Source organism: Adiantum capillus-veneris, chromosome 7 (assembly GCF_014529385.1).
Source record: "Adiantum capillus-veneris isolate H3 chromosome 7, ASM1452938v2, whole genome shotgun sequence".
In the NCBI taxonomy this organism is placed as follows: domain Eukaryota; kingdom Viridiplantae; phylum Streptophyta; class Polypodiopsida; order Polypodiales; family Pteridaceae; genus Adiantum; species Adiantum capillus-veneris.
Genome location: NC_140937.1, coordinates 90,066,401 through 90,138,489, shown reverse-complemented (window position 1 = coordinate 90,138,489; position 72,089 = coordinate 90,066,401). Strand labels below are relative to the sequence as shown.

Genomic DNA, 72,089 nt, shown 5'->3' with positions numbered 1-72,089 from the left:
TTACTAGCATCAATCACAAGTACAGGATCAATGCCACAACCGGCGCGCATAAAAAAAGTATGCAAGGGCAAGCCCCGCTCAAGCCCAGCGTCAAGGACTCCATGGCTTGTACTCCTCGTGAGCTCCCTGTGGCTCCAAACGAACGAGCAACCCAAGATCCCTAAAGACCCGTCGAGGAAGTTCTCTCCTCCCTTCTTTCTTTGTTTCCCCCTTTTAAAAGCAAAGGAAGAAATTCTTTTTTTGGGGCTAAGCGCCACTGCCCTTAGGTTTTCTTTTGTGAGTCTTTTCCCTCTTGCTTTTGAGCAAGCTCCACCAAAGCTAAGGGCCAACCTTATTTTCCCTTTTTTGACTTATAGCCAAGGGGGTGTTTATGCCCGGTTTCCCCACACCGTCGGTGCTCGTATGTGCACAGGTTCGTTGAAGTGCCTTCTTACCAAGCCACACCCCAGCGAGCTCCAAACTTCAAAAATTTTGCCGCTTTTGATCAATTCACACCCTCCAACATCAAGTCGCAAAAGTGGGGAAAAAAACTGATTCGCCTCCGTTTCGATCGTCCGCCAACCTAAATTAGGCGTACCATGATGCGTTCGAGTCCGATCGGCGAGCCATAAATTTCGGCTGACTCTCCATGTCGCATGCAACTTTCCAGAACCTTGGCGAGCCCTAAAAAAATGCCTGTCGGACGAGCCTACCAACGTGACCCGGTGAGCACGTACCCGATCCCCTCTAAATATTCCACAGGCCATAACTTGCCCGTTTGAGCTCCGAATGGTGAACCGAAAAGACCGGCACCTGTCTGTACCTGCTCTGTCCGTCGGGACCTGCAAAGCATTCCATCTTCGAACAATCATAACTTTCACACCGGGACTCTGTTTGGCGAGCCGTTTGGACGAGCTTCTAGAGCATCTTGAACACCACATTTTGGGGCACATTCCACGCATCTCGAACACGTTGACCTGCCGTCCCAATTAGCCCACTTCAGAGTCTCCCTGGCCTAAAAAAACACTTTAAGCATGCATTTTCATGGCCATTGTCCTACCTAGGGCCTTCATACCTACTTTATCCCTTTTCCATGCGCATTCTAGCACCCTTTGCACTGCACAACATACTTTATTGCACGGACCAACTTTGGCTGCACCAACGGCTTGAATACACACAGTCTCTATCAGAAGCATGGCTTCTCCTGAGTGCATGGATAGAGCACGCCCATCAACGGTTCAAGTTTTCTTGAAGGACAAGGACAATTGTGTGTATTCAAGCACGGCTTGAATACACACAGTCTTGAATACACACAGTCTCAATCAGAAGCATGGCTTCTCCTGAGTGCATGGATAGAGCACGCCCATCAACGGTTCAAGTTTTCTTCAAGGACAAGGACCATTTTCTGGCTATGCCTAGAACGAGTTCTAACTACAGAAAGGCAAAAGTGCTCGGCATGGCCGACCATTTGTCACACCCTGCAAACCTGCAAAACAGTCGGGAGTATCTTTGCTTGAGTTTCACAACGAGGCTTCTGTCCAGACTTGCAAAGTCTAGAGCATGGTAGTGCTGGAGAATCTCATGGCGGTCATCACAGCATGTTGCTAATCTTGATACAGGAGGCAACAGGTGCTAGACAGGACCAACCATTAACGGCCGTTTCAGGAAGTTGTCAAGCAACTTCTTAGGGCTTGTTTTCACTATAACAAGGATTCGTCTCCATAATCAAGCCAAGCAGGTGCGAGGTCGACTTTCTTTTACTAGAATATTTTTCTATGAGCAAGAGTATGTGTAGCTCTAAGGCATGGTAGCATCCAAAGTGGGTCTACTGAAAAATATCAGGCAAAGCAAGACTTCCATGTTTGGCCTCTGCTATGAGCATACAAACTTGGGATGGACTTGAAAATATGCTAGCAGGTTATTTCATGAGAAACACACGGGAGTATATGATACAAAAACAGATCACACTCGTGCAGCAGATATGGATATGTGCCATTTTTAAGCAAATTTTCTCCCACGAAATATCAGGCCAACTAGTTACAACAATGACTAGGTTAGTCAAGTTTAAGTTTTTCCTATTTACACTTTACTTCGCAATTACTATCATTGTGCAAAGCAAAGTGCTTTGGCAATTCTATAGGAAGCACGGATTCGAGGAACTGGCAAAATAGGGAATATCAGCTCACAGAATCCCTACCAGTCTAAACGGTGCAAGGTACTTATAGTTTTGGTTCTCATGGTTGAGGCCATCACTCTACGCAAGGGCTTACAATTCTTCATGAAAGGCATGCTAGTGAAGTGGATTCAATTCTACCGCTTCATGCATTACGCTTCCGCTAACACACTCGCAACTCTATCAAGGACAGAGTCTGGATGGATTGTTTAATATTATTGTTGGTTGCTATCAACACTCAACAACACTAAAAAGAACCTCAAATTTCGACTAGATTCACCGACAAGGTGCCCTTTTCAAGTCATCCTCATACAATCACGACCCTACATGGTAGATGGTCAAGATTTGACTTGTGTTTTCTCTTGCCTCTCTCGATGAGAGCGTCATACAGACAGATTGTGGTATGCTTATAGGATAAGCTGCAATTCAGGCATAAGATGTCTAAGAGCACACCATTCTGGGAACACATTCTACAAATTTAAGGAAAGTTCCTTAGCCGAGCATACTCTTCTTCTCTCCCTTTTTCTTATTTCTCTCAAGAATAATGAAAACTTTCTAAGAAGCTTTTCATACATGTTTTGTTTGGAAGTCAGCATGAGCCAAGGTGGTCTCTTTCTCTCAGCTAGAAATGGGCCAAGATGCCATTCACATTAGTTTTCATCGGTTTATCAATTGAACACTATTTGTTGTAAGAGCTAGGAGCCACACACAAGCTGGCTAAGAGCCATTGCCAGATCTATGGCATCACAGTTTTGGGGTACGACCCAGTGGGTGCTTACTAAATCACCACATACGCATTGTGGTGATTTAGTAATCTGATCTTTTATACTTTCAAGGAAAGAATTCAGCAATCTACCACGCGGTAGCAAAAAAAATCAACTTTTTAAGGTGATTCTCATCATTCTGTACACGGTTAACTAGGTTGGTTACCGTTACCTGCTAGTTGTGCAATTCTACAAAAGGGTCTTACCAAGGCGTTTGACTATGTAGCTTCTACCCAACGGGTTTGGATAGAGAAGGAAACACCCAAGGCTTCTAGTGCAATGTTGCTTGTTTTTTCACATGTAGACGACATGTTCCGCTGTATTTGAATACGGGTAAGTGAACATTCAGTTCAATCTCCAGGTACGCATCTATTGACTTGGTGTTATTCTAGTTTTTAGTATGCATTGCTTGGTTTTTTTCCAGTCGTTTAAATACGCTTGAATATTTCAGGGCCATGCCAAGGGCATGTCAAAACAAGTATTTTGGGCCGTAGTGTCCAATGTACATTATGTTGTTATGAATCCACTTGTAGGATTCGATTTGGCACATGCTATCACATGGGATACAACATGGTCTAGGGACTCAAGGAGTTCGGTTTAGCCAGTGTGGAGAAATGAATGAGGGTCCCTCTCACTCTTGTCGCAAAGTGTTTAGAATTACCTCCACACACAAGTACATCTTGTACTTAAAGGATGTTTTTTTACACATCCTCACATGAGACATATTCCACATGTGGAGAATATGAGTCTTTGGACTGACACTGGTGCCACTATTTCCAATATGTGTCACGACAAAGTCCCTAGGTGCTGGTCAAATCTATATTCTAGACCATTTTTAGCACGACATATCAGAAGCAATTTCAGTGGCCAAAAATTTTTGGATACTTAGAATGACTTGTTCAGCTACAAGTACTACTAAACAACATTATAGATGGTTGTTTATACATATAGCAAAGCTCTCAGTTGAAAAAGTTTCATTGTTTGTACCTAGAAGTGATCACTGTTTCACCTTCTATTATGGTTCAAATGTTTCAGCAAGGCTTGCACAAGATTGCAACTGAAAGTAGTTAGTTTCTTTTCAAACCTATTTACATTCCTTTTTAATGTGTGCTAGGCGCATCATATTTGCCATAAGTATTGGCAAGGATCACCATGGATATACAGGTTCGGATCTGTTTTTTGCTAAATGCACGCACACTAGGTGTCATGGGTCCTAGTTTTTAGCAAAGGCTGATTTGGAACGGCATGCATATTCTCAAGTTGTTTCTTATGAAGCATTTTGCACTCTAAAAGCAGTATCTCTATGAGATTACTTTTTAAGTCTACCAATCACCAATAGAGGTCATGGCTCGGTTTGGATGCTTGTAGATGTTTCAAGTTAACCATTAGGGTTATTCATTTCATTGTTGATTCTTCAGTAATGTGGTACGATATTGTTATCCCGTTTACCATCCATCTGGAAAGTTTGGCTGTAAACCGTGGGGAAAACACATCTCAGTACTGTCACTTATCCAAGGGGATATGCAGATTACAAAGTGTAATCTTGTGCTAAAGGATATGCAAGTGCATACGTTAGAACCACGGATCCAATTAGTAAGCATTTATTGCTCTGCTTGAAGTTTACTTACTATCAATTAATGCATGTTTTTTGCGACTCGGTAGTCTCTTCATGTATAAGTCACGTTCTCAACCTTGACACTTGTTAGGGGGGAGGGTTGTTTACTAATGAAATTTGAGAACAAGTCAAGGACTTACACTTGGCTGATGATTTAGGTCAGCCAGTTACTTTCACAGAAAGTGAAAAGCGGTACTCTTTCAGGTATATCTTTGTTGTGATAACTTGTTTAGCATGCTCATGTGCGTTCTAAATGGAGTATACACACTAGATGGTTGCAAATGGACAGCAATGTGGAAAACCAAGATGTTACTCTTGGTTTCATTGAACCTCCTGTGGAACCATGTTCCGATCAACCAAACAGCTGGATCCATGAAGGATGCCACTTGAGAAAACATTAGTGTTCTTAAGAAGAACCTTCCCACTTTTGTTTTCGAGGAAGAAAACTCTTCTTAAGGGGGGAGTAATGTCAGGACATCGGCAAGGCCGGAAAAGACAAGGGCAGGGCCGGGCTAGGTGATGTGGAACGGGGAGTCCAGCTAGGGCAAAGGGCCAGGGGCTTGCCTATATAAAGGGTGGTTGGGTGGTGGACTCTCAGACCCTAGTTTCCTTTGTCTTGAAGGCAAGGAGGCTTCATTTGCTCCTTTGATACACCCTTGGTTGGTACCCACTCCCCCCCTTATACCCTCCAATTTCCACTTGCTCCCCCCCATGTGGGATTAATCCATTGCCACTTGGCACCATCCTCCCACCTCGCCACTTAAGCCAATAAATTTTCTGTTTTGCTCTCCACACCGAGCAATCTTGGCGGATGACTTCGAGCACCGAATGTGGCGTTGTAAAGCTTGACTCGGAGCTTATCACTTCGGCTATTTCCAAAAATCCTGGCCACATCTTTTTCAATTAAATCCATCAAATCAGCCAACTTGCCTTTCCTCCCATGCATCCGCACCCACTTTCTAAGTAAGGAACCGCCCACTTCCAATGCATGTAACTTATGATGTATGAGTCTGATTCACCGGCTATCAAGCATGATTGAAAACACTCATTGAAAACCACCTTTTAAGAGTTTGACTAGCCCAAAACTCTTGCAAAGGACTAAGAAAAACCAAGCCTTTATGCATAAATTTTACAAGAGCACTCTGAAAACTCAAAGCATTATGTACTTCTATGTACTCAAGGCTAGTGAGCAAGCTTTTTAGCATAGATTAGGGAATGTACCTTCATCCAAAAAATACCTTACATAGCTTGCCAGCCCCCCCTAGCTTGCTTGATCATTCATGACAAGCAGAGGTGTCTAGGGTGAACAACTGCTGCATCTCATCCCCATAAACCTCATCCACATTTTCATATGCTTCCACATTATCTCCTTCTATTAATATCATTCCATTTCATCAGTCAATCTATAACCATTTACACGATATTTATGATGTGCACCGCCCAAATCTTCCAATTGATATGTGCCATTATGAAATTTATTCACAACACTAAGAGGACCCTCCCATTTGATTTCAAACTTCTTTTGAAAGGTATTGTCCAACTTACTATTGTATCGCAACACCAAATCACCCTTTTCAATTTTTTTATCCTCCACGCACTCATTGGATTTTAGCGGAGCCTTCCTTGACACTTCTTCATAGTAACTCACAACTAAAACTCTATCCAATTGCAAGCATTGTAAATCCAATAACCTTTTCTGACATGCATTTGTTTGCTCTTCATCTTCCAATGACAACAACTTAAGAGCAATAATTTCCACTTCAATTGGCAATAAAGCTTCCTTGCCATAAACCAAGTATTAAGGGGAAAATCATGTGCTCGTTTTGATAGCAGTTCTATAGGCCCATAACGCACAAGACAACTCTAAATCCCAAGCCTTCCCATGTGTCTGAGTCATCTTTGTCAAGATCTTTACCAACTCTCCATTGAACCTTTTACTAAGACCATTGCATTGTGGATAATAGGGAGAACTGTACCTATGCTGTATATTGAGCTTTTCGCATCAGAAATCAAACAACTTTCCTCTAAATCCTGGTCCTCTATCCGAAAGTAGGTCTAGTGGCACACCAAATTTGCAACATATGTACTCATAAACAAATTTTCCCATCTCCTTACTAGTAATGTGTTTGATAGCTTTGGCTTTTGCCCATCGTGACAAATAATCCGCTGCTGTCAAAATGTAAGAATTTCTCTTGCTAGTCATAGGTAAGGGTCCAATAGCATCAAGACCCCATTTTTCAAACACATCAAAAGCTAAAATTGTCTTCCGCAACTCACGCTTCAAAATTCTCTTTCCCATCCTCTGACAAGGCAAACATGACTTGCACCAATGATTAACATCTCGTTGAATACTTGGCGATATATAACCTTCTTGCACGACCTTATGCAACATGATCTTCATAGCAAAATGGACTCCACAAGATCCCTCATGGTTTTCTTCCAGGATTTTGTAAATTTTCTCTTTCCAAGACACACGACACAAAACCAAATCACCTCCTTTCATGTAAAGAACATCATCAAGCATTTTGTATTTCCTGGATTTTCTTATGAACGCATACTTTTTTGAAGACGATAAACCTTCAGGTAGAGCACCTGTCAATTGAAAATCCACTTTCTTTGATAAGGTTTCCCTCCCATGATATAAAGGGGCATTTGCCTTTACCACAAACACACAAGTGATCATCTCTTGAGCAACATCATGAGCTTCTTCATTTAGAGACCTCTCAATATGCTGCAAACTCCATGCTTCAAGCTTTTTGAGCAATGCTTTCACTTTGAAGCATAAATTTTTTAGTTTAGGGTTCTTATTTTTCCATACTCCCAACACTTGCTTCACAACCAACAAAGCATCTCCTTTGATTTGCAAGCGTCTAGTTCCCAATTGTAAGCAAATATGCAAACCACATTCAAGAGCCATGTATTCTACTTCATTGTTACTTTTGGCATCAAGTTTCAGTCCTTGCTTCTTCATAAGATTTCCTTGTGCATCATAATTTACAATGCCTCCTAAAGCAGCATCATGACTTCTTCGATAAGAACCATCAAAGTATAACAGTGAAGCATTAGAGATGGCGAGAGTCCAGACTGCCTTCTTTTGCACCACCTCTTCTTTAATCAAAACCGGAGTATCCTTATAAGTGAGAAGATTTGCCAGGGTAGCCCGAGTACTTTCCTCCACCAAAAAGGTGAATTGAAACTCCTGAAGCTCAATAACCCATTTCATCACTGTTTTTGATATATTTGAATTATTGAATAGCTGGGGAAGCAATGAATAACTGGTGAGAAAAGTGAATGACTTTTGCAGCAAGTAGTGTTAGAATCATCTACAAGCATAAACCATACTGGTCATCACCAATTCAATTTCAAAAAAATCTCTTTCATGAGGAGTCTTCACTCTGCTAGCATAATGAACAGGATTCTTATACTGAGATTCCTTTCCCCTTTGCAATAACGTAGCCCCAATAGCATCATCTCCCACTGATGGGTTAACATAAAAATCCTTTTTCTAATCAGGAGCCTGCATAATGGGAAGCATACTAAAAAGCTCTTTAACTCTGTCAAAAACCTCATCATAGTCATGAGATAATTCTAAGGGATCGTTCTTAACTGTTTGCTGCAATGGATATAATAGCTGCGATGCCAAGGGTATGAAGCGAGACAGATATTTAACTTTGTGCATGAAAGTGGCCAACTATCTGGTATCTTTTGGAGATGACAGTAACAACAAAGCCTCCACTTTCTCTTGATCTGCTTCAATTCCGTATTTTGAAATAACATGCCCAAGAAGCTTCACCCGTGGCTCTGCCAAATGACATTTTTTAGGGTTTAGCTGACCCCCGCATTCATCATACCTGGTAGAAGTCATTTCAAGCTTTTGAACATGCTCTTTTTTTCAACTGTATACACAAAAATCATCTATGAATCCATTGACCAAGGAACAGGGTAAGGACCCAATCTACTTTTCTTTCAAAGGCTCCTGGCCCATTGTCAACCCAAAAGGAAGGCAACAAAAGCAAAAACAACCCCATGGCATGATTAAAGTAGTCTTTTTCTGGTCTTTAGGAGCAAGGATAAGCTGAAAGCATCCTGAATACCCATCACAAACACTATATCTCTCAAAACCAGCCAACAATTGATCAATAAAAGGCAAAGGGTAAGGATCTTTCTTGGTCACTGCATTTAGTGGCTTGTAATCAACACAAATTCTCCAACTCCCATCTTTCTTTGGGGTGACTACTGCAGGGATCACCCATTCAGCATTATCCATTGACACAATAAACCCTCGTCCAAAAGCTTATCCACTTCTTCCTTTAAAGCATTCATCTGTTCCTTACCCATCCTTCTTAATTTTTGTCGTGTCGGCTTTGCCCCTTCAACAAGCTCGATCTTCACATGATCCCCAACAAAACCCCTTATTTCTTGATATGAGGTAATGCAACGATTTGGAAAATTGTCCAACATTGCTAAGTACTCTTTTATTTCTCCTTGTGTCAAATCAGTACTCGACATATTTTGAGTCAACTCTTTCTTCAGTGGCAATTCCTGTTTAGGTTGCATTAACTCTTTAAGTTTCTCTAAATGGATTGAAGCATTTATATTCCCTGATATTTGCAACACTTCATGAACTTATTTCTGTTCGGCATCCAACAGCAAGAATGACACCTCACCCTCATTACTGGAACTCGAAGCAGTGCTACTTTCTAAGTCTTCAGAACTATCATCACCGATAGTTTCGGACCCCTCATTCTCACTCACATCTTCAAGTGCCATAGGTTGTTTGGTAGTCATATCGAACACTCTCTTTTCACCCTTCTTGTCATGCACCCCGATTGTGCCCTTGCCCCAATCTTGCACGACACCAACTGCTCTCAACCAAGGTCATCGCAAAATGAGAGGAAAGGCTTCCAGACCAACTGGCATAACATGAAATTTTACCATAACCTTCATGTTAAAGACTTCGACTTCCAATTTATTGATCATTCCCAAACATTTCACTTTGGCATGGTTTGCTAGTTGGATTTGAAACCGAGAGCTTCTGCATGACCCATTCTCTTGACACATGCCTATGTGATCACACAAACTTGAGCACCTCCATCAATGTAGGCTTCTCCCATGCCCACACCTTTGTGCCAAGCACCACAGGACAGATGTCGGGTAACTCTCCCACAGACAACACATTGACTTGTGTCCATGCTTCGACTCTTTTTCTCGATTCACTAATGCCTTCCACTGCCTTTTAAGTTTGGGAACCATATTCATCAACTGTCCAAAAGTACAATCTACTTTCCTCCCAATCAGGTCTTCCTTTAAACTGTAAGCTGTTTGGCCTTCTCCCAATGGTAAATCCGCCATTTCAAATCATCTACGAGGCTTTCTCTTTCTCGTGGCTTTCGCATCTTCACCCTCTTTGTCCTTCCCTTTCTTTCTACTAGGCCCTGGTGCTGCATAGCCTTCCCTCTATCTTTTGCCTATTGGAAGCACATTTGCTTCTTTCTTTTTGCCTCGCACAACACCCACATGACCACCAGAAGTTGTGGCTTCATTTTCTCGTCTAGTACCTTGATCTCCTCATATATCCAATGCATAATCATTAGCTCTGTAAGGAACCTTTTGAGGAAGTGGAAACATATCCCCTCCCATCCTTACTGGCTTTGAACAATAAGCGATAATATGACCGAGTTCACCGCAATTATAACAAGTAGTGATGAACCTTCTTTGTGGCTCAAAACCGCCTTGTACATGACGAGTATTCGCATTAGGTTGAGCTTCACATGCCTGAGCCATTCCTCTACCACGTCCATGACCATGACCACCTCCACCACCAAGAGCACTAAGTCGTAATTCCTGCATCATGGTCATCATGTCTTGCATATCTCGTTGTAACTGTTCAATACTAGCACCCCATTGAGCAGTTTGGCCTCTAGCCTCTGCCTGATTCTCCTCCTTTTGGCTACCATTATTTTGCTCAGGGACCGCCTTCCCGTATTCATTAAGCCTTTGAGGCTTTCAACTCTTTCTCTCTAGCAATGGCAATTGTCTCCTCAAAGGTGACGGGTCTTTTTAGCTCAACTTTGAACTTTAGAATTTCTTTTAGGTTTGCCACAAAATGGTCCTTCTTTAACATGGATGGGGGAATCTGGTTTCCCAGAGCCCGGGCCCATTTATCCCATAAACAGGTGAACTCCATGACAAAATCATCAACACTTTGATTAGCTCTCTGAGTGCATGCCAGAATCTCATGCCAAACTTCATCAAGTACTTTGATGGATTGGTATTGTGCCAAGAAAGCTTGCTTCACACAATTATAGTCCAAAACCACCCCTAGATTTTTTGCGTGCATCAACTCTTCAAAATTGTGTAACCAAACTTTTGCCTCATCTTGTAAACTATATTGTAGAAGCCGCAACTATATAGCTTGGTCTAGTATATTGCACAGTAAGAAATTGACTTCCAAATTTTTAATAAACATCTGTGCATTTTCATTAGGCAATCCATGAAACTGTGGGAACTCGTCTGCCATGTTTGATTGCCACAAAAACACTTACATGTGACGTCGAAAGCTGAAGGGATGTCAATGGATTTCTCCAATACCTAATCCACCTCACACTGGGTAACCCCCAGTGCTTGGCTTCACAAAACCTCATGACCCTCCAAAGGTTGCGATCCAATTATACAATCACCTCAAGTGTTGTCCACAAGTTGCACATACATAGGTGGTTGGCCATAAGGACCCACATCCTTTTACATTCACTGGCTGTAGAATAGACATATTTCACAAGAATGGGAGCATAGTAGCACTTGCTTCTCCTTGGGGGCATCAAAATGATGTTAGTTTGAAACCAAGAAGGGAAACTAGAACCTCTATAGCCTTGCACACACCACACCGTCGGAAGGAAACACCATAAAGTTGCGGAAAAGACCTATGTCAAACACCTATAAAGTCCGGTGGGAAACAACCCTAACCCAAATCATGATTAAAATTGATGAACACCAAGACCATAAGGATGGATCTCGTGTCATGTAGACCTCCTTAGAGTATCCATATGCTTGATCCCGACAACAGACGAGCAAGTTACAAGTTTTTGAAGTTGGGGTATCTATCAAAAGCTCCAAAAAAGCTAGTCCCCGTAAGGAAAAAGGGTATGCAGGGAATTGCAGCTATTAAAAGGAGATTTTTTTTCTCTTATCCCAAAGTATTTTCTCTCTTCTCTTAGCCGACATCATTTCCCCCTTTGGGCACCTTTTAATTGGTCCATTTTAGGTCTTTTTGGGTGAAAAATGAGCTGTCGGTCACTTTTTGACCAAGGCAAGTGGGGAAGGGAGATGTCCAGTGGACCAAAAAGGTGGCCAGGGGCCTAGGGATCAGTGAGAACTGAAAAAGGGCACCCCTTTTCTCCCCCATCACCCACAAGCCCTCATTAGCAAGGCAAGGAGTCTTCATTTTCTCCTTTGATACACCCTTAGTTGGTACCCACTCCCCCCCTTATACCCTCCAATTTCCACTTGCTCCCCCCTATGTGGGATTACTCCATTGCCACTTGGAACCATTCTCCCACCTCCCCACTTAATGCAATAAGTTTTCTGTTTTGCTCCCCATACTGAGCAATCTTGGCGGAGTCGTGGCGGGTGACTTCGAGCACCGAATGCGACGCTGTAAAGCCCGGGTCGGAGCTTATCACTTCGGCTATTTCCAGAAATCCTCGGCCACATCTTTTCTAATTAAATCCATCAAATCAGCCCACTTTCCTTTCCTTGCATGCATTCGCACCCACTTTCTAAGTAAGGAACCACCCACTTCCAATGCATGTAACTTATGATGGATGAGTCCGATTCACCGGCTATCAAGCATGATTGAATGTACTCATTGAAAACCACCTTTTAAGAGTTCACCAACCTAAAACTCTTGCAAATGACTAAGAAAAACCAAGAATTAATACATAAATTTTACAAGAGCACTCTGAAAACTCAAAGCATTATGTATATCTATGTACTCAAGGCTAGTGAGGAAGCTTTTTAGCATGGACTAGGAACTTTATCTTCATCCAAAAAATTCCTTACAACATCTTTGTTAATGTCTTTCCACTGTTTTCCATTCACTGGCGCCCATTTACTGGTCTTTGCAGCAACCCGCAATTGGTCATTCGAGCCAGTTGCATCAACAAGTGCACACAAGAGACCGTATGCTTTTTTAGATTTTTCACGCTCGTCCATACCTATCATAAACACATTTACAATATCTTAATGTGCGATAGAACTTAAGTTTGCATCACAGATATGTTTGCAAATCCACTGGCACACCTTGGTTTAAGTTATCACAGCACACCACACTTTCTATTAATCATTGTGCACCATGACTTTATTTGCAAATACAGTGTCCATATTTCAACTAAAAATATAGTCTTTAACAACACTCCACATTTTGCATTGATCGCTTTGCTCCATTATTAAAAAAGACTTTACTTTTGAATACAGATTCACAAATTCAACAAAAAATATAACGAAAAATCACATTGTGTATTAATCGCTTTGTCCCATGACTAGATCATTATAAAATGGTACAATTTTAACTCAATGGTCCATGACTATACAAAAAGCTCCATTTACATATATTAAATAATCCGAAAGAGACTACTGTTTACAAAGGTGAACAGAGTAAACTAAATTCTAGGCATCATCTCACTAAGCGGACACAAACACAACTCCGAGTTGAGCTCTAACATATCTAAATGGTCACTCATATTCACCAATGTCTTTCTCTACCTAGGTGGTTGTTGTAAGTAGTTTTTCCACATTATAGAGGCAATCATGCCGTAAGAAATTTTCTTTCACTTTTGCCATGGCACAATATTGTAATGCTGAAAAATCTTTGCACCAACCACATAGTTTCTTAATGCAAAAAGCAATTGCAAAGGTGTCAGTGGCTTTCAAATACGGAAAAGCATCTTTTGAGTTGCAAAGCTCAGGGCCCCTCCGAGGACGTAGGCATGCTCTGTGGGGTCTTTGATGTTGGTTTCTTGCTTCTCAATGCCAACTCGTAGTGTCAACCCCCAATCAATGACACCCACACGTGCACACCTTCCTTAGTGAAGTCAGTCCTCATGATTTTCCATGGGTGCATATACCATGGTCTTCATCAGAGCATCCATAAAAGAAGGCACCCAATTGAGCATATGCTTGCACATCTCTAACTCTTAGGATCTTCTTTTTGAGCCGCCAGGAAGTTAGAGAATTTTCCTTTGGGTGGTGAACCACACTCTAACTTGTCACCCACAACTATTTCATTGAAGCGAGGAAAAACAAGTGACCATGGCTCTTGGTGTGTTTGTGCAATGCATCTAATGATGCCCCTGTGGAACAATTGCATGCTTGACTCTATAGCAAAATATTGGAGGCTCTCTGCTCCATCTTCTTTGAAGCCTTTGACCACATACTGCACTATCTATGGCAACCAAGTGACTCCATCAATTGTGCACTCTGACGCAACTCCATAGCATCCTTTCCCAAGCTTTTGACTATGTTTGATAGCTTCAGGTGTGAGGTAAACACCAATGAAACACTGGGACATAAAACGGGTGTGTAATAAATGATCCGTCCCAGCTTTTGAATTTCATCTTACACCTACTGTATCTTGAGAGGAGGGTGTTCCTGTCAGGACAAGGACCAGGCCAAAGGCCAGGACACACATGCAGTCAAGGGGTGCTATATTCAGGGACTAGGAGTCTATATATATGCACAGCTGGGTGAAGAGTTGCACGGTCCAATCCCCCACAGTTTACATTGGTATCAGAGCTCAAGGAGGAGCGCGCTATGGAGGAGGGGGGAAATGCTTTGCATGGCTTGGCATGTTCTCTCTCTCTCTCTCTCTCTCTCTCTCTCCATTCATGGACGCTCAGCCTAGGGTTCTCTTGATCTTGCTCTTGAAGCGTTGAAGGTCCATGCAAAGTCTTGATGCACAAAGGTTGTGGGGTCGACGTTGTCGTGCTGTGACACGTACATAGTGGGAACGCATGCTACAAGATCTATCTTGTAATTTTTTAGATACATAATTATCTTTCCTATAATGTACATATGCATATTTAAGTCTAATAATAATCCTTCTATCTCATCCTATTATTTTTCTCAAGGGTAACCTATCCTTACTTTACCATCAGGAAATACTATGGGAAAAGCATCAATAGCTCCGCCTCTTTAACTTGGGGCAAAAATCATTGATTCTTTATTTCTACTATTTCATTATCATCTTACACCCTAGCTAGATCCTATATCTAGGGTAAACTCCAATATATATATATTCTATGTATTTTTTATACTTTTCTTATATTTCTTTTTAAATAGCTACTAGGAGGGAATCAAATCCTAGGGGGACACTAGGTGGCATGATTTCAAAGATACACTTATTTTAATGCATTATTGCAAGCATGATTACAAAAATTTGTCAAGGAGCAATGTCATGCTTTCATATGGCATGAGGTGTCCTTTGGAATTAAATGAAAGTCTAGGCTAAGGGGACCACGGGAAGACTTTTGCTGCCAGAAATGGACCCTATTTTGATGAATTTTTTACACAAAGTTCCAATCCGAATTGGAAAATGATTTTAAAATGAAAATCGTATCTAATGAGCTGAAGTTTCTGCCCATATTTTTACTTTTTTATTTGGAGCCACGGTTGAGAAGATATGATCAAAATACTAGAACCCAGTCTGCCCACATCATGCAAGGACAGCTCATTTTCAACTTTTCCAATTCCTATTCACACTGGCTCCTCTCTTCTTGTGTAAACCCTTGGGGGTTCCCTTCACCTATAAAAGGGGACTTCTTCTTCCTTGAAAAAAAAACTCAAGCATTCAAGCCATTGATGAGAGGAATTCTTGAGGGAGTGAGTAGTAATGCCTAATTGTACTTAGCCCCATTAACATAAGCCCAAGCCTACACTTTCTCCTAGAGGAAGACTAGCCATTCTTGTACTCTATCCTTGGAAGATCAACTATAATCAAAGAAGGTGTTGTACTTGGAATATCAATCAACGTTGAATTCTCCCCTCTTCTTCTCTCTCCCATCAATAATGGTGCCGAAGGGTTTGTCAAGTAAGATGTGTTCTACATTGATGTTTTCTTGATTTCTTGTTGTTTTCATTTTCATCTCTAATCCAAAATATATATATATGTATATAATCTCATCTCCTTAACCAAACCTATCTCTCTCACTCTTAGTAATTCATCCTCTCTATAAATTTTAGGTTCTCCTTGCTACAGGTACATCTCTCCCCGCACTATCCTTATTGCCTACCGGCAAGAATAGGGCTTGGGAGGGAAACTTCTCATCTCTTCACTTCTCTCAGATCTACATTTTTCTCATATCTACATTTCTCACATACTATCCTAGATGAATAACCCACATGATGATCATTTCTATCGCTTTCACTCTGTACGATCTATTAGAATTAACGTATGGATTAGCCGTAAAATACACTTTCAACAACGTATAGTGTTTCTCTTCGGCCCTGAAAGGCTCAATGAAATACTTCTATCACCAGATCCCATCATACTACCTCTCATAGACTATAATTTTTTTTTTGATGTAAGCGTAGTTATCTTGCTATGAACCAAGAGGATTTGTACACACAATTAATCCCAATCACTAGACAAAATATATATATTATGGTAAGCACAAAACTACAATTCCAAAGAACAATTTGTAGCCTATTTGGTCAGCCAAGATTGAATGCCATTAACTCATCTATTAACCCTTTCATATTACCCATGATACGATATGACCATAGCCTTGATGTTTTCATCTTCGTATTGTTTTGACATTCTCTTTTGTGTTCTTTCTTTGTGTGTGTGAGTGCAAGAGAGAAGAGTGAGTCTTCTTTGATTGCACTTATTTCCAAACCCTAGTCTTCATGGTGTTGAGCTTCTATGTTGAGAGAGAAGGAGAGAGCACAGAAGTAGAACCCCAAACTGTGTATAATACACACATGAGATGATGTATATATAGAGGGGACCTGGGTGCCATATATAGAGAAGCCATATATTGAGTAGCTTCACATATAAGCTCAACACCCCCGCTCAAATAAGGGTCCCTAACTGTGGATGAAAAAACCCTTGGGGAATCAAGGGAAAAACCCACAACTCTATATACACCCACCGTTATATTATAAAAATCATTGAATATACAAATGTTTACGAGGAGCTACATCACTCCTTTTACAATGAATGTTTTATGAGGAGTTACATTACTCCTAGCCTATCAAATACAATAATGAATACAAAGGTTCAATAAAGAGGTGTAAAAGCTATCGGTTAGCTTGTAATCAAAAGTGTCTCCGTGAATCTGATGTGTAGCTTGTCATCAATATCGCATCACCAAACATGTCTTCATGTTGTCATCAATATGGCATCACCAAACATATCTTCATAAATCTTTTATTGTCACCAAGTTTGTCTTCATAAAATCAATTCTTTGATCAATCCTACATAGATCATAGACTCCAAAAAAAAAAAAAAAAAAACATGTCATGAAAATTATTAGCATCGTTAATGAAATAATTACGTTCACAATGCCATAAGAGATGGTTCGCGACGCCACTCTTTTGACGACATATATACGCACAACAACAGATGGTACATAAAGTAAAAACGTAAAAGTACAAAATGTGTGATTACGTGATACAAATGATATGTGTATATACTACATAAAACAACATTTATCAATGTAGTGATCAATGAATACCATCAAAGTATTAACAAAATATCATCATTATATCAATAAAAATGAGTAAATGATCATGGTATCAACGAAAAGCATCATGATATCACCGAGAATAATCATTGTATCAACGAAACAACATCATGGCATCACCGAGAATAACCATGGTATCAACGAAACATCATCATGGCATCACCGAGAATAACCATGGTATCAACGAAACAACATCATGGTATCACCGAGAATAACCATGGTATCAACAAAACATCATCATAGTATCAACAAAAATCACCATGGAATCAACGAAATATCGTCATGGAATCACCGAGAATAACCATGGTATCAACGAAATATCATCATGGCACCACCGAGAATAACCATGGTATCAATGACATATCATCATGGTATCAACGAAAATCACCATGACCAAAGTATTAACAAAACATCATCATGGTACCATCAAAATCACTATGGTATCAATGAGAAATTATCAATAAAACGACGTAAACTATATCTCTAAAAGAATAATTATACAAGAATCAATGAACGAGTATATCATATAACAAAAGATCATGTACCAACAGTAGCTCGATAGAATTTGGACGATCATCAACGGCTCGACTGAATCGGAACGATGTGTAACTGGCTTCTGCAGCAAAGTTACGTCAGTAACAAATATATGATTGATGAAGAAAAATATAATTGAGAAGTTTTCAATTATGAGAAAAATCAAAAGCAAAAAGTAAAATTTTGATTTTCAAACATATTCGCAGTCCGAGACGATAACCCAAAATCGGTGCAGAATTTAGAGAAACTTTCTTCTGCAAAGTTATAGACCACATCGATTCCAATCCCCATTGCGGGTAGTTTCTTTTGCAAAGTTGTAGAACACATCGATTCCGGTCTCTCACGCGGGTAGTTTCTGCAAAATCGTTTTCAATAAGCAGAAAAATAAAAAACAAAAAACCGAACTTGCTTTTTAGGTATGTACGCAGACCGCGAACGATAACTCAAAATTGGTGCAGAATTTGAAAACACTTTCTTCTGCAAAGTTCTAGACCACATCGATTCCGATCTCCCACGCGGGTAGTTTCTGCAAAATCGTTTTCAATAAGCAGAAAAATCAAAAACAAAAAACAAAAATTGCTTTTCAGGTATGTACGCAGTCCGCGAACGATCACTCAAAAATGGTGCAGAATTTGAAAACACTTCTTTCTGCAAAGTTGTAGACCACATCAATTCCGGTCTTTTGCGCGGGTAGTTTCTGCAAAATCGTTTCTAATTAGCACAAAAATCAAAATCAAAAAGCGGAAGTTGCTTTTCAGGTATGTACGCAGCCCGCGAACGATAACTCAAAATCCGTGCAGAATTTGAAAACACTTCCTTCTGCAAAGTTGTAGACCACATCAATTCCGGTCTCTCTAGTGGGTAGTTTCTGCAAAATCGTTTCTAATTAGCACCAAAATCAAAAACAAAAAGTGGAAGTTGCTTTTCAGGTATGTACACAATCCGCGAACGATAACTCAAAATCGGTGCAGAATTTGAAAAAACTTCTTTCTGTAAAGTTGTAGACCACATCGATTCCAGTCTCCCATGCGGGTAGTTTCTGCAAAATCGTTTCCAATTAGCACAAAAATAAAAAACAAAACGCGAAAGCTGTTTTTCAGGTATGTACGCAGTCCGTGAACGATAACTCAAAATCGGTGCAGAATTTGAAAAAACTTCCTTCTGCAAAGTTGTAGACCACATCGATTCCGATCCCTGAGCGGGTAGTTTCTGCAAAAACGATTTTTATCAGGAGAAAAATCGAAAACAAAAACGTACCGCTCTGATACCATGTTGAGAGAGAAGGAGAGAGCACAGAAGTAGAACCCCAAAGTGTGTATAATACACACATGAGATGATGTATATATAGAGGGGACCTGGGTGCCATATATAGAGAAGCCATATATTGAGTAGCTTCACATATAAGCTCAACACATGGCATCTATGGTTTAACTCCTTCATATAGTTTTTGTTGAGTTCTCTCACAAACTCTCACAGCCATAAGCCCGGTGCTTTCCTGGCAAGACCGCAAATTTCTCGACAACTTCTACACAGAGTTTGAGGCTGAAGCCGAGGAGCAGGGCCGTGTGTAGCTACTCCTAGGCGGGGAGAGAAGGCACAACAACTTGCATCAAATTGGGCCTGCAAGAGCTCAATAGGTGCGCATTGGCAAGCAAAGAAAGACCCGCTGAAGGGTTTGCGAGATTGAAGCCATAAATCGGCCGCTCCATCTTCTCGAGGCCTGCTCGCTATCGGCTCAGCTCGCCATAGCTCCACTTTCCTTGTTTTTTTCACATTCAGGACGCCCAAAGGCTAAAGTTGGCCACCCTAATATTCTTAAGGGTGCATGCCCACCCCGGTCACACACCTCGCAATCGTCACATTAGCAGGTTGGGCATGGTGCATAGCTATGGATGCAGAAAGTCACATGCAAAAAAATTACAAGTGAAATTTCTTGAGAAAGGTCACAAGTGTGACTTCTCAAGAGGCATTGAATCTACAACCGTGGATTTGAAGGCCACTGCTCTTTGTGCAAGGTTCGAAGTACGTATTTCCTCAGTGGGGTGGTATGCTGCTGCAAGAGGAAGATACTGCAAAATTAAGGCTTGAACGGAAAATCCAAGACATGCATGGATGCAGACAAGGTTGTTTTGCTCAAATTTGGGTCATAGCCGATTCAGCTGTGCGAGAGAGAGTTGTCGCGTGTACCATCGACATCCACTGTACTCACATTGACAAATCGTCCCCAATTCGTATACTCATAGCCTATTCCCAATGTGGGAATTTTCATGCCAAATGCCCAAATTGAAGCCTTGCTTCACATAAATACTTTTGTTCCTATAGGCAATAGATGTTGCTACCGCCATAAATATATCATGGAAAAAGAGAATCGATCGTGTCGAATGTATGCAACTAAACGACCATGTCGAATATTACATGAAACATCATTAAAGTAGCTGCAATAGATATATAGCTTAATTGCAGTTGCAAAGCATACCTGGAATTGCTAATATTGCTGCGTAGTAAGTATTCTTCACCGTCTTGCTAGAAGGAGCCAGCCCTGCGGAGCAACTTGGCTCCCTTCATTTTGGCTAGCAACAGGTTGTGCCAATCTCCGTGAGATTCTAGACCTTGGCATTGCACCCAAAATGTAATCTCGGATGAACGTGCTCAATCTAGATACTTGAGAGAAGCCATGCTTCTAATTGAAATTATTTTGTATTCAAGCCATGCTTGACTGGGGTCTTCCAACCGATCAGTGATTCTTAACAAAATCAATGCTTAAGGTTACTGTTACAAGCTGTGCTTGTACTTTGAGTGTTTACAGCACACACACCTCGTGTGCATGGCATAATCAGCAATCACATCCTCATAAAAAATATAAAACAATTGCATACCTCATGAATTGTGTGTTGACTTGTACTACCACGTTGTCAATTTAGAGCCTTGCTTCCATGGCATCATAGCTAGAACGTTTCTACGCCTTTTCAGGACCACTGGTTACAACAACAACCAAGTTAGCCAATTTTAAGTTCTTATTTTTCCATGTTTACACCTTTGCTTGAAATTATTGTTTTTTTGCAAACAAAGTGCTTTGACAATTTAAGGCTTCTCACTTGTGCTAAGATATTGTCCATTGACTTGGAATCAAGGTGCATTTGCACACAAGTTTGGAGAAACTGGTAAAATAGGGAATATCACCTCACAAAATCCCTACCAGTATAGAATGTGCAAGGCACTTTTGGTTTTGGCTCTCACATTTGAGGCTGTTATTCTTGCCAAGGGCTTACCACTCTACATGCAAGGCATTCTTACCAAGTGGAATGACCTCGATCACTTTTTGGTTTATGCTTCCACTCTAACACCAGACACTTTGTCAAGGATACGATAAGTTATGGATTGTTTAACATGATTTTTGGGTTGTGGTCAAAACACAGAACCACTAAAAAGAACCTAAAATGCGGACTTAATTCAAAGGCAAAGTGCTATCATTACGTCACACTAGTGTCGTCACAACCACATACACGGTAGGTGGGTCAGTCTGTGACTTGTTTGTGTTTTTTTGTTAACTTTCTCGATGAGAGATTCATAGCAGAAAACTGTTGCATGCTTATAGGATAAGCTGCACGTTAGGCATAAGATGCACAAGAGCATGGCAATCAATTATACACGTCATAGTCATTTAAGGAAAGTTCCTTAGTCTAGCATGCTCTTCATTTCTCTCTTTCTTATTTCTCTCAAAGAATAATGAAAACTTTTTAAGAATATTTTGATACATGTTTTTGTCGTGAGTCAACCTGAGCCAAGGTGCTCTAACTCTTAGCTAGTAAGTGGCCAGATGCCACTCCAATTAGTCTTCATTGGTTCCTTGATTGAGCACTAATTTTTTATTGGCATAAAGGCTATGAGTCACACAGGGTAAGAGCCATTGTCAGACCTAGGGTAAGACCCAAATGATGGCATTTCTTGGGTGATTTTTGTCAAGATCAACGTGGAGTACCCATCGACATTAGAGGATAAGCAAGAGTCTTGACCTTACGGATGTTTTGGGTGTCATTTTTGCACTACATGTTTTTAATGCAATGATTGAGTTAAGCTTCTGATAATCTGAAACTCACATCAGCTGATCTCTACCACAGACTCTAGATATAGCAAACCGTTGCGATAGCATGGCTATCCATAAGAGCTAGGCATCTCACTTGTGTGGATCTCTTGCTCTCTCTATAGCACTACGAGTGTTTATGGAAGCACAATTTTGGGGTAAGACCCAATGGGTGATTACTAAACCATGCCATAGGCATTGAGTACCATAGTTTGATCTATTGCAGTTATACTTTCAAGGAAAGAAGTTTGCAATCTACCATGGGGTAGTAGAAAAATTCAACTTTTCAACTTGATTTCAATCATTTTTGTACACGGTCAACTATGTTGGTTACCATTACCTACTAGTTGACCAGTTTCTATAAACGGTCTTACCAAAGGGTTTGACTACATAGATTCTAACCACAGGTTTTGGATTGCGAAGGCAACACCTAGGGTTTCTAGTGCAATATTGCTTGTTTCTTCACTAATTTCCCCATTAGTGACACTATAGGAATTGGTATCACGAAGGTGCCAAGGCGTTCCCTAGAGTTGCACGAAAATTCCCTAGATTTGTAACTTCAGAGTTTTCTTAGGTAAGTGAACGTTACATTCAACCCCCAGATATGCATCTATTGATTTGGTGTTATTCCGTTTTTTAGTATGCTTTGCTTAGTTTTTTCAAGTGGTATAAATACGATTGAAGGTTTCAAGGCCATGCCAAGGGCATGTCGAAACAAAGTATTTTGGGCCGTAGTGCCCAATATACATTTCTGTATTATGTTGTTATGAACCCACTTGTAGGGTTCGATTTGGCACATATTGTCACATGGGATACAACATGGTCTAGTAACTCAAGGAGTTCGGTTTAGCCAGTGTGGAGCAATGATAATGAGGGTCCCTCTAACTTAGGTCCTAGAGTGTTTGCAGTTACCTCCACACACAAGTACAACTCATACTTGATGGATGTCACTTTTTTTGACATCCTTACTGGATACATACTCCACATGTGACGAATATGAATCTTTGGGTCTGACACTGACGTCTACTTCCTAATGATGTGTCGTGATGAAGTCCCTAGGTGCTGGTCACATCCGTTACTTAGACCATTTGAAGCACACGTACAGTATCAGGCACAATTTTAGTGGCCATAAATTGTTGGGTACTAAGTACAAACTTGTTGCAATTACAAGTGTTGTAGAAACCACCTTAACGGAGGGTCGTTTCTATATATAGCTAAGTATGCTACGTTCATGAGTATGTCTCATGGTTGGTACCTAGGTGTGATTGGGTTGGCACATTCTGTTATGATCCAAATTTTGTCTCAGAGTTTCACATACCTATCGTGGAAATTTTTGTCATGGAATTGCGGTTCGGATATGTTTGTGTTAAATGCATGCACACTAGGTGTTATGGGTCCTAGTGTTTAACATAGATTTATTCAGAGCGGCATGCAAATTCATGGATTTTCTTCTTTCTACACCCTTTTGCACTGCCTGTGCAATCTCTCTTGCAGATTTAGTATGAGTTTACATGCCCTGCCATACAAGGTAATGGCTCACTATGGGTGTTTGTGCTTGGCTACTCTAAACTCCAATCCTCTTTCAACCTAGTTGGTTGTCTCCATTCCATATCAAGTATATGGCTGGATACTCAATGGTTGAGTCATAGTTTGTCGTCAGTAGTGGAAGATTGTCTGTAAGTGGTTGGGGGAAAGCACCTCACTCTTACTGCTGCTATTCATCCCGTGTTGGATAGGTAGCTTACAAGCATTCTATTTAGTATTAAAGGATATGCTAAGTGCATATGTTAGCAAGAAGCGACACAGCTCGATCGGTTACCTTTCTGGTTTGAAGTTTGCTTCACATGATAAAAGGCATGCACTACAACACGTCGCGCAGAAATCAGTGCAGATATCGACAAAATAAAACTAGTTTTAAAACTAAAACGCATTGAAATATGCCTCGAAAGAGACGCCAATTTTGTAGCGTTGAAATGCCCATCCATATACGTAACATCGGAATGCACTATGAAATAGGCATCGGTATTTCTATAGCATATTTCGATGCTGATTTAAAAGATTGTACAGACGCTTATATCGTATATTATACCAACGACCAAACCTGCAAAATGTTTTTGGGCAGAGAGTTCTGGAAACTGATGCTGCATGTACTGCAACAAAAGAAAATAGCCCTCTCTGCCCAAAGGAAGAGTGCACAAGCAACCACAGTCCACCTACAAGCTGACGCTAAAGAGCGAGTGTATGGTAATTAGCAAAATTGTAAGAATAACATAACTACAAAATCAAAAGCTTGATCATGGCATTATGACATAAGAATTTTATAACCATAATTAAAACATGAGTTAAAAATTGTAAAACCATAAACATAACCTGTTTGCCATACCATAACCATTACCATAACTTTCTTGTCATAGCATAACCATAACAACCATACCATCATTGCACAACCATAACCATAACCATCACATGATTTCTATACCATCATAGAAAAACCATAACCATCACATGATTGCCATACCATCACTGCACAACCATAACCATAACCATAACCATAACCATTACATGATGGCCATACCATCATAGCAAAACCATGACCTTAAGTTGACTGTCAAATCTTAATCATAACATTTGTGCCATACCATAAACATAAGCATAAACCATAAAAATAAGCACTACAAAACTATACATATGAAAACAATCACTGAGTGAGAAGACCCTCATGGTAATACCTCCCAATCGACATCGTCTCCTTCCTCCTACAGCTGAGTCAAAAGGGCCACAAGTCCATGCTTATCCCATACTTCTTCTCTCGGCGTTTCCGAAGGCGCTTTACGAAAACTTCCTGCAAAATTATGGTTTAATCATCAGATAAATCTTCAAATAACATATATATTATCAATAATTTAAAGCATACGTATAATACTTACAAACTCATGTCAAAGCGTATCGTAGCCAAGATGATGTGATGCTCTAGCAGACTCCAAATGTGCTCTAGCTACATCTCTCTGCTGCTGAAATCTCTCACGATTGTCTTTTGTCTCTCGTGAAATCCCCATCCACTCCTCTGCATCCAACCATGCCGTCTTGGGACTACCACCACTGTACCTGTCTCTCACCTCTAACCAACGGTGTGACTTTGTGGACTTCACCACGCTCAAAATCCAAGAGTTCGAGACTCGATCATACCCCTCTTCTGGCCTGTACTCTCTCTGAATGGCCTCGACAATGTAATTCTTTCTTTCAAAATCAAGGTTTTTCCAAACCTCCATTACAGAGTGACCAAACTGACCCTATCTGCCACAACAGTCCCATCCCTACTCTTGTACACCTTGCTAGAATCATGCATGTGTGATCCCCAAGGTGTACGTGGTGTGCCGATTGGTGAACTATCTACTGAAGAGAGTGGTGGACGCTCTCTCGGTGGTGTGGACACATCGATAGAACCGCTAGCACAACAACCACCACGTCTTGAATGATGCCTACCTCGTCTCAAGGATGAACCACCAATCGGTGTAGGGGGCACACAAGTCCTGGGCGTAGGGAGCATACTAGAATGAGGTGTGGGGCCGCTCGATGTAGGGACCACACTAGTCTCGGCCGTAGGGTCAGCTGTAGTAGATCTAGAGGAACCAGCTGCCTAAAGGTGTTGTGCCATCGCAATTTGTTGTGGTGTGAACTGAGAAGAAAATGAGCCCATCTGCTTACGTGACATGCCAGCCGGAATAATAGGAAAACTAAAACCAGGAGAGTATGGCTCATCATCATCGACCATGGCTAATCATACACAAACAACACCCACAAAATATGTTAGTTTACAAAAGAATTTCTTAATCAATACAAATAACAAATCAACAAAAATGCTACACAAATGAAAACATCTAAAGTGTATTGTAGGGATAATAAAAAGAGTTTAGTTCCTAGCAAAAGTCATTAGTTAATCTCTTATTCTCTATGAGATCTCATGCACCAAAGATGTCTATCTCAATCTGTACTTCTGCATCTTCGTCATCGAACTCTACTTCTTCATTGCTCTCTGCATCAGTTTCAGTGTTTGACACCTCATCTCTGGGTTCAGACAATTGCTCACTGCTGCTGACATCCACATCAAAATCTAAACTTAGAATTAGAGTCGGTCCTAGGCTATGTTCATGAATCACCTCTTCGACCTCAACATCCGATCCTTCACACACTTGCTTGCTACGTGGAGCAACTTGAACGACATAGAGCCAGCAGGGTTTAGACAGATCATTCTCATCATTTTCTGTCCATAGTGGATCGTGTATGAAGACAACTTGTTCACAATGCCGTGGAAGTACGAATGTATCCCGCGCATTTGTCCACACCCGCCTAGAGTTCACTTGAATCAATCCACTCTTGTCTTTATGCATAGTTGCATTAGGGCCGCTGGTAATAACACCTCATCTCTGGGTTCAGACAATTGCTCACTGCTGCTGACATCCACATCAAAATCTAAACTTAGAATTGGAGTCGGTCCTGGGCTATGTTCATGAATCACCTCTTCGACCTCAACATCCAATCCTTCACACACTTGCTTGCTACGTGGAGCAACTTGAACGACATAGAGCCAGCAGGGTTTAGACAGATCATTCTCATCATTTTCTGTCCATAGTGGATCTTGTATGAAGACAACTTGTTCACAATGCCGTGGAAGTATGAATGTATCCCGCGCATCTGTCCACACCCGCCTAGAGTTCACTTGAATCAATCCACTCTTGTCTTTATGCATAGTTGCATTAGGGCCGCTGGTAAGAACTTTGAACCACTTGACATCAAAGATAAACATATCAAACTTTCTAAAGCTAATCTTCAAGATGTCTTGGATGTAGCCAAAGTATTCAAGCCTGCTAGTCTCTATGTTCTCATCCTTGGCACTACTACTTTCTTGGACGAAGCTTGCCCTAACACCACTGCTGAAAGTGACCCTTTGTTCGTCGATCCATTGCTATGAGCCACACAGGCTAAGAGCCATTGTCAAACCTAGGGTAAGACCCAAATGATGGCATTTCTTGGGTGATTGTTCTCAAGATCAAACAGATCTACCCAGTGGAGTAGCCATCGACATTAGTGGATAAGCAAGAGTCTTGACCATAGGGACGTTTTGGGTGTCATTTTTGCACTACATGTTTTTAGTGCAATGCTTGAGTTAAGATTTTGATAATCTTAAACTCAAATCAACTAATCTCTACCACTGTCAATTGATTTCAAGTTGATTCCAATAATTTTTGTACACGGTCAACTATGTTGGTTACCGTTACCTGCTAGTTGAGCAGTTTCTATAAAGGGTCTTACCAAAGGTTTTGGCTACATAAATTTTAACCACAGGGTTTGGATTGCGAAGGCAACAACCAGGGTTTCTAGTGCAATAATGCTTGTTTCTTTACTAATTTTTCCATTAGTGACACTACAGGAATTGGTATCACAAAGGTACCAAGGCGTTCCCTAGAGAAATACGGCAGTTCCCTAGATCTGCAATTTCAGAGTTTTCTTGGGTAAGTGAACTTTGCGTTCAACCCCCAGATATGCATCTATTGAGTTGGTGTTATTCCATTTTTTAGTATGCTTTGCTTGGTTTCTTCAAGTCGTATAAGTACGATTGAAGATTTCAAGGGCATGTCAAAACAAAGTATTTTGGGCCGTAGGGCCCAATATACATTTCTGTATTATGCTGTTATGAACCCACTTGTAGGGTTTGATTTGGCACATATTGTCACATGGGATACAACATGGTCTAGGAACTCAAGGAGTTCGGTTTAGCCAGTGTGGAGCAATGATGATGAGGGTCCCTCTAACTTAGGTCCTAGAGTGTTTGCAGTTACCTCCACACACAAGTACAACTCATACTTGATGGATGTCACTTTTTTTGACATCCTTATTTGATACATATTCCACATGTGGCGAATATGAGTCTCTGGGACTGACATTCATGCCTAATTCCTAATGATGTGTCGTGACAAAGTCCCTAGGTGCTAGTCGCATCTGTTCATTAGAGCATTTGAAGCACACAGTATCAGGCACAATATCAGCCAAAAATTATTGGGTACTAAGTACAGACTTGTTGCAATTACCAGTGTTGTGGAAACCACCTTAACGGAGGGTCGTTTCTATATATAGCTAAGTATGTTACGTCATGAGTATGTCTTATGGTTGGTACCTAGGTGTGACTGGGTTGTCACATTCTGTTATGGTCCAACTTCTATTGCCAGACTTTCATGTACGTATCCTGGAAATTTTTGTCATGGAATTGCGGTTCAGAACTGTTTGTGTTAAATGCATGCACACTAGGTGTTATGGATCCTAATGTTTAACGCAAATTTATTTGGAGCGGCATACAAATTCATGGATTTTCTTCTTTCTACATGCTTTTGCACTGCCTGTGCAATCTCTCCTGCAGATTTAGTATGAGTTTACATGCCCTTCCATACAAGGTAATGGCTCAGTATTCCGATGCTGATTTAAAAGATTGTATCGACGCTTATATCGTATACTGTATCCGTGACCAAACGTGCAAAATGTTTATGGGTAGAGAGGGCTGGAAACTGATGATGCATGTACTGTAGCAAAAGAAAACAGCCATCTCTACCCAAAGGAAGTGTGAACAAGCAACTGCACTCCACCTACAAGCTGAGGCTAAAGAGTGAGTGTATGGCAATTAGCAAAATTGTAAGAATAACATAATCACAAAATCAATAGCTTGATCATGGCATAATGGCATAAAAAATTTATAACCATAATTAAAACATGAGTGAAAAACTGTAAAACCATAAACATAACCTGTTTGTTATACCATAACTTGCTTGTCATACCATAACCATAACAAGCATACCATCATTGCACAACCATAACCATAACCATAACCATAACCATCACATGATTGCTATACCATCATAGCAAAACCATAACCATCACATGATTGCCATACCATCATTTCACAAGCATAACCATAACATAAACCGTAACCATAACCATAACCATAAACATAACTATCACATAAATGCCATACCATCATAGCAAAACCATAACCTTAAGTTCACTGTCAAACCTTAACCATAACATTTGTGCCATACCATAAACATAAGCATAAACCATAAACATAAGCACTACAAAACTATACATATGCAAACAACCACTAATTGAGAAGACCCTCATCGTAATGCCTCCCAGTCGACGTCCTCTCCTTCCTCCTTTATCTGGGTCAAAAGGGCCACAAGTCCATGCTTGTACCCATACTTCTCCTCTCAGCGTGTCGAAAGGTGCTTCATGGCAACTTCCTGCAAATTTATGGTTTAATCATTAGATAAATCTTCAAATAACATATATATTATCAAAAATTTAAAGAATACGTATAATACTTACAAACTCATGTCGAAGCGTATCGTAGGCTCCACAATCAAGATGATGTGACGCTCCAGAAGACTCCAAACGAGCTCTGGCTGCATCTCTCTGTTGCTGAAATCTCTCAGGATTGTCTTGTGTCTCTCGTGCAATCCTCGCTCACTCTCTACGTCCAACCATGCCGGCTTGGGACTGCTCTTACTGTACCTGTCTCTAGCCTTTGACCGATGGTGTGACATTGTGGACTTCACCACGCTCAAAATCTAGGAGTTCAAGATTGGATCGTACCTCTTTGCCGGCCTGTACTCTCTCTGAATGGCCTCGACAATGTCATTCTTTCTTTCAAGATCGAGGTTATCCCAAACCTCCATTACAGAGTGACCAAACTGAATCGTACAGAGCTGTTGAAACCTCTATCGCATGGCCTTTCCAAGCCTATCTGCCACAACAACCCCATCCCTGATCTGGTACACCTTGCTAGGATCATCCCTATGTGATCCCCAAGGTGTACGTGGTGTGACGATCAGTGACCTATCTACTAAAGAGAGTGGTGGATGCTCTCTCGATGGTGTGGACGCATCGGTAGAGCCACCACCACAGTAATCACCACGTCTTGAACGACGCCTACCTCATCTCGAGGATGAACCACCCGTCGGTGTAGGGGGCGCATGAGTCGTAGGCGTAGGGGGCATACTAGACTGAGGCGTGGGGCCGCTCGGTGTAGGGACCACACTAGTCTCGGGCGTAGGGTCAGTCGTAGTAGGTCTAGAGGGACCTGCTTCCTAAAGGTGTTGTGCCATCGCGATCTATTGTGGTGTGAACCGAGACAAAAACGAGCCCATTTGCTCGGGTGACATGCCGGCCGAAAATATAGGAAAACTAAAACTAGGAGAGTATGGCTAATCATCATCGGCCATGGCTAATCATACACAAACAACACCCAAAAAATACGTTAGTTTATAGAAGAAATGATTAATCAATACAAATAACAAATCAACGAAACTGCTACACAATGACAACATCTAAAGTGTATTTTAGGGCTAATAAAAAGAGTTTTACAAAAGAGTTCCTAGCACAAGTCATTAGTTAATCTCTTATCCTCTATGAGATCTCATGCACCAAAGATGTCTATCTCAATCTGTACTTCTGCATCTTCATCATCGAACTCTACTTCTTTGTCGCTCTTCGCATCAGCTTCACTGTTTGACACCTCATCTCTGGGCACACCTACTCACTCATACACACTCCTCCCTCTTCTTCCCACACCCAAACCTGCACATTCCATGACTCTTGTCACCTTCTTCACCATCCTCTTTCCCTCTCTTTACCATAGTGTAGACACCATAATATTTTCACATTTTGTATCAAAACTGGGGGAACTTGGGGAGTTGCACGGGCATGTTAGGTGCATTAGCATGTTAATGATTGCCATAATGAATGCATTAGTGAGTGCTAAGTTTTGTCAACTTTTATAATTGCAGACTGATATGTTTTTACCTAAAGTAGTTAATCATTTGATGACTGGAGTTAGTTTTAGGGAGTTTGCTGATAGTTAGGTTAGCGACTTTAAATTCGAACCATGGTCATTAGGCATCCCAGTCTGAGTTTAATAGGAAATTATCAGTTTTCAATGAGTTCCTAACCTAAGTTTAGCTGACTAAATGATCAGATACTAGCTAGATTTTAAGCTTGGTCCGAAAGAAACTCCAAAATTTCATAGATATTAATGACCGCAATGGGGTTGTGACCTCGAGATTAGTAGGACTAGATTCTTTAAAATTCCTTATAGTTGCTTTATGATGTAAACAAATTCTTCTTTTTATGACCGATTTGGCAAGATAGATGAGTCACCCGATGCCTAGTCCAAGTGAAAGTGCAGTAGTGAGGTCTTGAATCCAGTCTTAGCCAAAGTAGATCTTTGAAGTCTTGTGAGTTTGCCCTCACTTGTGTTAATGCATGTTAGTCAGTTGAAACAGTAAAATCCCAGTTAGATTTTGAGCTTGCCTTTGAAGAAACATGAAAGTTATACAAGTTTTAGTGTAACTATCGGGAAAAGCTTCAAATTTTGACTTAAATCCGGGAGGGAGCGTGAAGTTCAAGAGAGTAAGGAGAGAGAAGATGTGAGCTCGATGCTCATTGTCAAGATAGAGATCTTTGAGGTTTCGGGAATTTTAACCCTTTTTCAAGGTGGGAGAGAGGTCTTAAAAGACCAATGCTTGACAATGTTTTAAAGAATATAGCAAAAAAAAAACAAAATTACGTTTTTATCGGCCAACTCTGAATCGCCATGCAGAAGGGAACCGCCAGGAGGCGAGGAAGCCAGAAGACGAGAGGGGGGCGAGTTGCAGAGATTCGAAGGGGTGCCGCTTTGATGTCTCGAGAGGGCACTTCCAAAGCAAGCAGAGCGGGAGTGTAGGAGAGGGTTGCAAGGCAGCGCCCTTGTGTGCAGTAGAAAGGAGCATTAGACCATGACAAGAAGGAGCCCGAGAGGAAGCCCGGTGGGGGTGCTATAGAGGGCACTGCAGGCCGGGTCGTCAGAGAGAAGAGGCCGAGTGCAGGAGCCACGAGCCAACAGGAGTCGCGAGAGAGTTTGGGGACCGCCAGGAGGGGCTGAGTCGAGAGGGGCCGAGTGCAATAGTTTATGAAATAGCCAGGGGTTGCGAGCAACATGGGAAGCGAGTATAGTTAGAGGGAGATCCAGAAGGGTGAGACCTGAGAGAGTTCCAGAGGGAGTTAATGTGTAGAGGTTGCAAGCAATAGCAAGTAGGAGAGTCGCGAGTCTGTAAAGTTATATGTGTGTGTGTATACTTGCATGTAGGGGAAGCGTAGAGAGAGAGCCATGATAAATCACAGAGAGAGAATGAGAGAGAGAAGATATGTCGCAGGGTAGATTGGTAGAGAAAGCAAGAAGCATGAGAGGTCGTCACTTGGGGAGAGAACTCGAGATTTGCGGTCCTAAAGGGGGGTTAATTTGGTTCTACTGAGAGAACGACATAGGGTTGGCCTTGGTTACACCTTGATTGAAGGGGAGGAAGAGAGTAGTCGATGGGGTGAGGAAGGAGGCCACTAAGCAGACACCTATGTTTAGTGAGGGAGAGAGAATGAATTTGATGTAGCGCTAAGTTAGACAGAGAGAGAGAATAAACTGCCAATATGTTGAAGCTGAGAAAGATAGAGAGGGAGAGAGAGAGAGAGAGAGAGAGAGAGAGAGAGAGAGAGAGAGAGAGAGAGAGAGAGAGAGAGAGAGAATACTATGCATATCATTACCTGAGAGGTATTTGAGAGAGAAAAAGAGAAATACTGATTTTTGAATGAGCAAAGAAGAAGAGACGAAGCTGAATGGGATTCTAGGCACAAAAGTGTTCAGAAGAAATTGAATAGAACAGTGGTTAGTCGAGTTCATTAATGAAATAAATATTAAAAATTAGTTCTTTTTACTTCGTTAGCATAGTGGAGATTTTCAGGTCTCTCCCCTCCCATTCACCCACGTGGCAGCTATTTCCAGCGCTAGTAAAAAAGCTGCGCCATCAAAAGCCGGCAGCTATTTTCAGCGCTAAAAAAAAAGCTGCCTCGTCAAAAGCTAATAACGAAGTAATAAAAAAATAGCTACGTCGAGTACGCTCAAGATTGACGACGCGCAAGTCCCTTCAGAGTTCGCAGCCAGGCTCAGGTTCTCTCTCAGCTTCAGGTTCTCTCTCTCTCTCTCTCTCTCTCTCTCCTCTCTCTTATGCACAGTTTTACAGAGTAGCATGGGTCTCTGGTTCTTTTTTGCTACCTACTTTGTCTGATGGCGTTTGTTTACTCACCACTTTATTCCTTGTGTTCAATCAGTTGAAAAGGCCTCAGGTTCTCTCTCTCTCTCTCTCTCTCTCTCTCTCTCTCTCTCTCTCTCTCTCTCTCTCTCTCTCTCTCTCTCTCTCTCTCTCTCTCTATCTCTCTCTATACTTGCCTCCCAACTTTGTCTTGGCTGCGCGAAGCATCTTTCATGCCGAGCCTGCTAGAACCTAGACATCTACTTGAACCGTGGGAGCTCGCAGGAGAAGGGTTGGGGGAAGCGGTGCCGACAGCACGTCCCTTGGCAATGGAAGCGCCAGCAGTAGCAACATGCTGCATTTCTACACAGATGACGCCCCTGGCTTCAAGATGAACCCCACCTTCGTCCTCGTCATGAGCGTCTTCTTCATTTCAGCTGTCGCACTCGTCCACGCTGTAGGCAAGATCTATGCATATCGATCTTCTGCTTAGCTATTAAGGCCTATTTTCTTGGTTTTAGTCATAATTTTGTAAGGTTGTAAGGATCTCTAAGGTTGCCAAAATAAGTGCCTACAAGTCTGTTGTAAAATCTCTTGAGCAATTTTGCATTGCATACATCTGATTCATCACGAGACGTCGTCGTTTTTGACAAGTTTGGGTATGGCTGGATGCTTGTGAGTCTTTGTGCATACAATAACGTATATGTATGCAAGTTCCAAAGTATGTATGTGTGTTGATTTTCTGAGATTTAATGTTGGTCTCTGTTGCTCAAATGTGGAAAGTTAAGTCACACCACTTCACTTATGCTCGTGAATGACTCTGATCGGCCTTAACATGAACTCCCAGTGTGCTGCTATGTATTTGCGAGATTGATTTTCTCAGCAGCTATGGGTAATTTGTTTGTCTGAGGCAATCATCATATATCAAATCCAAGATGTTTGCTGATCTGGTTGCCACGTACATGGAAAATACCTCTATTGATACGATGCAATCAGAGGTGAATCGCCTCTTTTTTGAGTGCACGTGGCTCTGCAGATATGGTGCTTGAATGTCAGAACCTGAGGATTTTCCCTTAGTGAGAACTCGGCATGTCCACTGTACTCGTCGCTCATGATGTGATTATGATACAAATATGGAGTGATGGCAGAAGAGTTGAAAATCTTGCAGGAAGCAGATCTTCCAAGTCTTGTGCTCTACAGACATTGTCGATGGCGATGCATACAGATGCTCCTGATGTTTGTAGAATTTCCAACCTTTCTTTCAATTTTCCTTTCCTCGCCAGCACACTTTGGAAGTATGTGGCTTGACCTCCTAATTTCCACAACAGGGATGATTGCGTCTCTCTGATCCCCATACTATCAGGGCTTTCATTCACAAATTCCACATGTGCCACATGATTTAATGCACATTGCGATTGTTGCATCTCTTCTAAAATGTGAGCCAAGAGCGTCTCTTTGTCGAGCCCACCTTCGCCCACTATACCCACTAGACAGAGCCGTGGTGCCCTAAAACTCAATGCTCCAGGGTTTGTGGCGATGATGCAGGGTGTGATAGTAGCATTGGGGCAATACGGTATACTGCATGTTGTCCGTAAGAGTAGTTGGAGGACCTTGAGGGCCATGGAGTACACAGATGGCGTTTTCAGGAGTTTTTTGGAGCAAGGGATTGCGCATATGTACATACACATGCATGGTGCATCAAATAAAGAATTGCCCATTTTCCAGAGCCAGGTGGTTACGTGGGGCCCACATGTGTACAGGTAGGACAGCATGTACATAGTGCATCGATTTTCACTATCACCAGTACCAGTATGTTTTTTCTACAATAATGAGGAGTTTATAGCGCGTAAAACTTCTTGAGGAATCTATCCGCGGGCCGACGACATGAGGTAAGTAGGTGCGTCAGATGGCATCTAGTGGCGTCAGGAGGGCGAACGGGGTCAATATTTACACACGGATGAGGACGGACACAACGTGGGTGTTTTCTTGTGAGAGTTATGCAGAAAGTTCATCATTAGGACCACTTTTTGGGGCCACTTCACGTGGTTGCGAGACGCATTATTGAAAAGAAATGAGTGCCCGGTGTGCGGATGATCCAAAAAGGTGACAACTATGCACTGCGAGGTCAATTTTTGGCCTGTTCGAGGTCCGTTTGAGGTCATCTAAAAGACCAAGGGTGCACAACTAATAAAGCTAAGTGTCGGAACTGAAAAAACTGAAAAAAGACCGGAAAAAAACGTGGAGAAGAGAGGAGGAACATCCGCAGGTGTGTTTTTGCTCATTTTGGAGCTTGTTTTGGCCGTAAACTGCTCATCCGAGGTCGGGTTTGAGCACTTTGACGTTGTAGACTGGGGTTTTGGGCCGTTCCGGACGCTATGGTGCTGTCCATTTTGCCGAATTCCTCACTCTTTTCCTGCTATTTTTCTGTGTAAGTTTCTCCTATGAGCGAAGTTTCTGCTCTAGTTTGTGATTGTATCTGGCTTATTTTACCCATATTGTGTGAGCTATTTGCCCCATTGGTGTTGGCCCAAGCTCAATTGTATCTAAACATCAGAAATTCTCCTCTTTTGAGCTGAGTTTTTTGGGTGTGTGTGTGTGTGTGTGTGGAGTGGGCAAGTGGATAGTCTCTCTCCTCTCACTCTAGAGGTGTGTTCCCTGTCTCGGCCAGGTGTGTTGTGTAAGCCGAGTGGTGCCCCATAGTGTGTGTGTATCATTCCAAGAGTATGTGTTGGGTCGTTATAGAGGCGCTGTGTGTGTTTTCATCTCGCTCACATTCTTTTGGCGCCCCCACGGAGGATCTTCTTCGAGTACCTTCTGCTTCGAGCTTCAAGCTTCGAGATTCGGGATTACAGGTTGCAGATTACAGGTTACAGGTTACAGGACATGTATAAGTAGAGGTGATCCACACCGGTACAGGTAGCTGGAGTACAGTGATATACTATTAGTGATGTCACTTGCAGTTGTTGAGGGTATGCATCACTTGGCGCCTATTTGAGCGCATTGTCTGCTGGATTGTACGTTACTTGTGGAAAATGCCATTGTACGCATTTGTGGAGCCATATTTGGTTGTATTTGGCAGTCCCAGCCATTTCTAAGACTTAGTCTGGAAGATAGTCCTTTCTGAGACTTGATTATGCGCGATTTGCATTAGCCTTCGTGTGAGGGTCGATGAGTGAGGTTTTTATTGAGCTGGGGGATTCTCAAATGTGGAGATCCTTTCGGTGATATAGGTAGCTAGAGCACCCTTTTTGTGACCTCGCCATAGGCTATGTACTAGTGAGTCCTACTTGATGCTCGGGTTCTATTGTTGACAGTTTATGCATACATAGAGAGTCTATATTTTGGGTTCCTACTGCTCTATTTCTGGGGAAACTCTGTCAAAATTTTCCCAAGTTATGATGGCTGGTTTTTGAAGCTCCCAAGAAGTTAAGAGGTGACTTAACCATTTATGCTGTTATGCTGCTGAAATTTTGGAAAAATCAGAGGTTAAGTCAGGTGTGCCTTCTTGGGAGCTTCATGGTTGGCTTTAATGGATGATCAAAATGGCCTTTAATTCACTCCATTTCATTTAACTCAAAGAATCCAGATAAATGTTCATGTGTCTAGGAAGATTTTTTTCCAACAACGCATAGTCTTTATGTTCGGGCCAAGAAGATTACGAGAGATCTTCGAATGTCCTTTGCCTGTTGTAATTCCGATGATCAACTATGAAAACTCATTTGATGTGTATGTGTTTGTCCTTATCTAAAGTTGAGCTCCATTGAAGTTTCTGGGGATTGGGTAGTCAAAAGTTTTGGGTTCTTGCACGTGTGTTCAAAGGGGTTCTCAAAGCATTGTAACTTGGGTAGCCATGGCTTTCTCTTATCCGGAGTTTCATGGAAGAAGTGATGAAGATGTGGAAGAGTTTTTGGAAAAGATGGAGGTTGCCTGCAGTAGCAACCAGATTCATGACCCTGCGCAGATATTACATCTTCTCCAAATTTGTTTGAAGAGTGATGCACGAGTTTGGTCTAAAGCATTTGAAGAGGAGTTACATGTGGCTGATCCACCTGTAAGATTGAGTTGGGACAATCTACGGCATGGGTTGGAAGTGGAGTTTGTGAAGATAGAAGATCCTGACAAAGTGTGGCAAGAAGTACAGGCTTTGGTGCAAAAGGAAGGTGAGCCAGTAGATGCGTACATACGTAAGTTCTCATTGGCATGGGAGCAAATGTGCAAGGCCTTAGCACCACAGGTACCCCCGCCTGACATGATGAAGAAGGAGAGGTTCTTGGCTGGCATTTGGGAGAATATACGTTGGAGAGTGGAGCTAAAGAAGCCTAGGACATATGTGTTGAGATGCAGAGACAAAGAGAGAGAGACGAGACAAGAGACACACCATATACGCTCCCAAAGACTGATTCATATTGAGGACAAGATACAAATATATAGGTGAGACCAAGTTGTGTAGAGTGAGCCATATATAGCTCCAACACCCCCACTCAAACAAAGGTCTCTAGCTTTGGATGAAAAAACCCTTGGGGAGTTCAAGGGAAAAACCCAAGCCCCTATACAATGTGAAAATATGAACCAACGATGATGATGTGAAAGTGAATTGTGCATCTATGTACAAATATTCAAGTGACTTAGAGATCACAATGTGCAAATGTGGAGTGTGCATAGTGCATGGTACCTAAAAGATTACAATGTCATATGTACAAAGCTATTACAATAGCAAAGAAACTAATCTAGAAAGAGTGAGGTCGAAGCAACTCCAAGCTCTGAGCGCAAGAGGATGAAACGTGACTCGTTGAGGCCTTTGGTCAAAATGTCTGCAATCATCTGGTCACTTGGACAGTGTTCAACCATAATGGTTCCTTTGCGTACTTCATACCTGACATAATGATAATGGACAGCAATGTGCTTTGACTTATTATGTTGAACATAGTCTTTTGCAAGACTAATAGCACTTTGGTTGTCACACCGCAAGGGTGTGCTAGAAAGAGGAGAGTGACCAATATCAACCAGCATTTGTCAAAGCCAAATCAACTCATGAGCTGCAAGTGATGCCGCAACATATTCTGACTCAGTCGTAGAAACTGCAACACAACGTTGTTTCTTGCTAGTCCAAGAAACAAGACAACCATTTATAAAGAAGCAATTTCCACTAGTAGATCGCATAGATAAATGTGAGCTTGCCCAGTCTGCATCTGTGTAACCCAAAAGAGAAAGAGATTGCATAGAATCCGATGTGAGTTGTCGTCGATAGACTAAACCAAAATCTGTAGTGCCTTTCAAGTATTTCAACACACGCTTTGCAGCAGACCAATGCTTAAGAGAAGGATATGCAAGATGTTGTCCAAGATAATTAGCAGCAAACAGAATATCAGGACGAGTGTTCATGCCAACAAACTGAAGACATCCAATCAAGTTAGCATAAGGTTGATTTGTGACAAGTTGACCGCCATTGTCAGAAGTGTTCTTCGTAGAGCTTGCAAGACAAGGTGTGTTGGCTGAATGTGCAGATTCCATCCCAAATTTTTGAATAGTATCTGCAATAAACTTTGACTGTCGAAGGAATAAAATACCTTTTGTACGGTTCCGTTGGATTTGAATCCCAAGACACGAGTGAATCTCTCCAAGATCCACCATATCAAATGCAGAAGACAATAACTTTTTCACTTGCTGAAGAAATCCCAAATCATTGGAAACAAGGATGGTATCATCCACATAAAGAGCAAGAATCACAAAACTGCTACCTTGGCGTTTTATGTATAAGTTGGGGTCTGACGAGCAAGAGATGAATCCTTTAGAGGTGAGAAAAAGATCAAATTTTGTATACCAGGCTCGCGAAGCTTGTTTGAGACCATATAGTGCCTTATGGAGTTGAGCAACAAGGTCTTCTTTACCTGGAATAACAAACCCTTCTGGTTGTTCCATATAAATTTCCTCTTCCAAGTCACCATTAAGAAAAGCAGTTCGCACATCCATTTGATGAGCTTCTAAATCAAATTGAACAGCAAATGCCAATAAAACTCGAACACTTGTAATGCGAACAACTGGTGAAAAGGTCTCTTGATAATCAACACCAACTACTTGGGAATAACCTTTTGCAACTAAACGCGCCTTGAACTTGTCAAAAGATCCATCTGCTTTTACTTTTGTCTTATACACCCACTTACATTTAATAGCTGTACGACCAGGAGGTAATTCAGTTAGTATCCATGTACCTTTAGAGATAAGAGAGTCGTACTCTGCTTCCATAGCCTCTTGCCATTGATCCTTTTGTGGTGAAGAGATAGCTTCATCATAAGTAATGGGATCTTCGGAAGTACAAAAACCATTATCAGCAATATCGTCATCATAAACATGACATGAGCCATGTTCAAAATCAATAGGCAGATCAACAAAAATATCAATATCATCATTGGCGACATTCGGAATGGATGGTTGTGAAGAGGAAAGTTTCTCTATAGGAAGAGTTTCATCTTCTGAAAGAAATGGAAAAGCTTGAAGCAATGATTTAGTATCATCAGAATCATCCATGGACCATGAGCCTCCCATAAGCTGTTCGTTAAAAGTAGCATCACGATTCACAATTACTTTCTTGGAGGAAGGGTCATAGAATTTGTAGCCTTTGGAAGTGTCAGAATATCCAATAAAAATAACTTTAAGACCAGGAGCATCAAGCTTTGTTCGTGTTTCTTTGGGAACATGAATATAAGCAATACATCCAAAGGTTCGAAAATGAGATACAGAAGGAATGTCACCTGTCCATGCTGTGATGGGTATCTTACCAGAGGGTGCAGTAGTAGGAAGATGATTCTGAATAAATACTGCTGTCAAAGTAGCTTCAGCCCAAAAAACACGAGATAAGCCAGAATGAATCAGCATACATCTTACAGCATTGAGAATAGTGCGATTCTTTCGTTCAGCAACTCCGTTCTGTTGAGGCGAATATGGAATAGTGTGTTCATGATGAATTCCACTGTCAGCACAGTAACTCACAAACTCTCGAGAAACATATTCGCCTCCATTGTCACTACGAAGCTTCTTAAGGCGACGACCAGTTTGAAGTTCCGCAGCCTTGTGGAATTGTTTGAAAACAGATAAGGCTTCAGATTTTTGTCTAAGTAGAAATACAGTCGTATACCTTGAGAAATCATCAATGAAAGTAATGAAGTAGCGATATTGTGATCTCGAAGAAGGTAGAGGTCCACATATATCAGTATGAACAAGATCCAATATGTCATGAGAATGAGTTGTATTTGAAAGAGGAAAGGGTTTGCGATTGTGTTTCCCAAGAGCACAAAATTCACAAATTCCCATATGAGGATGGGCTTTAAGATCCATGCCATGAACAAGATCACGACGTTGAAGATCAAGGAGTTTTGAGAAATCAGCATGAACAAAACGGTGATGCCATACTTTGCAATCATGATCACCTGGAGCAGTGACAACATTTGCTACAGCATCGTTGAGAGAGAGTTCAAACAAATTACCATTTCGAGGAGCAGTGGCTATAGTCTGTCCATCTTTCTCAATTCGGCATTTGGTATGATCAAATCCAACAAACAGACCAAGATCAACAAGTCTAGCAACTGAAAGAAGATTACGTTGAAGATCTGGTACATGTAATACTCCTCGCAAAATTCGAGTGGAAGAAGATAAGGTACCAAGATATAAGTCTCCAATACCCTTTACTTGACAAGTAGTATCATCAGCAAGATAAACAACACGTTGAACTGGCAGTGGATGATAGTTATGGAGCCACTTAGACTGATATGTCATATTTCCTGTAGCACCAGAATCGACAATAAAAAGTGATCCATCGCGTACATGAAGTATTCTGTCTGGAGCAACTGAACATAGGACGCAGCTTGTTTCTGGTACAATGTTGTTTCGATGTTCAGTAGCATATGCTCTATTACGATCTGTGTCGAATCGACGCTTATAGCACATATGAGTGGGATGATCAGATCGTCCACAATATTCACAAGAAGAAGAAGAAGAGTCTCTAGATAAACGTGGTTGTTTTGTGGTAATATTGTGTTCGCGACGGCCACCTCTGCGGTTTCCTCGTTGAAATGGACGCCTTCGAGCATAAAAAGCCCGTTCCATCTGTTGTGACTCACTCTCCTCGTGTGAAATCATAGCTGTATCATGACTAGCATTACGACGTTCTTGACGTTGAGAGTATTCAATTAAAGACATGCAGGCTTGGTCGAAATCAAGACCATCTTTATTAGAGAGAATAGTAACAATGTTATCATAAGAAGAGTCCTTCACCGTATCAAGGAGAAGTGTAATCAGTTGCTTTTGTGGAACAGGATCACCGGCAGCAGCAAGTTGATTAATAATAGATTTGAAAGATTCAATATGTCCCGTCATGGCAGTACCAACTTCATATTGTAACTTGTTAAGCAACCCTCTCAAATAAAGTATTTCTGTGACAGATTTCTTCTGAAAGTTTGCAATAAGGTACTTCCATACGTCGTGGGAAGTAGGCAGTTCGTACATATCAAGCAAAAGGGAATCAGTAAGAGCAGAAAGAATATACCGACGAGCTGCTTTATCACGTCGTTGCCAATCCGTATAGGCAACATTCCAATCTTCAAATATAGGTCCTTCAGTGATAAGCACGTTATCATTATCAGTATCAACAGGCTGAGGCGGACAAACACAATTTCCAAGAACAACATCGGAGAGTTCATCGCCTTCAAGAATTAACAACATCTTTGCTTTCCAGCCTGGAAAACCTTGACCTTGGAAAGGAGGAACAGAACGCTGGCCAGAAGGAAAGCCGTTGACGAGAATATTCATAGCCATATCTTGTTGCGAGAAGACGTATAAGATAAGATCGCAGAATTTGCACACCATATATGGTGAAGGCCGCAATTGAGAATGAGAGAGATATGAGGACTGCGTTCTTTCAACGATAAACGTAAGAAGGACGCTCAAGGAACTTCCAAAGATGTGAGAGACGTCACTCAAAAAGGGCAGGGTAAAGGAGACGTTAATAATAAAAGAGTCTTCAAAATAGAGTGGCGTGAGACGCAAGATTGACGGCCAGAATATGAATAGCAAAAAGCTAAATCTTCTCGAAAAAATTAACGCCAAAATAAGAAAAACGATCGCGGACGCTTCACGAAGAAGTAGGACGAAGAAAGCTGCGTCAAGCTCGATTGCAGTAAAAACAGCATAACTTTCTGCTGCGAACTCCGATTGACGCAAACCTAGAACTCAAATCGAAGAGCTCGAGGAGACGAACAAGTTTTGGATGAAAAGTGCCATTGCGCGCGCTTTTCCCGTTTCTCCAAATTTTGAGCAGAACAGCAAGAAAAATTGAGATGAAGTTCAGGGTGTCATCAACAAGAAAACGTAATCAACAATTAGATTGATTAGCAATAAACGTCACACAAAACACTAATCATATTCTTCTTAACACAAAACAACCACAATTAACAAGAATCAATGCTCAAAAATAAAATTTGTAGCAATTTTTGAATCTTACATGCAAATCGCATACACATACTGTTTTGTCACCATGAATTGAATCGGCGCATGATCGTTACTGCTCTGATACCATGTTGAGATGCAGAGAGAAAGAGAGAGAGACGAGACAAGAGACACACCATATACGCTCCCAAAGACTGATTCATATTGAGGACAAGATACAAATATATAGGTGAGACCAAGTTGTGTAGAGTGAGCCATATATAGCTCCAACAATATGAAGATGCACTAGAGGTAGCAAGGAACATAGAGTGGAAGCTGAGGAAAATGAGCCAGTTAGGGGTGGAGTCTTTGCCCATGAGGTCTGAATTTCAGCCTATGGACTCTTTACAAGGTCGCATGCCAGTGGTTCATCATGAACTAGTGGTTCCTGTTACTACTCAGGTTATGCCAGCAGTGGTCACTACATCGGTGCAAGATGATGGGCTAAGGCAAGACATGAGGCAAGTGGTAGATTTGATGAAGAATCTCACCCTAAACATGCTAGGTCAAGTGGGAAATAATCGAGGTCGAGGGAGGTTTGCAAATCAGCCAGGAGGTGAAGAAAGGCCTAGGATGTTAGGAAATAAGACGTAGCTAAATAGATAATTGAGTAGATTACTTAATGGAGAGAGACAGATTTATATACACGAGATTATAGAGTAGACAGAGAGAGAGAGAGAGAGAGAGAGAGAGAGAGAGAGTACACACGATATACGTGGTTCACCCAATGTGGGCTACGTCCACGGGAAAGCAGCCACTCAATGGCTTTAGTACTTCAAAACAAGAAGTAGTTTACAAAGGGATTATACCCTTAATGGAGCTCCCGCCTTGCTTCACTCTCACCACCTCACACTCACCTTGTTGCATCAACTTCACACTATGAAATGTGTGTAGAAATGGCCTCCTTTTATAGGCCAAAAGGGCTTCCCTCTCTTATGAGAGACAGCCATGTGTAGCCGCCCTTGTGCGAATAAGTCCAAATCGGACCCTCCAATCCGCCCATGTGTGGCCGCCCTTGAGAAGACAAGTCCGCTTTTGAATTCGGCCACCGGCCATTGACTTCTGACCACCGGCCACCGACCATTGACTTCCGACCACCGGCCATCGGCCATTGACTACCGGCCACCGGCCAACCGACCGGTTGTTTTCCGACCACTTTCCGGCCGCCGTCCGGCCATAATATTTCGGCGAAAAAGAATATTCCGCCTTTAAAGTTGCCCCTGATTCTTGTCCGTGAAAATTTTGGTTTCCGGTGAGTGATTTTCCTTCACGCACGATGGCTTCTCCTCATAATGGGGGCCTTACAAATGTGTGCTTTTACCACAGAAAATTACAAGGGTAAATCAGGCTCCATACTTAACAATCTCCCACTTGGAGACTGATCTCCAAACCAAACCTGTGACTACTTTCCATTCTGGCTTCTTATCCTTGAATGCCGATTGAAGATGAGCAAAAGCTCAACTTCTCCTTGTTGACCACCTTTGTAAACATGTCTGCAGGATTTTCACTTGTATGCACCTTTCCTAGCTTTAGTTGTCCCTCTTCCAAAAGAGTGCGTATGAAGTGATATCTCACCTCAATGTGCTTTGTCCTTGAATGAAAGGCTGAGTTCTTCGCAAGATGGATAGCGCTTTGGCTATCACTGTACAAGACACAATTGTCTTGTTTGAATCCAAGCTCTTCTAAGAATCTGTGAAGCCACAGAATTTCTTTGCTTGCCTCCCTCATTGCTACATACTCTGCTTCCATGGTAGAAAGTGAAACCACTTTCTGCAGCTTTGAAGCCCAACTTACTGCTCTGCCTCCAACCGTGAACACATAGCCAGTAGTGCTCCTTCGAGTATCTTTGTCACCTGCCATATCTGCATCAGCATACCCTTCTAGAAAAATATCAGTTCCTCCAAAATACAAAGCATTTGTTGTTGTCCCTTTTAGATACCTAAGTATCCACTTCACAGCTTGCCAATGCTCTTTACCTGGGTTGTCGATGAACCTACTCACAACTCCCACTGCATGTGCAATGTCTGGCCTTGTCTAGACCATAGCATACATTAGAGAACCTACCGCTGCAGCATATGGAACTTTAGACATATAGGCTATCTCCTCTTGTGTCTTTGGACACATATCCTTCGTTAGTTTAAAATGACCTGCCAAAGGTGTAGAAACTGGTTTTGCATTTTGCATTGCAAACCTTTCTAGTACCTTCTTGATGTAATCTTCTTGAGATAGCTTTATTGTCTTCTTCGTCCTGTCCCTTGATATTTTCATACCAAGTATCCTCTTTGCAGCACCTAAATCTTTCATTGAAAAAGATTTGGACATCTCCTCTTTTAGGTCTTTGATGTCCTGCATGTTAGCACTTGCAATCAACATGTCATCAACATACAACATCAGGATGATGAATTTCCCATCTCCCAAATTCTTCGTGTAGACGCAGTGATCCGAGTTGCATCTTGTGAATCCATGATCCAACATCCATCGATCAAACTTCAAGTACCATTGTCTTGATGCTTGCTTTAAACCATACAAGCTCTTCTTTAATCTGCAAACCATTTTCTCCTTACCTTTTACTTCATACCCCTTTGGTTGAAGCATGTAGATTTCCTCCTCTAAGTCACCGTGAGGGAATGCCGTATTTACATCCATTTGCTCGAGATTTAGATCATGAGCAGCCACAAGGCTTAAGACAAGCCTAATTGAGTTCATTTTTACAACAGGAGAAAATATCTCATTGAAGTCAATACCTTTCTTTTGAGAAAAACCTTTTACCACAAGCCTAGACTTGTACCTTTTCTTCCCACCTTCTTCTTCCTTTAGCTTGTACACCCATTTGTTTTGAAGTGCCCGCTTACCTTTAGGCAACTCAACCAACTCCCATGTTTGGTTGCTATGTAGTGAGTCCATCTCCACTTGCATGCTCTTCGTCCATTCTTCTTTGGATTCATGTTGCATAGCTTCTTCATATGATTCGGGCTCTCCAGAATCTGAGATCAAGAGATGGTTGAAGGAAGGAACAAACCTTTCTGGAGGTCTACTTGCTCTTGTAGATCTTCGGGGAATAGGTTGAGGCTCCTCATTTGGTTGACGTTGCTGCACATTGTCACCATTTGCAGTCCTTGAGTCTTCACCGTCCTCAAGCTCCATGTACTCATCACCTGTTTCTTTTGTTTGTTTTCTTTCCAAGTAATCTTTGTACATATTTTGTTCGTTAAAAATTACATCCCTACTCCTTAAGATTTTACCATCTTCAGGATTCCATAGGCGATACCCAATTTCTCCTTCTCCATAGCCAATGAAGAAACACTTTTTGGACTTTGCATCTAACTTTGATCTTAGGCTTCTATCTATGTGCATGAAAGCCTCACACCCAAACACTTTAAGAAATGCATAATTCACCGGTTTACCTGTCCATGCCTCTTCTGGAACTCCCCCATCCAATGCCGTTGAGGGTGACCGATTGATTAAGTACAGAGACGTACTTACAGCTTCTGCCCAAAGCTCAAGCGGTAGGCCTGCATGTAGCCGCATGCTTTGTGCTCGTTCCATGATTGTACTTTTTATCCTTTCCGAAATCCCATTTTGTTGAGGTGTCCTTGGGGTTGTCCTTTGCCTCCGAATGCCATTGCTAGCACAAAAGCTTTCAAAAGCTTGGCTGCAATATTCGCCTCCATTGTCGGATCTGAAGCATTTAACCTTGGTACCTGTTTCATTCTCCACAAAGACTTTCCACCTTTGAAATATGGAAAATACATCGGATTTATTCTTCATGACATAAACCCATGTTTTTCTAGTCGCATCGTCTATGAATGTTACATAGTACAATGAGCCACCAAGTGATGGTGTACTTGCAGGACCCCAAACATCAGAATGAACCAACTCAAGTTTTTTGTTTTTTCTTTCATTTCCTGATTTTTGAAATTTTACCCTCTTTTGTTTACCATAAACACAATCTTCACAGAACTCTAAGTCCACTTCTTTCAAACCTGGTAGAAGCTTCTTTGTTTGAAGGATTTGCATTCCTTTGGCACTCATATGCCCAAGTCGGTAGTGCCACACCGCACTGTCAACTTCTGTAGTTGCTGCACAAGCTGAAGGCTGCGTGCTAACAGTACACAAGTAAAGTGTACCGACTTTTTCACCCTTGGCAACCACCAAAGATCCCTTTGAGATCTTCCACCGTTTGTTTCTGAATGCAATGTTGTGACCTTCATCGTCCAATTGTCCTGTAGAGATCAATTTTTTGCGAAGAGAAGGAACATGCCTAACATCTTTAAGCTTCCATTCATTTCTGTTAGCAGTTTTGACAGAAACTGTACCTTTGCCGACAATCTCACAATCTTCATCATCTCCCAAGTATACATACCCAAAATTACCTTTGGTGTAGTCTTGGAAATGTTGCTTATGTGGTGCCGCATGGAATGAAGCCCCGGAATCTACTATACAAGAATTAGACACATTGTCTAATGAGAGAATTAGAGCATCTTGCTCTAGTTTACCTGCCACATTGGCCTCCCATGTTGGCTTGTTGTCTTGAGACTCTGTCTCCTTCTTCTTCTTGGACCAGCAATTCTTCTTGACGTGGCCTTTCTTGCCGTAGTTCCAACATTCAAGAGCTGACTTTGTGCGTGACTTGCTCCGCCTTGAGCGATCACGACCCTTTTGGTTTTTGAACCTCTCCTTAGGCCTTCCTCTTGTTTCCACTGATAGTGCAGCACGTGATGATTCTCCTGTGCTTCTCCTTCGCATTTCCTTGCTTAGGAGAACACCCACAACATCATCAAACTTAAGAGTATTTGTGCCAGAGATAGAATTACTTACAGCCATCACAAGGCTGTCCCAACTATCCGGTAGAGATGATAGTATAAGGAGAGCTCGCACTTCGTCATCGAAATTGATTTTCACTCATCGAAGTTGACTTATGTTTGTGTTAAAGTCATTTAGGTGTTCTGCAACTGAACCATTCTCTGCCATCTTTAGATTGAACTCTCGTAGAAGTCGTCAAGTGACTTCATCAAGTCCTCCGTGGTCTTCATCTCCGAAACATTGAAGGCCACCGTTGACGCCAAGCTTAACCAGATTGTTCCCAGTGCCTTTTGATCAAGGACAATCCATGCTTCATCTGCCATTGTTGCGGGCTTCTTCGCAAGACCGCCTAGTGGCAAATAGAGGTCCTTCTGGTAGAGATAGTCTTCAATCTGCATCTTGCAATGTTGGTAGTTTTTGCCATTGAACTTCTCAATCTTGAGCTTCCCTTCCTCCGCCATAACTCCCACTCAATTCAAGGAATCCTTTCCTTAAGATAATTTAGCTACGAGCAAACCTTGCTCTGATACCAGTTGTTAGGAAATAAGACGTAGCTAAATAGATAATTGAGTAGATTACTTAATGGAGAGAGACAAATTTATATACACGAGATTATAGAGTAGAGAGAGAGAGAGAGAGTACACACGATATACGTGGTTCACCCAATGTGGGCTACGTCCACGGGAAAGCAGCCACTCAATGGCTTTAGTACTTCAAAACAAGAAGTAGTTTACAAAGGGATTATACCCTTAATGGAGCTCCCGCCTTGCTTCACTCTCACCACCTCACACTCACCTTGTTGCATCAACTTCACACTATGAAATGTGTGTAGAAATGGCCTCCTTTTATAGTCCAAAAGGGCTGCCCTCTCTTATGAGAGACAGCCATGTGTAGCCGCCCTTGTGCGAATAAGTCCAAATCGGGCCCTCCAATCCGCCCATGTGTGGCCGCCCTTGAGAAGACAAGTCCGCTTTTGAATTCGGCCACCGGCCACCGGCCATTGACTTTCAACCACTGGCCACCTGCCATTGACTTCAGACCACCGGCCATCGGCCATTGACAACCGGCCACCGGCCAACCGACCGGTTGTTTTCCGACCACTTTCCGGCCGCCGTCTAGCGAAAAAGAATATTCCGCCTTTAAAGTTGCCTCTGATTCTTGTCCGTGAAAATTTTGGTTTCCGGTGAGTGATTTTCCTTCACGCACGATGGCTTCTCCTCATAATGGGGGCCTTACAAATGTGCGCTTTTACCACAGAAAATTACAAGGGTAAATCAGGCTCCATACTTAACATAGGAATGGTGTTGGACAAAGCAATGGTAGGTTTTGGAGGCTGACGCTCACATGTTATAATTGTGGAGAGTTGGGTCACATCAGTTCGCAATGTGATAAGCCACCAAGGATGGGGGGAGACATGTATCCAGTGCCAAGACAGGTGCTAACTAGGTCAAATGATTATGGCATCGAAATTAAGGGAGACGGAGGAACCGGTGGACTGACCCAGGAGGAAAAGGGAAAGACAAAAGGGCTAAGTGTAGTCACCTTGGAGAAGGCATCAAAGCTAGAGGATACATTAGTGATGCCTATTGGGAAGAGGAACACAGAGGATAAGGAAGAAGTGCCCCAGGTCCTAGTAAGAAGAAAGGAAAGAGCCATGAAGGCGAGGATGTCAAGGCCAAGAGGAAAAGGAGAGCTCGTCGAAAGTTTCATGTTTCAGATTTTCCACTAGGGGATGGGCAATTAAGCTATGACTTGAAGGAGGATTTGACGAGCAGGAAGGCAGATGTTACTTTTGGGTAGCTTATAGAGATGGTGCCTAAGCTAAAGCGACAGTGGAAGGGGATGGTTAACCCAATGGAGAAAGATCCAGAGAGAGGTTCAGTAAAGGTGTTGGCAATGGATGAGCTACCAGACATTTGTCCAATAGTAGATGTGTGGCATAAAAGGAAAAATTTGGGACAAGGTTATGTGGATGGCGGAGCCCAAATATGCGTCATAACACCCTCATGCGTTGAGAAGATGGGTCTCACAGTGGCTGGGGTGTCAGGTTTTCGGATTAGATTGGCAAACCATCAAATAGTGAAATGCTTGGGTGTTGTAAAGAGCTTAGAAGTAAGGGCATATGATGCAAAGGCAGTGGTTGATTTTCATGTGATGCCAGTAGGGTTGGGAGCATATCCTATTATACTGGGCACAGCATGGTTACGTGCAGTGGGAGCTGTTCAAGATTGGCGACATGGTACGATTAGCCTCTATGGAAAGACGGGTACCAGGAAGCTTTATAATATGGACACAAGGAAACGATTAGAGGAGCTTTATGAAGATGAGGATGAGTCTAGTGATGAAGACTCTTCCACAGTGACAGATGAGGACAGTGATAGCACTACCAACAGTGATGAGGATGATGATGTTGCATTTCTTTTGATGGACAAAGAAATACAGGAGTTTGGTTTAGTTGCATTTGCGAATGAGGTTGAAGATGAAAGTGAAGGGCCTTATGAAGTGATTGAAGAGCTGATGCAAACCAAGGTTGAGTTGTCAAAGAAGCAGGAATTGATGACACAAATGATCAGTGGAGACCTCTCAGCTATGGAGAAGGATATATATTTGCACATGCTGTCTAGTTTTCTTGATTTGTTCATTACTTCATATGAAGAGATCAGAGGGTTCAAGGGTGAAGAGATGCATATAGAGCTGAAAGAAGGTGCTAAGCCAGTGCGGCAAAGTCTAAGAAGGATGGGTCAAGAGCAAATGGAAGCCTTGCGAGAAGAGGTGGACAAGTTGTTGAAGGCAAGGTTCATAGTCCCTGTGGAGACCACAAAATGGGTGAGTCCAATTGTAGTCAGTCCAAAGAAGGATGGGAAGTGGAGAATTTGTGTAGATTTTAAACCCTTAAACGTAGCCACTAAGAAGAACCCATATCCTCTTCCATTCATCGATCAGATCTTGGATTCAGCGGCAGGTTATGAGAGGTACAGTGTGTGTGATACTTTTTTAGGCTATTTTCAATTGAAGATTGCTCTTAAAGACCGCACAAAGACCACTTTTATTACGTCATGGGGCTGCTATTGCACACAGTACTTCCATTTGGGTTGTCAAATGGACCTTCCTTCTATCAAGAGAGAGAAAATTGGGTATTGGAACCATTCGTTGGTAGTTGTGTTAAAGCTTTCATGGATGACTTTTGTGTCTACAACAGTAGGGTTGAACACCATGAGAAGCTACAAATGGTATTGGCTCGATATGATGAATGTGGAGGACAACTAAATCCAAAGAAATGTCATCTATCACAACCAAGAGTGAAGTTATTGGGCCATATGGTGTCAGAAAATGGCATTGAGGATGATCCAGAAAAGGTTAAGTCTATTATTCTTCTTCCATCACCTACGAGTACGAAGCAATTGGCAACTTTTATACACAAAGTGAAGTACATGGCACGGTTTATTCCATTGTCTTCGCAGCTTCTTTATCCATTACAACAAGTGGCAAAGCATGATCCATTGCAATGGGATGACAAGTGTGAAGAAGTGTTTCAAGAGGTGTTAGGGGGGTTGTCAGCCATGCAGGCTCCTGATTGGGAGAAAGTGTTTTATGTAAATCCATCAGTAGGGGATGATGCCATTGGAGCCATGCTATTGCAAAAGGGGAAGGGCAGCCATTATATGAGGCCAGTGTATTGTGCAAGTCGAGTGAATTTGGTAGCGGAGAGAAAGTTCTCAGAAGTAGAGCTAGTGATGGCCAGTGTAATATTTGCTTGTCGACGATTTCGTCATTACTTGCTACCACGGCCTTTTGTTTTCTTGACGAGTTATGCCTTTTCGCCACAGTTAATTAATGGTACTAACATGTCAAATGTGGTGAAGAAATGGGTAATTGATCTGCAGGAGTTTGAGTTCTCTTTTCTAGTGGAAGATAGTACAAGGGCTTTCCTAGATGATTTGTTGACCTACAAGGAGAATCCCCTTATTGTTAAGGAAGAGGTGGTGAGAAAGGTAGTTGAAGAAGTGCCATAGATCAGCAATGCACATGTGTTGTTCTTTGATGGCTCATACAGAAAGAGCCATGATGCAGCTTCAGGGGGTATAGCACTTTATGACCTAGAAGGGAAGCTAGTATGCAAGAGAGGGTTCAAATTGGATGCTCATAGTAACAATGACGCTGAATATGCTACTCTGTAAGCCGGATTACACATTTGTTTGAAGCATGGGGTTCGAAGGTTGAGCATAAAAGGTGATGCCTTGTTAGTGGTGAAGCAAGTGTTGGGTGTGTGGAAGAGCAAGAACACCTCATTGAAGGAAATGTGCTTCAGAATTAAAGGCCTGTTAAAAAAGTTCGAAGCATGGATCATCAGACACATTGAACGTGCTCTAAATGGAGAGGCACATGAAGCAGCTCAAGGCATGATTGGGGAGCTATTTGTGTTGAGGACCACTTTACCTCTTTATCATGGCAAGGAAAGTTTGGTTCAAGAAGAGGAGTTTTTGCTAACAGGAATCAATCCAAAGGAGATTCAGAAGTCTAAGAAGTATGGCTTTGTGCGTAGAGCATACAGGTACAAATTGATTGGTGATGTCTTATACATGAAAGGGGCTGATCTCGTGTTGAGACGTGTACCTTGGCAGGAGGAGCTTTACAGAGTGTTGCAAGCGAATCATGAAGGCGCATGTGGTGGCCATTTTTGTCTAAAGATCACCTTACATAAGATATTGCAAGAGGGGTATGTATGGCCTATTTTGCACAAGGATGTTCACCATTGGTGTAGGTCTTGCAATAGGTGTCAAGCATTTGGGAAGAGAGTGTTGAAGCCAGAGCTATGAAAAACCATTATGGTGTTTGATGTGTTTGAAAAGTGGGGGATTTATACAATAGGCCCGTTACCTATCACAAGCAGGGGTAAAAGCTATATCTTGACGGCAGTGGACTATCTCTCTAGATGGGCAGAGGCTATAGCAGTAAAACAGATCACTGCAAAGGATGTGGCAAAATTTGTGTATGATGAAATATGTTGCAAGTTTGGGGTGCCATTAGAGCTACTTTGAGATAAGGGGCCAGGATTTAGAGCTAAACTGCTAGACTTCTTATGCACAAAGATGAAGATTAGGCACCAGCATACCACTCCTTATTACCCGCAGTGTAATGGCTTAAATGAAAGATTCAATGGTGAGTTGGTACAAATTCTTTCTAAAGTGACAGAGCACCAAGGAAAGAATTGGGATTTGGAATTGCCTAGTGCATTATGGGCTTACCGTACTTCGGTGAAGACAGGTACTGGGTTTACTCCATTTCATTTGGTGTATGGAAAGGAAGCACTATTTCCTGTGGAGGTAGAGCTGCCTGCGGTCAAGATGTTAGAGAAGTTGCTTGGGCCGCCTAGTGATGCATTCAAAGAGAGGCTCTTGCAGTTACAAGAGGTCCAGTTGGATAGGATGAGCGCATTGGAGCATTATGGGCAGATGCAGGATAAGGCTTTCGCAAAGATAAATGAAAAGGTCAAAAGTAAGGGTATCAAGAAACATGACTTGGTTTTGCGCTACAACAGTAAGCTGGATAACACCTTCCAAAAGAAGTTTCAAATTAAGTGGGAAGGCCCTTTCAAGGTAGTGGAGTGTTTCCCGAATGGTACATATCAGCTGGATAACCTGGATGGGTTTCTACATAAGTCAAGGGTAAATGGATTGCGTCTTAAATTGTATCATGCCAGGTTGATGATGGTCGAGCAAGATGAGCTGTATGTGGATCAAGGAGTGTTGGTGAGGGATGAGGAGACCTGTGATGCGGCGAGTCTCATATCTCTCTTTGCTGCTGCTGATCATGAATGATCTAGCAGGCTAGGGGAGGGGCAAATTATGTCAGGAGTTTTTTGGAGCAAGGGATTGCGCATATGTACATACAGATGCATGGTGCATCAAATAAAGAATTGCCCATTTTCCAGAGCAAGGTGGTTACGTGGGGCCCACATGTGTACAGGTAGGACAACATGTACATAGTGCATCGATTTTCACTATCACCAGTACCAGTATGTTTTTTCTACAATAATGAGGAGTTTATAGCGCGTAAAACTTCTCGAGGAAGCTATCCCTGGGCCGACGACATGAGGTAAGCAGGTGCGTCAGATGGCATCTAGTGGTGTCAGGAGGGCGAACGGGGTCAATATTTTCACGCCGATGAGGACGAACACAACGTGGGTGTTTTCTTGTGAGAGTTATGCAGAAAGTTCATCATTAGGACCATTTTCTGGGGCCACTTCACGTGGTTGTGAGACGCATTATTGAAAAGAAATGAGTGCCAGGTGTGCGGATGATGCAAAAAGGTGACAACTATGCACTGCGAGGTCATGTTTTGGCCTGTTCGGGGTCTGTTTGAGGTCATCTAAAAGGCCAAGGGTGCCCAACTAATAAAGCTAAGTGTGGGAACTGAAAAAACTGAGAAAATACCAAAGAAAAACGTGGAGAAGAGAGGAGGAACATCGCAGGTGTGTTTTTGCTCATTTTGGAGCTTGTTTTGGCCGTAAACTGCTCATCCGAGGTCAGATTTGAGCACTTTGACATTGTAGACTGGGGTTTTGGGCCGTTCCGGACGCAATGGCACTGTCCATTTTTCCAAATTCCTCACTCTTTTCCTGTTGTTTTTCTGTGTAAGTTTCTCCTATGAGCGAAGTTTCTGCTCTAGTTTGTGATTGTATCTGGCTTATTTTACCCATATTGTGTGAGCTATTTGCCCCATTGGTGTTGGCCCAAGCTCAATTGTATCTAAACATCAGAAATTCTCCTCTTTTGAGCTGAGTTTTTTGGGTGTGTGTGTGTGTGTGTGTGTGTGTGGAGTGGGCAAGTGGAAAGTCTCTCTCCTCTCACTCTAGAGGTGTGTTCCCTGTCTCGGCCAGGTGTGTTGTGTAAGCCGAGTGGTGCCCCATAGTGTGTGTGTGTATCATTCCAAGAGTGTGTGTCGGGTCGTTATAGAGGCGTTGTGTGTGTTTTCATCCCGCTCACAGCGTTAGCAGACCAAGGCTAGTCACAGCGCACAACACTACTACCAAATCCCTCTTATCAACTCTAATTGTTTGGTTGGTGATTCCTCGTTTCACAATGCTGCCAATTTTCCTGTAGATCTTCATTACTTTCTAGTGCATCTTGCATGGATAACTAATTTGATGTTTTGAGACCACATCCACCTTGTGCAACGTCTAGGAGGGGAGAGTTATTATGCACAGGTAGGGGGTGTTCATGCTGAGGATAAAGGGGTCTCACTAGCAATTATATAAGCTATGTGTGTATGTCCACCTTCAACTACCTTACCCAGCTCGTTTCTGCAGGTGCAACTACTTATGGCCTAACTCTACCGTGTTTCATTGCATACAGATCAAGAGAAACTTGGACACAACTCCTCTACATTTGCAACGGCGATATATTCCAACGTGCGGTGAGTACAAAGTGCCACATTTTAATCTTGAACGCTGAGGAAACAATAAAAAGGAACACACCAAAAATTGCATGCTGCCATGGAAATGGCACGTTCCCTCGTATTATAAAAACTGGGGAGGACTGTGCAAACTCCCCTGTGCAGGGACACCAGCACATTTTCTTTTTTTTCTATAACATAAGAGATAAAGAACACATACAAATAATGAGATTACTCTCAGAACCTTAAACATTGTGCTATTACTTTTCTGACACTTCGTACTTATTCTTTGCAAGGGACATTCAAGAAATCAGCTACCACTTGCCTCTTCTCAGTCCAAAACCCCACAACAGCGCAATCCAGCACCAGGTACATAGTTGTTTCAAACGCTTGAACTATCCGTTGCTTAACCGTGACTAGTAATTAAATATCACAAGGTTTTGATCGCATTGAACCATTAAGATTGAGTCTGACTAAAGCCTTCAATGGACCATCACCGAAAGCGTAAGATACACCTCAGCAGATCTAAAGCGAGACATCGCACTTCAATGAAGAAGAAGGCTAGATTTCTACCATGCTCACAATCATGAATTGATATCGTCAATTTAGTACACCGATGGAGTTCAGAAATAGCAACGACATTCAGACCTTTAAGCATATGCTTTGTTTGTGGTGTAATTTTCATCCAAAGAAGTGCCTCTTTTCATTGTACTCAAGCTCCAGATGAGACATCGGTTGCAATGTTTGCTAGCAGTCTACTGGTATCCAGCTTAGAGGCTACACAAATAAAAACACAATGGGTGCAGTTCTCCGCTTGTGAGAACTCAAGTGCACGTCGCAGATATTGTGTGCCGTTACTTCCAGAATACACAAGAAGAATACTGAACGGAAATCATCTTCACATACAGCTACTGAGCGTCATTGACATATCTATCAACGCCATCTCAACAGTGACAACAATAGCACGTGGTACACTAGACAGACGTTCATTATTAGATAACCCTCTGCTATCATGGAGTAAAGAGCATAGAACAACCTTCACAGAGCAAGACCTAGCTACATCACAAGTGGCAGACATACTTGCATTCAATCTTGAGAACAACTTCGTACTATAGAAGTACATGTCGACGGCTGAACGACCGAATAAGAAGCTTGGCCTCTGCATACTAAGTCAAGATAGTGTGAGCAAGATCATTCAGCACCAACAAGACAACGCACCGTTTGCACTGATGGCGCAGCTTGACACGAGTTTGATATTTGGTATCATCGAAAACATCGTCGAACCAGCCAGGAGAAGAGTATTTACCGCTAGTGATACTTACGAATTTGCTTCTCTGTAGCTCCGTGGACGTCAAAAATTGCTTGAGAGAACAGTTACTTTCAAGCCCAACAGCATGCCTGCCGCATCAAGCTCCGTGAACGACATCACAATAGAGATGGCAGTGATTCCATTCCTGTTTCCTTTCAAGAAAGGCCAATATGATGGTAAAATAAACTTCAGTATATATGTAAAGGTACGTGAATCGACTTTGTTCTCCGTTTACACCCTGTACAAGCCATACCTTCTCATAATGTACCAAGTAAAGCAGGCTCTTATGTTGGCTAACAATACACACACGAGCTTGTTGCAAAGGGACATTGACAACTACAAGAAGGCCAATTGTACAGCAAGTGACGAGGACACTATGAGACATGTGCTTCGGTACAGCACCCCTTCCAGCATGCCAGGCCCCTGCTCGTGGCACCGCAAGAACCTAAAGGACTTGATAGCAATGGTGGACGAATGGGGAATGCCTGATTTCTTCTTGACTTTCACTGCCGATGAGGTCACAGACACAAGATGGCCTGAGATTGACACGATCGAGCTAATTGCATGTCATTTGAACGCCTCCTTCACTTGGACAAACTGCCTGATTGAATGCGTCCTCACCTTCCACACTAAATTTCAAATGCTTATGTCCAAATATATACTTGCGAAAGGTGTGTTTGGGCCGTGTGCAACACCACTTGGTTAGATATGAGGTCCAAAATAGAGGATCACTGCATGCTCATGTCATACTGTGGATGCATGAAGAAGACAAAGAGCAACTATCTTCTGAGATAGCTGCATACATCCCGCCAGAAACCAGCACTATGGTTTTGCTAGAAGTGAGCCGCCTCCGACAACTCGTGCTCAGGAAACAACTTCACAAGTGTCGTACAATTTGTTACCACGGTCAAAGAGATGGAGTATGTAAACATGGTTTTCCATTTCATGCACAACCAAATCCAAAACCAGTCTTCAACGAACAAAATCACAGATGAAAATACTTCAGGCCCCGGCATGAAGACAGAAATGTCGTACCGTACCACCCTACACTGCTTCTGCTATGGGGTGCACATATGAATATAGAGCGGGTCACCAATTCATCATTGTCCTATTACCTTCTGAAGTATGCACTCAAAATTGAACCAATGGGCCATCTCAACATCCGCTCAGAAGATGCAGAGCGCTTAGGCCTAGGTAGCCTTGACACTGTGAAATTAAAGCTGATCTCAGCCTCTTTACTGTCGAAGCCTATCTCAACAACAGAAGTGCCATTAAATTGTTTGCAAATCCCAATCATTTCAAAGAGTGACACCGTCCAATACGTCGACTCATCACCCCCGGCACTACGACAAGGAATCATTTCTCACAACAATGATGTCGTGCTGCACCCTGTCGATCTATACTGCGCACGACCACAGAGTCTGGAGAATCTTACGTTCTACGACTTCCACAAGAATTACACAGTGACGAAGGGAAATAAAAAATAAAAATTATTTCGGAGGTGAACACCTACGACCAATCGCTGGAGCGGCAACACCGACTGGTCCGTTTCACAGACTTCCACCTAGGGCATCATCTAGAGGCTTTCTTTTACAACGTGCTGCTAAAGAGCATCACCTTCAGAAACGAATCCCAACTGCTCTCACTGGAGAACCCGTCCAGGTCATACTATCTTGAGTGCAAACTTAGAAATTTGATACTGACAGATGAGGACCTTGAGATGTACATCACAGAGTATACACAACAAAATATTCTCACGACAGATCAAACACACCAATTTCACAACATGATACTACAGAAGACATCCTCAACAAAGGCTACCTCATTTCAATCTCCAGATGTGCAAACAGACTACGAGCATCAGGACACGACCTCTTGTATCTCTGCGCTTCTAAACGAGCTTCAAAACGTCCAGAACGCGTCACTGACATCTGAACAAGCAGAGATCTACAAGAAGCTCACAACAGCAAAGGGTGGTATGCATGTCATCACAGGCACTCCTGGCAGTGGCAAAAGCTTCCTCATAAGATATATTAGAAGCCAACTTTTAATGCAAGGGAAAACGTACTGTCACACTCGCTGCTTCGACTGGTGCAGCGGCCACGAGGTTAAGCAGCATCGCAACAACTGTCCATTAACAATTCAAGATACCAATGCGCACACAGCAGTATCCCCTGTCAATCTTCGAAACTGATGACAGATACGTCAGTATCAAAGAAGCATACACGATTATCATAGATGAGATTATTATGTTGACAAAGCAAACTTTTGATCTCATAGTACGACAAATTGTGAATGTCACCAACAGCACACTACTAGACCCATTCAAAGATAAAAAGCTCTTCTTGTTCGGTGATTTGGCACAGTTGCCGCCGGTATGCAGGCATCAAACTGATCATTGCTACTCATGCCACATCACAAGCTCCACTTATTGGTCCACTGCTACTACGTACATTATGTCTTTCTCAGTGCGCCATGCAAAAGATATCTCTTTCATAGAGTTCCTCAATACAATAAGAGTCAGGCTCCCCACAAAGAAAGAGATCTACGATGCGCTCGGTGACCGCATCATAACGCAGGATCAAATAGATCAACACATGGATAGGAATATGACAATCATTTGCACACACAAGAGTGACGCTCGATATTATAATAACCTTCTCTTGGAACGCTTCCATCCGCATAGTCACATCATCCAAATCGACCTCAAGACAAACGCACACAACGTCCCTCAGCTCCAAGCACGGCTTGAAGATCCCGACTTCCACGCAATTGACAGAATAACAGAAGGAACAAAGGCGCTAATAATAGAGAACATAGACTTAACAATTGGAGCAACCAATGGCTCACTATGTCGCGTAGACGAGATCCTCCAAGATGAAGAAGGAGGCGTCAAAGCAATCAAAGTCACACTCGACACATCCAAACAGGAACTTACACTTCGACGGTCAAAGCATAGCAGACGGACATTCAATGGGCACTGGTACCATAAATCCACATTCCCACTAGCTCTCGCCTACGCTATGACTGGACACAAGTCCCAAGGCGCAACAATCAACTCCAACGTCTTGCTCATTGTAAAAGAAATTTTCACCCCTGGCCTTCTATACGTGATTCTATCACGCGTCACTGAGCGAACCCGGCTACATTTACTAGAGCTACCTACGCCAGAGATGTTCACACCATCTAGATTTTTGAACTTCTACCCGGGAATGTTTCCTACGCCCTCTTCAGTATCAATTCATGTTTCTATTAAACAGATGAAATCGCCTTGTAACTGCCTTCTATATAGTCTGAGCATGAATTTTTGTTTAACTGCTTGTCTTCTCTTCTGTGGACTTCTCATGTTCAATATGTTGCACTGCTCAGACATCTTCCATATTACCCCTGCTCACTCTGATCCACCTTTTGCAAATTTACTGTTCTTCCCTTTTTCACTTCATTCATTTTTGTTTAAATGTTTGTCAGATCTTATGCTTCAGAAATACTGGAAGAGGTCATCAAAATAAATTTTTTTATGTGCAGGAAACTAAATCAAACAATGGATCACAACACGGTACATTTTGCAGGCTTCTTTGATCTTGCATCTGCCTGCGTGCACACATGCAAATCAATCACTCATTTTACTGTGCAGCTCTTCAAGCAATACATGAGCAACGCAAAGGAAATGCAACCAGCGATACAACCTAAGAGATTTTACCTCACGACTAAGCAGATGAGATTGGCAAACTCAGCAGACGAGAAACCCCATGCGTATATTGAGGGGTTCCATACTTTTCAGAACGTCGCAATTTCATGAATAAGTGCGACGCAAATTATAAAGCTCTAGACCAAACGATGGCCACACCAAACACAGAAAGGATGACAACAGGTACTATTAGAAAAGGAAAATATAATGCCTTCTATGTGTCGTGCTAACAATCTTGCTCCTACATCCTGCAAGTCTCATGAAGCAAATACTTGAAGAGCTTGATATCCAATATGAGGATGATGAGAGTATGTTGCGTAATGTTGAAGCACAACAACTCCTCGACACAAAAACTGAAGGAATTACATTGTACGCGATGGAGCAGCTACGGTTTGGTTACAACATTGACTTGGCTGAACTTTCAAAAGCTACTCAAGAAAAATGTGCCGCTATCTTGACAAATTTCGTGACTTCGGTAAACCACACGCACGACACAACTAATCCACCTATCACAATCCAGAAGATAGCATGGCACTACAGCGAACACAAGGCAATAAATTATGGACAGCCAGCCTCCCCATATGAGCCAGTTGCAACCGACCAAGGCAAGTATGGATAACAAGTATCGCTAGCTTCCATTCACTTCTCCGTAGCAATGTCATTTTTTTATTGACCTAACCAATCTAGATGTACTGCAGATTTAGACACTCATCAACAACTAGAGACAAGCATCGGCCTTCCACCCCAGAAAAAGCAGCGTCGCGGGAAGAATACATAGTCTACAGTATACGCTGCACGAAGAACGATAGGAGATATATCGGAGTTACGAATAACATCCATAAACGCATTGGAAAACACAAGCGCAATCCTTCGAAGAGAATGCGAGCGGACATGCAAACACACATTCCTTTCGAAGACAATTTTGAAATTACCACTTTAGCAACTAGTACCAATATTCATAAAGCTAGAAACTTAGAATTTTTCTGTATTAAACAACACAAGACAACAACTGCATTAGGTTATAACGTTTCTTCTGGACATCCACCAAGGTTGAGAAAATATTATTTTTTGAAAAAAAACACGACGGTATAGCTGTGAACTTCTGTCGTCTTCATTTCATTGTTTTGTTCACTGTCTTTGTCACATAATTTTGATCATTGCCTACAACAATGTCTTTTTGTTTCCATTCAAACTATGGCAGACATGACAACTTATCAACTGTTTTGATTTAAATGCCTTTTCTTTTCAGTTTAGAATGGGTAGGCCAGTTCCAACCGATCTGATTAAGCAGCAGCCAGAATTTGAGACTGCAATGTAGAAGTTCCAATACTGTCTTTACCCACATTTGCAAGAGCGGGTGCTCAAACACTACATGCATAAATGGAGCGAGTTCATTCCATGGCCAGTTCAACCACCTACCCCATGGCATCCACATTACATCACTTGGGATACACTTAGTCGACAAATCACCATCGACATCACCATGCTGGCTAGTTGCTCCACAAAACACCATTGTATGTTGTTCGTGCAGATTGCAGACATGCTCAGCCTACTCGAGACTATAGAATTAAATCACTCTAACGTGATCCCCAGCCACCTTCACTTAGCTAAACAATTCCTTTCGCACTATTTTGCTATCAACCAGTTTCCCACACGCGCAACTCTGAAGAGCATCTTACCGATATAGTCCTCCTCCTCTTCTCCACATAAGATTTTTCCATTTCATTGTAAAGAAATCATTGCATGCTACATACAATTTTCCGATCATAATTCCTCAATTTTTTGTCATAGTATTTTTATCAAATCGTTTCAGCCACTTACACTCACTTGGCGTAAGAAAGTTTGTGCAAAACAAATAATACGTGCTCTCTCTCTCTCTCTCTCTCTCTCTCTCTCTCTCTCTCTCTCTCTCTCTCTCTATCTATCTATCTATCTCACCTTTCATTTCAACAATCTTCTTTACGGATCTATACTCTTGTTCAGTGCTTGCTCTCTCTAATTGAAATCGCCTTGAATTCTTGTACCTGTATACCAGTTTGTTCTTCTCCTCTACAGCATACCAGTTGTTTCGGTTATACAGGCTGACGAAGCACTCTAGTTTAATACTTACTAACTTAAAAATGTTAAAATCTTTAAAACATATTAGATAGAAGCATTAAAAACTTAAAAAGAATATTATTTTCATGCATTAGTTCCATATTTGAGAATAAATCTGATCGTTTGAAGATGTATCTGCATTAAAAGCATGTTTGGAAATGAAATGTTGCATATTGTTGCATGATTGATGGCATTTGGGAAGGGAAATTAGATCATTGACAGTTTTTGACAATTGCAATGGAAATTTACATTTTACGAGATTATTCTCGTGTTTTTTGATTGAAAAGTTTGCAAATCTATTCAGTGATTTTAGTTGCAATGTTCATTAATCTGAAATCCAATGAGTGATTGGTTTGTTTTAGGAGTCTAGAATGTGTGAGTTTTGAAGTGTAGTTTTGAACTCTAGCGGTCAAGTAAATGTCTAAATGATTGCGTGTTGATAAATCTTGGTTAAAAACTCCATTAAAAATGTATATGAGAATTCAGATTTTAATCATAAATAGCATATCTAGAGATGCATACATGAGAAATAGTGCATATTAGAGTTTTGGACTACGAAACTGGGAGGGCAGATATATTTGGACTACGAAGCATAGCAAAGTAAGTGAAATACGAATGCATAATGAGAAAATTGCTAAAAGAAACTTGAAAGTAGCAAACATATGGCAAATTAGTGCTCGTCTAGGTTAGTTAGGACACTTTTGGGTATTCAAGTAAAACTACTTAAACAACAAAAACTAGTTGATGAGGCTTTTGCTCAAATGCGGCAAAAGTTGACTAGATTAAAAATAGAAACTGGACAAGCTTTGATGAAGGCTAGGCAAGATAGAGAGTCAGACATATTAGAATATAATCTATTTCAACAAGATATAACACGTTTTAACGAAGAAATAGGAAAAACTTGTCAAATTTTAGATAAGCAACCTAAATCACATGTTGAGGAAATGAAAACCATGAGTGGCCGGTGCATTAATACAATGGGAGAGGAGCTTATATTTGGATGCCAAGTTCTTTTCAATGATGAGAGGCCACGTCAGAGTGAGAATCCTATGACTCCTATAGTCAATAATGATTGTTGTATTGACAATATTAACAAATCTATAGATGTAATTTCTATTGACAACCCGTGTTTACTGAGAGATGTAGAAAGGGAGGAAAGAGAGCTAGTAGATAATGATATAGCTACCTTGATAGATATTGACAAAAGACAAGTTTTGTTACAAGCATACCTTGATAAAGAGCATTTACAGGTGTGTGAGAAAATTTGTTTTGAAAGTCTATTAGCTTATGAATTAAATGGTGTGTGTGATATTGAGGAAGAGATACGTACTTCTATATTGGTGAAATATAGTATAGGAAGTATTGTTTCTTGTGAGGAGAACATGTCTATGAATTACTTTGCATATGAGCAGTGCTCTGAGATTGAAATTGAATTTGGTTCTTCTACTTTTGAAACTAGACATGATTGTGATGAGTTAAATATAGAAAAAACTTTAATTTTGAATGAACCTAAGAGATTGAGAGAAAATCATACTCAACATATTAGAGGTGATGGTGAGGAATGTAAGAGACATATTGGATATGAATTTCAAGTAAATGTGGTCATTTTAAGAAATGAGATTAGACAATATATTACACATATGCAAGAGGGGGATGAAATAGAGAGTGGAGAGGATAATAGTATGCCTAGAAGACCAAATGTCCACACAAGGTTTTCAATAGACCCTAGAAAAGGATGTATAGAAAACAAGGATAGTAAAATCTACGAAAAGAGACAATCTGGGTATAGATATTATGGTGTAATAGGCAATATTGCAGAGTTTGGTGAAAATCTAAAATTAGTAAACCAAATTACCTGAGCTCAATGATGAGGGAATTATAGGAGAGAGTGAGTAGTGACTGTTTGGTTTAGAAAATTGAAAAACAAAACAAAATATTTTATTGTTTGTAATATGGAATAGCTAGCTCATTTTGATTGAGATACTCTCAATTAGAGAGATGTCATTTCATGTCATATGGAAGTGAGTGTGAGTTCTAATGGATTGTCATTTATGTGTGAATATTTGGGCTACATTGAGAAGTCTTTGTTGTTCCTCTTTGAATGTTTAGTGATTTTATGTGTGTGCAAGATAAATTAGAATCATGGAAGTTGACTAAGTGGTTAAGTTATTGTGTGAGGACAGAAGTTAAAAAAGAGATTGTGAGTTTGAGAGAGAGTGAGAAGTGAGTAAAGAGTAGGAGTGAGTAAGTGTGACTTGAGTGGTGTGAGATAAGTTATTGTTGAGGAGAGGGTTCCTTGTTTATTCTTGCTCATATGCAAGTTATTTTCATTCATTTGTAGGAAGAATGATGAGTTTTAGTGAAATCCAAATTCAAACATATTTGACAAAATTTTACAATTTGACTAATAGAATTTTAGCAAAACTATCTAAGAGAGTTGGCCAAATGAGAAAAGATAGGTAGCATATAAATTCTACGACAATTGAAATAGGTACAAAGCAATCTAGATTTAGTAAATGCCATGTTTAGTGGGATCCGTGTTTTAAAATTGAAATGCATATGTTAGTGCAAGGAAAATGTGTGTTTAAGGATTAGAGATGCATGAGAGTAATGTAATGCAAAAATATTATTGATTGTACCTAGTGAGTTATAATACATGATGCTACTTTATTTGCATATACATTTTGGTTTTTGAAAAGAAGAAATTTTTCTTTTAGAAAGTTGTGTATTGGATAGGGCATTATACAAGTAGGACATTGTAGCTTTTCAAGTGAAAACTAGGTGTTTGTAGCATGTTTATATGTTTGGAATCCATAGCACAATAGAAAAAAGAGGATAGGGTTTCACATACATGTAGGGAGCTGTAGCTTTTTGGTAAAAGTAGGTTTTTGAACCTTATATAGATGCCTCTAACTGGGGCATTGAATACAAGTAGAATTCTGAAGCTTTTACTGAGAGTACCTTTTGGCTTATCCAATGCACCTGCACTATTTCGTCATATGTAGCGAAAGGCTTAAAAAAAAAAACAAAACAAAACCACAAAAATACAAACAAATAAAAAATTTATCCATAAAAACCCAAATAGAAATGTTTCCTTTTATGTTTGATTTTCTGTGTCATTCAAAACAAAACACTAAAAAAAACCAACAAAAACAAAATCACCAAAACAAAACAAATAAAACAAAAAACCATAAAAATTAGGAGTAGGATATCTACATTCCTTTAGGGGGGGTGTAGTCTAATCTTTTTGCACCGAGCAATTTTGCGGAGAAGTACCTGTTACAAACTCGAGCTGACTGTCAAAGCTATCTCTGGGAATGTAGCTCTAAAGTGGAGCATTTTCAAGCAGATTAACCAAGTGGTTAACTTCTAACTATACTGTTCAGTTATTTAGTTTTTATTATTTGTGTGCTTGCTGTAATAGATGTGTAAAGTAACAAGTTAGTACCACACTATTAATAGTCATATTAGACTTGTTAGCTTAGGGGGTTTATATGTTCTTTTTAACTTTCTTTATCTAGACTTAGCAATCACTGATCGTTGACCAAGCTGTAGTGGCTAAGAGAGATAGTCATGTTAAGTATGGAGCCTGATTTACCCCTTGTAATTTTATGTGGTAAAAATGCACATTTGTAAGGCCCCCATTATGAGGAGAATCCATCGTGCGTGAAGGAAAATCACTCACCGGAAACCAAAATTATCACAGTCAAAATTCAGGGGCAACTTTAGGGGCCTTGGGGACCCCCGATACTTTTTTTTTCCCTCACCGAAATATTATGGCCAGACGACAGCCGAAAAGTGGTCGGAAAACAACTGGTCAGTTGGCCGGTAGTCAATGGCCGGTGGTCGTAAGTCAATGGCCGGTGGCCGGTGGCCGAATTCAAAAGCGGACTTGTCTTCTCAAGGGTGGCCACACATGGGTGGATTGAAGGGTCCGATTTGGACTTATCTACACAAGGGCGGCTACGCATGGCTGCCTCTCATGAGAGAGGGCAGCCCTTTTGGCCTATAAAAAGAGGCCATTTCTACACACATTATATAGCGTGAAGTTGATGCAACAAGGTGAGTGTGAGGTGGTGAGAGTGAAGTAAGGCGGGAGCTCCATTGAGGGTATAATCCCTTTGTAAACTACTTCTTGTTTTGAAGTACTAAAGCCATTGAGTGACTACTTTCCCGTGGACGTAGCCCACATTGGGTGAACCACATATATCGTGTGTACTCTCTCTCTCTCTCTCTACTCTAAAATCTCCTGTATGTAATTTGTCTCTCTCCATTAAGTAATCTACTCAATTATCTATGTATACGTAGCTACGTCTTATTTCCTAACAAGTCAAGGTGATTATTTAATAGGGTCACTTTAGCTAAACTAGTTTTGGGCAATATATTTATGCTCTTAATGGTGATCTAACGATCCCTAGAAGTGATGTAGGTCTCTATGGTTGGGAGTATAGACCTTTAAACTCTAGATTATGGGCGATATGCTAGTTAATTTACACTAGTGATGAGCCAAGGGGAGAATAAAACAAAACTTTTATGTTATATGTTGTGTGACCGTTGTCGTACAAGTTTGCATGGTAGGCGGGTGGGTCCACTTTGTCTCTAATGACAGAGCCAAGAGCGGTAGCCAGGTTTTGTACGTGGTGGAAGTGTAAGTGCTAATAATTCCTACTCGATGCAGCAGTGAGAGTGGAATGTGTGTGAAATAAATTAAAAATAAAAAAAACAATCAAGTCTGACATGACTTGCTAAAAATAAAAATAAAAACAAAAACAAGAAAGAAGAATGCATGAAAAAAAACACTAAAAACTTGGGAATTCAAAAGATGGGAACCTAAGTTAAAGGCGATGACTTCCACTTAGATGTGAATACTGTATATTTTCTATAATATAGGGGTTAAATTGTTTACCTCTATAGAGCTCTAGCGCCATGGAGGGGGGTTCTTCTTGCTATTAAACAGTAATAAATTTATTGTTTTGCCTAGGGCGGTTTATAGTTATTCCATTAACTAGTCACCTTATTATTAATTTTAGCTGCTATTGGTGAGGTTTAAGTTTGTGATTTTTAAATCTTTATAAATGCTAGTTAGTGAGGGTATATATGTCTCCTGGGGTTAATATGTTTATATAACTATGTTTAGTGTTTATTAATTTGTCACTGAGTTATCACTGAATGACTGATTAACGGTTTTATTGTTGAAACAAATATAGTTCTTTTTTCAAATAAGTAAGAATGGACAAACTACTGGTGTTAGTGTAATGTATTTCAAGCTTTATGCTCACGAGGACGTTCACAATCAAGGAGGGGAGCCAGTTATTTTACAAAGTGTAGCTGCCAAGCTGGGGAGTTGCAGCACTTCAAGAAGTCCATACGAGTGTAGAAGACATTCTTGTTCGTCGAGGACGACTTCATAATTCAGTGAGGGAGGAATGTAGACACCAGAATATTTTCACATTTTGTATCAAAACTGGGGGAACTTGGGGAGTTGCACGGGCATGTAAGGTGCATTAGCATGTTAATGATTGCCATAATGAATGCATTAGTGCTAAGTTTTGTCAACTTTTATAATTGCAGGCTGATATGTTTTTACCTAAAGTAGTTAATCACTTGATGATTGGAGTTAGTTTTAAGGAGTTTGCTGATAGTTAGGTTAGCGACTTTAAATTCGAACCATGGCCATTAGGCATCCCAGTCTGAGTTTAATAGGAAATTATCACTTTTCAATGAGTTCCTAACCTAAGTTTAGCTGACTAAATGATCAGATACTAACTAGATTTTAAGCTTGGTCCGAAAGAAACTCCAAAATTTCATAGATATTAGTGACCGCAATGGGGTTGTGAACTCGAGATTAGTCGGACTGGATTCTTTAAAATTCCTTATAGTTGCTTCATGATGTAAACAAATTCTTCTTTTTATGACCGATTTGGCAGGATAGATGAGTCACCCGATGCCTAGTCCAAGTGAAAGTGCAGTAGTGAGGTCTTGAATCCAGTCTTAGCCAAAGTAGATCTTTGAAGTCTTGTGAGTTTGCCCTCACTTGTGTTAATGCATGTTAGTCGGTTGAAGCAGTAAAATCCCAGTTAGATTTTGTGCTTGCCTTTGAAGAAACGGGAAAGTTATACAAGTTTTATTGTAACTATCGGGAAAAGCTTCAAATTTTGACTTAAATCCGGGAGGGAGCGTGAAGTTCAAGAGAGTAAGGAGAGAGAAGATGTGAGCTCGATGCTCATTGTCAAGATAGAGATCTTTGAGGTTTCGGGGATTTTAACCCCTTTTCAAGGTGGGAGAGAGGTCTTAAAAGACCAATGCTTGACAATGTTTTAAAGAAAATAGCAAAACAAAAACAAAATTACGTTTTTATCGGCCACCTCTGAATCGCCATGTAGAAGGGAACCGCCAGGAGGCGAGGAAGCCAGAAGACGAGAGGGGGGCGAGTTGCAGACAGTCGAAGGGGTGCCGCTTTGCTGTCTCGAGAGGGCACTGCCAAAGCAAGCAGAGGGAGAGCGTAGGAGAGGATTGCAGGGCAGCGCCCTTGTGTGCAGTAGGAAGGAGCATCAGACCATGACAAGAGGGAGCCCGAGAGGAAGCCGGGTGGGGGTGCTGTAGAGGGCACTGCAGGCCGGGTCGTCAGAGAGAAGAGACCGAGTGCAGGAGCCACGAGTCATCAGGAGTCGCGAGAGAGTTTGGGGACCGCCAGGAGGGGCTGAGTCGAGAAGGGCTGAGTGCAGTAGTTTAGGAAATAGCCAGGGGTTGCGAGCAACATGGGAAGCGAGGATAGTTAGAGGGAGAGCCAGAAGGGTGAGACCTGAGAGAGCTCAAGAGGGAGTTAATATGCAGAGGTTGCAAGCAATAGCAAGTAGGAGAGTCGCGAGTCTGTAGAGCTACATGTGTGTGTGTATACTTGCATATAGGGAAAGCGCAGAGAGAGAGCCAGGCTAAATCACAGAGAGAGAAGATATGTCGCAGGGTAGATTGGTAGAGAAAGCAAGAAGCATGAGAGGTCGTCACCTGGGGAGAGAAATCGAGATCTGCAGCCCTAAAGGGGGGTTGATTTGGTGCTACCGAGAGAACGACATAAGGTTGCCCTTGGTTACACCTTGACTGAAGGGGAGGAAGAGAGTAGTCGACGGGGTGAGGAAGGAGGCCACCAAGCAGACACTTGTGTGTAGTGAGGGAGAGAGAATGAATTTGATGTAGCGCTAAGTTAGAGAGAGAGAGAATAGAGTGCCAATATGTTGAAGCTGAAAGAGAGAGAGAGAGAGAGAGAGAGAGAATACTATGCATATCATTACTTGAGAGAGAAAAAGAGTGAAATACTGATTTTTGAATGAGCAAAGAAGAAGAGACGAACGTGAACGGGATTCTAGGCACAAAAGTGTTCAGAAGAAATTGAAGAGAACAATGGTTAGTCGAGTTCATTAATGAAATAAACATTAAAAATTATTATTTTTTTAATACTTATAGACTTAAAAATGTTAAAATCTTTAAAACATATTAGGTAGAAGCATTAAAAACTTAAAAACAATATTATTTTCATGCATTAGTTCCATTATTGAGAATAAATCTGATCGTTTGAAGATGTATCTGCATTAAAAGCATGTTTGGAAATGAAATGTTGCATATTGTTGTATGATTGATGGAATTTGGGAAGGGAAATTAGATCATTGACAGTTTTTGACAATTGCAATGGAAATTTACATTTTACGAGATTATTCTCGTGTTTTTTGATTGAAAGTTTGCAAATCTATTCAGTGATTCTAGTTGCAATGTTCATTAGTCTGAAATCCAATGAGTGATTGGTTTGTTCTAGGAGTCTAGAATGTGTGAGTTCTGAAGTATAGTTTTGAACTCTAGCGGTCAAGTAAATGTCTAAATGATTGCGTGTGGATAAATCTTGGTTAAAAACTCCATTAAAAATGTATATGAGAATTCAGATTTTAATCATAAATAGCATATCTAGAGATAAATAGTACATATTAGAGAGTTGGACTACGAAACTGGGAGGGCAGATATATTTGGACTACGAAGCATAGCAAAGTAAGTGAAATACGAACGCATAATCAAAAAATTGCTAAAAGGAACTTGAAAGTAGCAAACATATGGCAAATTAGTGCACGTCTAGGTTAGTTAGGGGACAGTTGGGCTACTTGAACGTTATTTAGAAGACTTGGAAGGCGACGTTCACATAGCTTCCATGATACACACACATACTCTCATATATCTCTACACCTACTCCCACATTCACATTCCCTCTTCACCATCATGAAAATTATAAAAAAATAGCGAATTATCTCTGCAAATAAAGGATTTTCGGCAATAGGACCTTGAAGTCTTCAAATTGACGCAATGTCACCATTAACCACGACTCTCTCACATTGACGCTTCATCCACCGGTGTCACTAGGTGAACTTCTTCTCCGATTCCATCTATCCCCCTAATTTTCAATACCTTCTTAAGTCATTTTACCATTGTTATGTACCTTGTGTGCACCTCATTGTAGTCATAATCACTAACCTACTAACGCTAACCCTAATGACAAAAGCACCTCACCTCAAGGAAGTAAGGATAAGTAGTGGTAGAATTCTCTTTCTCCCTCTTTTTTTTCCCTCTCCTTTTTCATTCACCATCATTAATAATGCTCTCTCTTGAGCCCACATGCATGTGACTCAAAGAGATAAGAAAGGCCCACTCCATTTTGAAAATGCAATTTAAAAAATGCTAAGATCAAATTGTTAGCATGTAATTCAAATTAGCCATAAATCCAAAAGTGATCTCCAACCTATAAGTAGAGACCTTCTCTTCATTGTAAACACATATAGATAGCATTCTAGCACTAGAGGCGTGAGGAGAGACTTGGTTGTAGACACTATAGTGTGAGATTCACACTTTAGTGCACTATAGCATTGATGCTACATTTTTTAAGTGAGAGAGTGTGAGAGTTTCACATTTCAAGCCACCATTGTACCTATCCTTACAGTCATCAATAAATTTGAGGTCTTGGTGCTCGAAAGGCGTGATTTTGTCTCCAATTCATATTCTATCCGGTTGTGCAATGCCAATGAAAGATTTGAGGTGATGTGTATGCCGCAATTTCTCAGTTGAGCTTGCGAGATTAAGTGTTTTGGGTGCTTTTTATTGCCTAATACTAGTTTATTGTAAGAGGTTTGAGTGGTGAGAGATCTCCCACCACCTAAGATGATGTGTGTGTTGGCAAAGTGTTGAGCACGTGTTGTTGTAGTCTCCATGCAGGCTCTTCGACACTGTAGTAAGGTGTTCTTTCACCTCTTGAGTTGCAAGACAATTGTTTAAGCAACCTCACTCTCCATCTCTCTCCGTTCTCGAGCTCTCAATGGATCTTCTCTCATCCTTCTATAGAAAATTGTTGCTGGTTTGTGTGTCTTTTGCATGTCTCCCTTAAGTCTGAGGACACTCTCTTGCGTCCTAGCTGGCTCCATAACTAGGTGGTGCCCTTTTTTAAGTTGGGTTGGGATAGGGATTTTCCTTGGTTTGTTTGTGTTGTGCCCTAGCTTCATTGAGCAGCACGGGATCCGTGAAGGGTGTCTAGAGGCCGCTCTTATTGTTGCCCGCCCCGGATCGCCTCAATAGGAATCCCTCTTGTAAGACTAGGGGAACTAGTGCCGTGGAGTCCACCACCCAACCTCCCACTATATAGCAAGCTCCTAGTCCTTTGCCCTAGTTGGACTCCCTTTCCACACTACATAGTCCAACCTTGCCCTAGTCTAGTTGGGCCTTGCCATTGTCCTGACATTACTTCCCCCTTAAGAAACATTTTTCGTCTTCGAAAACAAAAGTAGGAAACTTCTTCTTAAGAACACTAATGTTTTTCCAAGTGGCGCCTTCCTCAGGTCGATCTTTCCACTTGATTAAGGCTTGTTGAGGTACATGATGACGCGTACGTAAATCATGGTAGTCTAGAATTCGTTCAGGTTCATGCGGTAATGTAGGAGGTTCAGGAAAATTTACCAGAATCTGTTGGCCAATGACATTGTCGTCCCCATGTAACCGCTTACATAAACGGCTTACATGAAACACCAGATGAAAATGAGAATGTGTAAGTAACGATAATTTGTAGGCACGATCACCGACTCGCTTGAGTATTTTGAAAGGCCCCTAATATCGTGGAGATAATTTAGGTGTTGGCCCAATTTTTAGACTTTTTGAATGTTCTGACACACATCAAAATACTTCCTCCCCTTCCTCAAAGGTAGCTTGCCGACATTTCTCTTCACCGTACTTCTTATACCGATCCTGCGCTAGCTTGGCGGACATTTTGACGAGTGAGTTTCAGCATATCCATGTGGTCTTGGAGAA

The 72,089-nt window shown here is 41.4% G+C and overlaps 1 protein-coding gene across 1 annotated transcript; it reads left to right on the top strand.

Moving 5' to 3' along the window:
- Window positions 1-34,080: 34,080 nt before the first annotated feature.
- Window positions 34,081-59,665, top strand: LOC147454208 (uncharacterized). Its single transcript, XM_086517295.1, has 5 exons — window positions 34,081-34,231; window positions 54,627-54,687; window positions 54,963-55,035; window positions 59,501-59,531; window positions 59,610-59,665. Exons 1-5 carry the CDS (start codon window positions 34,081-34,083, stop codon window positions 59,663-59,665), a joined length of 372 nt encoding a protein of 123 aa, XP_086373421.1.
- The last annotated feature ends 12,424 nt before the right edge of the window (window positions 59,666-72,089 follow it).

What these genes read in the sequence shown, in the direction of transcription:
- LOC147454208 (XM_086517295.1), top strand. Translation starts at nt 34,081, where the DNA reads ATGTCCACTGTACTCGTCGCTCATGATGTGATTATGATACAAATATGG. An exon ending in TACAGATGCTCCTGATGTTT is followed by an intron (nt 34,232 to 54,626) that starts GTAGAATTTCCA and finishes CATTGCATACAG; the next exon opens with ATCAAGAGAAACTTGGACAC. An exon ending in AAACAATGGATCACAACACG is followed by an intron (nt 59,532 to 59,609) that starts GTACATTTTGCA and finishes TTTACTGTGCAG; the next exon opens with CTCTTCAAGCAATACATGAG.